The sequence below is a fragment of the Merops nubicus genome, unplaced genomic scaffold (assembly GCF_000691845.1).
Source record: "Merops nubicus isolate BGI_N331 unplaced genomic scaffold, ASM69184v1 scaffold11726, whole genome shotgun sequence".
NCBI lineage: Eukaryota > Metazoa > Chordata > Aves > Coraciiformes > Meropidae > Merops > Merops nubicus.
The window spans coordinates 1-72,089 of NW_008615664.1; the positions used below are offsets into that span (position 1 = coordinate 1).

Below are 72,089 nucleotides of genomic sequence, written 5' to 3' on the forward strand. Positions count from 1 at the left end.
GGCGCAGGTAGGGCTGCGTGGGGACGGGGCAACCTGAGGAGGGGCGAGGGGCGCTGGAGGAAGGACCGCGCTGAGCCCCTGGCAGGTGTCTCCGCCGTAAGTGCCCTTACGCAGTAACTCGAAGGCTCGCGGGCTTGGGGTTGCCGCTGCGATCTCCAAAGATGATGCTGGCAGAGCAAGCCCAGAAGTGGTTCCCGACTCACGTGCAGGTGACGGTCCTTCAAGCCAAAGGTCTGAGGCCAAAAGGTAAAAATGGCAGCAACGACGCCTACACCATCATACAGCTGGGCAAGGAGAAGTACTCCACCTCGGTGGCCGAGAAGACCCTGGATCCCATCTGGAAAGAAGAGGCCTCCTTCGAGCTCCCTGGATTACTCATGCAGGAGAATCCAGAAAAATACATCCTGTACCTGATTGTCATGCACAGGTCGCTGGTGGGGCTGGACAAATTTTTGGGACAGGTGGCGATAAGTCTGAATGATATCTTTGAAGACAAGCAAAGAAGGAAAACGGAGTAAGTGATGGTTGGTTTTTTTCATTCTAATTTGTATTCCGTGTAGCCTAGCACTTGGGGAGGTTGGGAAATAGTAGCCTTTCTATCAACGTACTTTGAAATGAAATTGGGACCTTTCTCTTCTCTGTGGTGTGTTCAGAGCCCCTAATGTATACAGTTATGTCATTGTGGCCTGACCTCTTCTGAGAGAAGTTTACTGTAATCACAGTGGTCACCCTGCACAGGGGAGGAGTGTCAATAACGTTAACAATTTTTGACAAATTCTTGTGTGCAATGTTAACTCTTGTAGTCTGGTTTTTTAAAGATTTTTCTTCATGCTGTACTGGGCCATATCCTTGTTCAATTCCTACCTCAGTTTGAACCATATATGAAACTCAGATTCCCTTGAAGCTTGGTGGTGTTCTCTTTAAAAATGTTTCTCTTCCATTGCTGCAGCCAAGTGTCTTTATATTTGTGTTTTGGTGGTCAGTGAACTGTGACTTACCAAAGGCCTACCACAGCAGCACAGTGCTTTTCTGATCCTGGTTAGTCTGAGGCCACGATCCTGCAGGCTGCCCTGTACAGCAGGCCTCAGCTGAGATGACTGAAGACAAATTTCTGCTGTTGCAGGTTCCATCATTTCCTATATAAGCCTTTGCCAAATAAAATTGCTGTTCACCAGTCAATTTTGTCACTAGAATAAAAAAAAAAAAAAAAAAACCAAAAACAAAAAACCCATCACAGCAGTTTGGGTGGCTGAAGTGTAAAGGTACCTAACTCTCTGCGTTTCAACTAAATAAGTAAAATTGTTATAATTTCTGGTTAGGACATGGTTGCATGAAGATTTCTGGTACTAGTGTAATTTTTCCTCCAAAGTGCATGGTAATAAACCACAGGCGTAAGGGTACTGCAGGTGTGCCCATGACTGTGTGGTTTGGGTTTGGTTTAGCTATGCTTGTCCCACAGAAGTAGTCCAAGAACAGCATGGAGATCTCCAAGCTACCTCTGTGAAGACAGTGACATATGAGCACTGACAGATCTTTCTGTGGTGGTTAAAAGGTTCCTGCCCTGGGTGCCTTTCCTCCTCTAGAATCTCTTTGGTGGAGTAGAGACTCCTGTGCCTGAATCTCCACTGTTAAAGTCTGGTGTTTCTTCTGTTAGCAGTGGTGGGTCTGTGGTAAGATGCTGGAGTTTGTGACTGAGAGGTTGGCATTGTTTGGCCGTTGCTGAGTGCTGGGGAGGCGTGATCCTCCAGCGGAGCTGGATTGGGCAGCTGGAGGCAGAAATCAGTACAGCAACACCAGCCAGGTCTTATTGGTCAGGTGACCGTATCTGCAGAAACCATCTCAAAACCTGGTCCTTGCTTGTGTGCAGTGGCTGAGGTTGAAGGACCGCCAAAGACAACTCAAAGCTGTCCCTGCCCTGGTGTGGTTTATTTTTTTGCAAATTAAATTTTTAGTAGAACAGCATGTTCATTAAGCATATATTAGGAAAGAACGTGTCTGTGCAGAATCTCTTGTGGGTTTGTGGTCTGAAGTATGATACTTTTTAATTGCTTGTCTTTTTAAGGACAAACCAGTTATCTTGATGCAATGCATAGTAATACCTGTAGCCTTAGGGGTCTTAATTTCTATTTACGCTTGACTCAAAAAGTTTCTTCAGACATGCATCTTAAATAGTCTTTAGTCATCAGTTGTAATTATCTTGCAAGTCAGTAAGCAGTTGGCTCAGCTTATACCACTAGCTTCTCTACAGAAAAAAGGGTGAATTTACAAAGCAGAAATGCTACTAACTGTAAAAACTTTGTAAATCTAATTAGGAATATGTGGAGGAATAGAGGAAAATACGTAAATTATTCGTGTATTACTTCGAGCAATAAACCTTTTCCACTGGAGGAGCCGTATGCTTTTGCACCGATTTTATCAAAAGCAGTATTGGAGTCTGACAAAATTATTGCAAAAATTTGTAAGTGGGGTAATTAACGCACTCCTTGTGATGGCTAAATAAACACTCAGATCTCTTCAGTATTTTTATATGAAGTAGTGCAGTTTAGCAGGGCTTCGTAGTTGTTTCAGTCATTTCTTTCTCTGAAGGGTGAGAGAGGAACTCATGGGATCTAAACGTGCAGTGCTGCTTCCCTGGACCACTGCTGGAATTAGCAGGGCTCCCTGAGAGCGCTGAGCTTTGCCTGGGAGCTGTGCACAGCTCAGTGAAAATGGGGTCCTGTGGGGAGATTTTTTGCAAACAGCCTAAGTCCTATTTTCAGAAGTTACTTGAGCGTTTAAGATAGCAAATCTCAGTAAGAATCGATGGGTGTTAGGCTTCTAGAGCCGCAGAGGTCCTGTGTAAGTGTAAAAGCAGGAAGGAGGGCAGTGGGGTTTTTGGCAGCACGTACTCGCTCAACGCCGACTTAAATCCTTAGGTGATAAGGGCCACTCAAAGTGTAGTGTTCCTGTCGGTGTCTAGGTGCTTAGAAATCGTCCTTCTGGAAACCCACTTTTGAGTCAATAGTTCCGAGTCCCGAAGTGTTGGGGGGCGTTTGGAGAGCCCTGGGGGTTCCCTGGAGAGCCCTGGGGCTTCCCTGGCCCCTGCGGAAGGCGGGCGCGTGTTGTCTCCTTGACGCAGCTCCAGTGGGAGATGTGGATGCAATAGCTGTACGTGTACGTGGGAGGAGGGCAAACTTTCAAGAATGTATTTGCAAATGCAATCTCAAAAAAACACTCGTTCTTTTTTTTCCCTTTATTAAATCCTTTTTGATACAAGATATTCCTAGGCCTGTGTTGGCAGTAAACTAGGGGTAATATGTTTGGACCCGAAGACCTTCTAGCCGTGGCTGCGGTGTGGGAACTGAGACACCCAGTGCCTTTCAAGACCAAGTCCAATGTCTTTATTACCGAAGCGTTCTGATGGTTGAAAGCTATATTCGTTGTTTCAGAAACACTAATCTGTTTTATTAAGCAATGTTTTTACTTTCAAATATGTTCAACAGGCTTGTGGTGTTATTAAATCCAGAGTTATTTTCTTATGTTGATGTAACCTTAACATTTCTTGCTTTGTCTGGGGATGAATGAGATCCAGTTATTTGATGAAGTGTCTATTGGTAATATTTCTACTTTTTAATATATTTAATAGCTTCCTCTTTCCAACACAGCTGTACATATGGTGCTGTAAGAGACAGACTCAAGAGTCACCAGGGTATTGCAAAAAAGATATTTAATATTCTGCACAATGCTGAACCCTGTCAGCAATTCCCTAGTGCTTTTTTAGTAAGGAGGTATGAGAAGTGAGGGCTACCAGCTGATTTTGAATTCCTAGGAAGACCATGGACTGTATGACATTTGGCTTTTTTTATACACATATATTTTATGTTTTGGAAGAAATGAATTTAAAAATTCACTGCACCTTCAGAAACATTATGTTAGGGAAGAAGAATCCTTTTTTTCTGTATGGCTTTTTTGTTAGTTGTCACATCTTACAAAAAGTAGTCTCTGCAGTTAAGTTTTCAGGCAGAGGCCTCATGATAGGATTTGCACAGCTTATGTTCTAATAAACTTACTCTGGCCCAAGACTTTATGAAACAAAGCAGTATAATTACTGCAATTCGATAGTGAGAATTGTGTACTCACCATCACGCCGTGTCCTTTTTCTCTCTTTCCAAAACTGGTGATTTTTCAAATTCTTAGAAGTGAAAATTCCTGGAGCGGTTAGATCCAGATGTGGCTCAGATGGTCCCTTCCAGAGACTTCAGCCAAAGCGTGGGCAGGATCCTGCTTCATTTTCTTTCTGTGTTGGTGCAGAGATGCCCATACGTCGTAAAGTCACATCTCTGGCATCTCTGCTGTGCTTGGAAACAATGGACAGGCTCTAGGTGCTGAGAGACTTTACTGAGGTTTTTTAACCATTCAGAAAGCTTGGGAGCTAATGCTTTATTGGAAGTATATTTAGCATAAGTTTTCAGATGTTAGATTTCTGACATGGTTTTTATTTTTTACAGTGAAATCTTATGGGTTATTTTCATTCATCCTGAGTGAAATGACAGGACAATCTTTTTGGTCTGCTTTTGCAGTATAAATACACCTCTTTTGCTTTTGCAGTTTAAATGTAAGTGAGGATCAAGTGATGTGTTTTTTTAAAGCATATATATGTTTTTGTAATAATTTCAATTCATTTATAATTTATAGGTGCCTTAATATTGCTAATTATTTGATAATGTGTAACGTCAAAACAGAATTTTCAGTTACCGTGGAATAAAAAAAATACTCATTTACTAATGTCTTAGTTTAGTGAAGTGTATTTCAATAGTTTTTCTTAATGACTGTGCTTTGGTTTTTTTCTGCTGTGTGCTAAATGAGCACAGCAACAGAAGAACATATTTCCATTAACTTTCCCTGCGATGTCACTTATTTTATCAGCATTTGTTTTGTCCTGGTTGGTCTTTCATTCTACTCTGTTTATTATCCACTCCTTATTAGCTTTCCTGGAGAGCTAATTTTATTGGCTGTTCAGCTGATTTAAGGTGTAAGAGTTGTCTCTAATGCTATCAATTTGAGAAGGGTAGGTGATGGTAGAGTTACTATTTCTTACAGAAATTTTGTTGGATGAAATGTTTTATTTGCCGTTTAATTCCCCTTCTCCCTGGTTTTGGTAATACCTCAACAACCCTCAAAAATAAAAAAATTGCAGCATTGATGTAAATAATGCCTGTTTGAGCATAATATAGGGAAGGAATCTTGGCCTTGTCTAACATACTTCTCCTTTACTTTGGAGAACTTTTTACTTCTGCTTCTACTTTACATTGGCCATATCAGCAAACAAGCAAGAAGAATTACTGACTAACCACGGTCAGTACCCCTGTGCTGTAAAAACTTTCCCTTTAGTGCTGCTGAGTTTCCTGAAAGACAGGAAAATTATCTGACTTCTTCCAAATTAACGTGGATTCCTTCTTGGCAGCCTCTCTCTTGGAAGTGGACAGGTTCTCCCTTTGAATGCCTCTGCCCTGTCCCCTCTCTCATCTCTAGGGGCATAAGCAAGAGGCAAGTGCTCGAGTAGATGGCTTCACATACACCTTGAACTGTGAACAAGCAAGTAATTACTAAATAGTATGTCTTGGCCTCAGTGCTTGTTAATGATTAGAATTATTTTTAAAAAGGCACTACAAAAGAGAACATTTTATAAACATTATTTACTAATTTTGAGTCTTAAATTTAGTTTAATCCAGAAAAATGTATTTTGGGTGATAAAACTCAATAGTGGTGGAAATGGCAGGCTGTAACAGAAATAATCAAAATGTTTTGGTTTAAGTAGGAGAAAAAACTCCTTCCACACCCCAGTCAAGAGTGGGAAGAGTAGGAACTGACAGATTGCTAAAGGGGCAGAAATAATGAGCATCCGGGAGGATCCATGTGGATTTGTGCTGTTGCTTTTGTGATACCACTCAGTAAATGTAAAAAAAAAAAAGTGAAGGCAAGTTATTAGTGAGGAACAGAGAGAAAGATGGTTACGGGGGAAAGCAGAAATTGGTGCCACTTGTAGCTTCATGGGATTATAGCAGTATTTTCAAATTACCTGGTAATACTCCCAGCATTTACATTTCGACGGCGAATGCGAGCACATCCTGTGACTAAGTCAGAATTCTGAGTCAGTCTGAGTGCCATCTGGGTTGAAATACTTCTCCATTTTCTGTGCACACACACACACGCACACACATGCTTGCACACACTCAGCTGAAATAACTGGCCTTAATTCTCATACCTTCAGTTGTTTTGTTTCTAAAGGAAAAGTATTCACACATAGTCTCCAGTCCAAAAAATAAGTTGACCACTTTAATGGCTCTGATTCCAGCTGCTGTTAGCTAACCCCTTAGTCAGGGTGTTGTGATATGTCAGTTCCCATCTGTTTTGTGGTGTTACCATGTCACTCTGTACTACTTATTTTTAAACTCTGCTTCGCATTTCTCATTTACGTTGGCTTCCAGAAAGTAATAGTGTTCATCTTTGTGAATGTCATCACTTATTTTAATAAATAATCTGTTTTCTTCTTCATTTCCCCTCATACACGATGTAGTCTGTGCCCCTTGCCTTAATTTTCCTTCTTACTGACTTTTGGGGCAGTCTTTTGGTGTGGTATCTGAATGATTTATAACAAAACATGCTTCTGCAGTTTTTGAAATGTATTTGCTGCTAATGAAAATGTTAGATTTGGGCTTTGGATGTTGTTTTTTATCCATTAACCGTGGACGTTTATGTTACTGGGATTTTGTGAAGCCAGTTTCTTCAGTGTATCTAGTTTGAAAATTAAGATCTAAGATGAAGAAATGCTTCTTTCTTGTGACAGCTGATGGACATCTTCTGTCATTGGGAATTTGATGGTCTTTATAAAGAGTAGTTCTAGAAGTAGATGCTGGTGTAGAAAATACTCCTCATCACTGTGTTGCAGATTAAAGTTGCTTAGCAGATGAGGATGCTGGTTTTACATGTACAGCCAGGGTTAGAAGCCTTGTGGATGCTGTGATGATTATGTGTCTTTTTGCAGAAGTCCTTCAGTAATCTGAGAATTAAAATCAGGACTTTGCAAAACTTTTTGGGTGCAGTGTAATGATTCCAGCAAATTAAAAATAGATCAAGTAGATAGATGGTAGAGTGAAGGCAGAGTAGCGTGTTTGAGAGGCAGCAAAATGAGGGGGAAAATTCCTTTAGTACTTTCCATCTTCAGCACTGGCAAGAAGATGGAGTCAGAAGATCATCTGTCATGCACAGATTGAACGTGCTGGCTAGGAGACTTCTAATTCCTGTTGAAATTGGTAGACAAGTATCCCAGTGGTTTTGGAGGCTGTTTAAGTTTTAAGTATATAATTAAAATGTAATTAAAATCTCGTAGTGGTTTTTCTTACCCATACTGTTACTATTTTTCTTACCCATACTGTAAACCTATCCTGCTCACTGTTAAATGGTGAGCAGAATAGGCTGAGTGATGCTTCTTTAAAGAACAGAGAGAGAACTTGACTTGGTACAGTCAAAGTCTGTGGCAGATTTGGAGGATAAGACACAACAGCATCAGCTTCCTGCTGTTAGGAGAAGAGAAACAAGATACTAATTGTGAAATGTTTGTTGAATGTGAGATGAAGGGTGCAATGAGAATAGTATAGATAGCAAATGTGAATTGGAAAGTTAAGGCAATGGGAAAAAAAGAAATCGAAAGAGGGGGAGGGAGAGAACTGTTGAAGAAATTGGTTTGAAAATGTATCTGTAGATCATTAGCTATTTAGGTGGAATAGGCAGGCCAAAGTTTTGTAACTTACTCATTTATACTAAGTTATTTAATTTTCTCCCTCACTTTTTGTGTCTATTTTAACTAAGGTAAAGGGTTCAGTATTGCTAATACTACACTATTTACTTTAATAGTATGCAGAACATGGTAATTGTATTTCTAAAAAATAAGGGAATTTCCTTTTTCCACATCTAACTGTAGATGTGGCCAAAATTGAGTAATTTTGTCATGGTTAGAAAATAGAGTTGTTTCTTCAGATGGGAGTTTAGTTTTTGAGGGCTGACTGGTCAGCAGGGTTTTTCCTATTCAGCCTTGAATGTTGATCTCTTTATGTGTTCAAAAAAATTGTCAGTATACAGTATGGCAATTTAGATAATACTTACAAAATAAAAATGATCAGAAACCTGCCCAAGACAGGCGAATCCCATTAGCACACTCAAAAACAGATGAGAAAATGAAGCAAGGGGTGTTCTGATGGAAACCATAGGGGAAAAGTTAAAATCAGAGGGTGTATGGAGGACGTTGTCCTACAGAACATTTGAAGGTGAGAGCAAGAAGTATGAATGTGATTCAGAAGGCAATAGAGCTTCCTTTGAAGTTGGGAAAATTTGCCAGACTTTGTACAAGGTCTGTTTAAATAAAGACTGTCTGCAAGACTGGATGTAATATTTGGTTATTAAATAAAAGGGCATCTGCTCTCATAAAAGCCACCCTGTTTTGTTCGTGTATGTTATTGGCTATTTTCCTACTTTGTACAGGCTTTCTATAGAATAAGCTCATGGCAGCCTGACAAATGGAGCATTTATTGTGGCTAAAAGTACTGTAAACAAAACCAAAATAGCAAGTTTTATTGGCTTTTATAATACATTACCATTTTTTAAATTGGCAGCGGTATAGTGGAATTTAGTATTTTAGGACCCAAATGTTGTTATCTGAAAACAGTGGACTTCATTTTCCAATTCTTTTTTCTATTATATACAGTGCTGTTTTTTCTATTTGTTGCTCACGCCCATGTGTTGTAGAAACAGATTCTAATAAGAAACATTTACGGACTGAGCTGCTCGTTCACGTGTAGCTCCACACAAATGCGTTGCCTGCATTTGTTCTCATCTGTTGTGTTTTTCTTTTTTTTAAAGTAATTATTTGCCTTTGAATTTGAAGAAAATCATGATTTGAGTCTGCTTCTCATATTGTCTTGTTATGAGCTGAAGCATATGGAACCTTCATTATAACTAAAACAAGATAAACTCTCCAAGGTAACAAAGAAACCTCCTTGAAATGCCTATGAAAATTAAATATCTGTCTTTTATACAAAGATTTGATCCAACAGTCATTATTCAAATAGAAATTCCAGTGAAGTTCAGAGGAATTTTGCTGGAGTAAAGAGTTCATGACTAAATTCTCTTGGAATCAGCAGTCGTGTTGAACCTGGTCCCAGCAGGTGTGAGGCCCAGTCCCTTGTGCCATTCTGTTATCTCCCCAGGGTAAGGAGACTTTCTTTGTGTTCCCAGCCAAACTTATTTTTAATGTCAAGTTCTTCAAGATCTACCTTGCAAACAAATGTGCAGGCTGCAGAAGCAATGTAGGGATTGCATGCTGGAGTTCTCTCCTTCAGAGCTGGTGAGTGTCAGAATAGTGTGTGGAGGTTTGCTGTTAGCAGGTGAGTGCTGGCAGCGAGTGACACAGGGTGGTTGTCAATCCACTGCAAGAATGTCAGTGATTCACTTAAGTTTTAAAAGAAAAGGCTTTCTCTCACACAGCAAAAGCTTAAAAATTTATGTCTTGATACTGTTCTGAAACAAGTTAGCAAGTGTCATACATCAGTTTAAAGTTTTGGTAATTCCTAAGTAGAAACATGTGACAGTTCAGCAATCTTATCAGAGGTGCAGTATTAGTGTTTGAGATCTGTGAGGGGAGGAAAAGAGGGAGAAGGGGAATATGTTTTCTTGCAGTGTATGCTGAGCCATTAGATCTGTCAAAAAGTGAGGTCCTCTCTGCCTATTAAGCCTCTTAAAGCACTCATAAGCCTTATTTATATTTATGTTTGTTTCATGTCAGCCTAAGGAATCATGGGGAGGACTTTCTCACTTTCAGGGTGTTTTTTTAATTCTGTTTTGCTTTTTCTTCAGCACAGTCAAGATCTGTCTGAGCCAGAGCTTGCTCGTTGTGGCTGTGTATTGCTTTTATTTTTTAAAAAATAATATACAAACATATTTTCTTTTAAAGAAGAGTTTTAATGAAAGTAGGCTACCTTGTCATCCAGTGTCTGTGATATTATAGATCACAAAGAAGATTTACTCTTGGTTCTGTTGTGTTTTCTGTAACGACTCTATAGATGACTTAAAGTGTTTCTGGAATCAGTTACCAAGAAGTGAAACATTATTAACTAAAAGGAAAAACGATCCATCTTCTTCAGACACAACACATATTTCAGGTTTTGCATTTAATTTAAAATACATAAAAGAAGTTACCTCACAGCGGAAGAAAAACTTTCTTCCTAAATGTTTAATTGTCTTCCTACCAGGAAGCTTGAACTTCTGGATCTACTGCTCTGGATTCATGTTGTCCAGTGCCAAGACAGAGGAGGTCTGATATTTCTTAATTACTCTGCTTTGGTACGGGATAAAAAACCTTTTGGACATCACCAAGCTGAAAAAAAAAGTCAGGATACTCTTTATGCTTTTGTTATTTCTTTGGTGGGTCACTTTTGGAAGTACTTTCTCAACTCAAAAAATAGTATCTCTGCCTGAAAATTTTATTTCAGCTGTCATCTTTAAAAATATTTCTAAATCTGAAAGGAAGTGGGAGGGTTATTTTTCTCTTTTCCTGACCTTGTTTTCTATATTTGACACTGTTGAATAACGTATGTATAACTGCAGAATTAATTTTCTATCTGTGCTAATAGGCAATTTCATTAGTCTCCAGTTCAAAAGTTACTCCCTCATGATGAAGTCCTGTTGTGTTAGTATGTGTGCACACTCTTCTTCTGACAGAGAGTTTAAGAACACTTCTTTGAAGCTTGCAGGTCTGAGATACACCCTGGTGTCCTTTTCTAAATAGGAAAAGGCTGTTAATGATGGGTATGGAGAAGGGATTGCTGGTAATTCCTTTAGGTGAAGCTGTGGAAGGAAGATTGAGTCTTAATTCTACAGATGCTTCCATGGGGCATTGGAGCACAGTAGGGAAGGAACAAGACACTTGGATAATCATAAAGCCTTTGTTGGACCTGGCAAAGAGAAGCACACTTGGCTTTTTGAAACAGCTGATCACATCTTTGATGTCTTTTCAAGGAGAGGGGGTTTATGTCATGCTTCCACAGCCTATGGAAGTGTTTCTGAAGTTAATCCTACTGGTGAGCTGCAAAAGAAGGGGTGATGTTAGGTACCCCTGCGTGCTCCCTGCTCTGCCGCCGGCACTCCTGGTGTTACCCTCAGCGTTGGGAGGGGTTGCAGCTGCAGGGCTGAAGTGGTAGTTAACTATTCAGGGGTCTCAGATATTTATTTCTTTGGTTCATTTTTGAAAAATGTTTGCTAGCATATAAACCTGAGCAAAATCAATGGAGAAAAGGTTGCTAGATTAAATGTTTGCCTTGTAGTTTATGTTCAGGTACTACACATAGCTGCTAAAGGTCATTTCAAAAATATCAAGTGTCCTTTTAAATAGCAAAATAAAATGTTTTTGTATTTGCAATTAACATTAGATACAAATTCTCTGCTGTAAGCAAATGTGAGCCCATTAGCTTTGATGGAGTTTGGTAAGCTTCCACAGAGTTGGTTTTTGGTTCCCAAAACAGATGAACACTGCAAGAGCTTTCTGGTTGCATAGTTATTAAGGGTTCTTTTCAAAACCAGACATAGACAAAAGAGTTTTCCAGTACAGAAATGGTTTAGCTTTTGGTATGGAATTTGTTTTTCATTTTTTAAATTATAGCAGCCAAATACGTTAACCAACTAACCAGAGTTTAATGCCTAGACTCCAGAAAACACAACTTAACTTGCTGTTTTTCTCCTTTAAGGTGGTTTCACCTAGAGTCCAGACAAGGGAAGAGAACTAAAGACAGAGGAGAAATAAAGGTCAATATTCAGTTTATGAGGAATAACATGACAGCAAGTATGTTTGATTTGTCAATGAAGGACAAAACCAAATCTCCTTTTGCTAAGCTAAAAGACAAAATGAAGGGTCGAAAACCTGACGGGACGTTTTTGGATACTTCCTCTGCAATCATCCCAAGTACTCACATACCCGATGCAAATGTAGAGATATGTAGTGGTGAAGTGCAAGTGAAATCAAAACCAAAAAAACCCTTCCTTTTGGGACCTCAGCGGCTATCCTCAGCTCATTCGATGTCAGACTTAACGGGATCACATGTCTCCTCAGAAAAAATGAAATCCAGCACAGTTGGCCACCCTCATCTTTTCAGGCGTCAGCTGGAATCCTTTGGTTCCGTTGATGAAGGTGGTAAGTAAAACTCATAACCATTATAATTAGAGATCACTGCTTTTAGAGCATTCAAAAATCTGTTTCTTTAGTCTATGAAGCAATTACAAGGCCAAAACTTTAAGAATTATTGCTGCCTATTTTTTTTCCACTTCCATTAGTTGTTTGTAACTTAAAGTTGCTGTTTCTGAGCATAAGAAATAACTTGCAGTGGTCATACTGTATGTTACTTTAGAATTTTCCTTCTTATGTCATCATTTGAGAGTATGCTGTAATGAAGCATTGCATTCTAGAGGGGAATCTTGGCAAAATAGTGTCATGTGAAAAACAGAAGTCTGTTTAAAAAGCTGAAAATGATCACCAAAGTTTTAAACCTGATTTATCCAAAGAACCGACAGCACTTGGCATTGTTCAAAGTTATTACCCAGCAACAGATTACTGTCACTTTCTGGAATAGCCCACTAGTCATAGCTGTCTTCTTTGTAGAACTTAGTTTTCACACAGGAAACAAAAATTTTCCATAGTGTCTATTCATAAACATTTCTGAACCACAAAGTCAAGGCCACAGCTCTTCTTTTTTTTTTTTTTTTTTAAATAGCAGTGTTTTGAACTGAAGGTTTGACTGCAAAACTTCTAGACCTAAGCTAAAATGGGTTCTCTGCATGTTGTAAACTATGATAGAGTGTCTTGTTGATACTGTGCTAATGACAGATTGTTTGCAGGAAGTCTGAAATCTCCACACAGGAGGACATTGAGTGTTGATACTTCTAAAACGAACCAGCTTGACAACACAGTTGATGAAACTGGACTTGAAGCACAAAATGACCCATTTACCAATGTGAGTGCTTCGTTACCCCAAAAATTTGCTACACTGCCAAGACAGAAGAATCCATTTGAAGAAAGCCCAGCACCATGGGATCAAAACATAAGTCTGTTTTCCAAACCTGTTGAAATCAGGAAAGAAATTAAAAAAGAGAAAAAGGAGAAAGTTAGTCTTCTTGAAAGAGTGACTGGAAAGAAAGACAGCAAGAGGTCAGATAAACTTAGCAATGGGGGGTCAGACAGTTCTGCTGACTTGAGATCACCTGGTGTGTTTGGTGAAACTCATCAGGAGAGTTTTGATTACGATTCAACTAATCCATTTCTGACAAACTTCAAGCCTACAAGCATGTTGCCATCTTCAAGGTAGGTTTTTGCTGTATTTTGATCTGATATCTTGAACATGTTATGTAAATGAAAATGTGATGTCTTGAGGAGAACACAATCTTTGTGCTTTATAGACGTTTATATCATGCTTATCTGTTTCTAAGTAAAGGTTATGAGTTTTTTATATAGTTGGATCTTTTCTTCATTTTGAAGATACATTTATATTACTGACATGTACTGTTAATGTTCTTGGGTACTTGTGTTTGTGGAAGACTTAGTTCATGCTTCAGAATGGGTTCTTCCTGAAAGCCTTCTGCTTCCACCAACCACTCATTGCTTATTAACACACTGTTCCAAGTCAAGGTTTTAGAAGGAAGGGTTTCAGGCCCAGTGGAAAGATGAAATGGAATAAATAAAAGGATGAAGAAAATGTGAGTAGTGGAAACAAATCCTGTGGATGTCACCATTTGGGGACATTTTGGCTTTTGTTTGCTGGTGAGGAAAATATATTCTTTCCATAGAGAGAGAAATGCACACACAGAGTACATATACTGTTCCCAGTAGATAAATATTTAAACAGTTAATTATTTAACTTCTGTTAATTTACATTCTTTTTTTTTTTCCTGTGTATTATTTCCAGAAATTATCAGTCCTTTTTTTTTTTTTTTTTCCCCCAAGGTAATGATTAATTTTTGTTTAATGACTTAAATTTGGTAGAATTTAAATGTGAAATTAAAATGCTCCAAACTGGAATTTTAAGGTGGTGAAATAAGTCACTGTTTTAAATGGAAAACATGGTTCTAAGAAATTTACCTTTGCCCTATCTATTAATTCCTTAACTAATGACATAGTAGTATTTAAAAAAAAAAAAAAAAAAGGTAGTTTTTTTCTTGTTATTTTTAGAACACATTAATCTTATTGTATGCCAGCTGTTTTATTCATGTGAGAATGCATGCAGTCCTGATTTAAACTTATAATCATTTTCTCAACAAAACTAATCTTGGATGTGAATTAGATAAATGAACTGCAATAGAACTGCTGCAGAAAAATTTCAGTTGCTAGAAGCTCCTACAGTCTTCAGTGAATTATCTTCTTGGTGTCTTCTACGAGTCAAGTCAGTTCCTAGTGTCTTAAATAACATGTTTACAGAGTCTTACAATATTATTTTAATAAAGGTTTTCTCTAGATTAGAGTAAGGTTAGGCTGTAGCTTAGTTTGTCAGAAGTTAAAACTTCCATTTCAGTAAGCTCCTTTAAAGAGAAGTAATTTAAATAACAATGAAAATTACATAGCATTTAATTTTTTTTTAAATGAACAAAATACATTCAGACAGATGCTAGATGTAAGTAGTGAAATCTTTTGAAGTTCTTGAATGCAGCAGATCTTGATAAATAAGAATCTTTAACAGTAATCATGATAGACTTTTTTTTTTCTTTATTTTGTAATTAAAAAAGCTCATCACAGTGCCCATTCAGAGGGACTCTAGTAATTTGTTTCTCAGTCTTTGTGTGAGTCTCTTTTACTAGTTCTTGACTTTTATGTAAACAAACTTTTGATAAGACAAATAGATACTTTGTTATTTTCAAAAAGCCAAAATAGTAAACATTTTGACTTTTACTCCATAATAGCTGTCTTATAGAAATACCTAGCATGCAATAATTTGAGTTAGAAGCTCTTGACTTTTATATGCTTCAGTATTATGTTCTGTGAGAATCTTTTAGAATAAGTTCACTTTCTTTCAAATGTATGTTGTGCAATCATTTTCTTTTGAAGTAGAAACTAATACAAACTGTGCATATTTAATAAGTTTACAGTTTCAGTTTACCTTTTATCTGTGGAGGATTTGTTGAATAGGATCCATTTTTAATTTTTCAAACTGGTAATGCTGCAAAGAAAGAATTGTATAAATCTGTGGGCACAAAATAAATGAGCTTGAGTAACAGATTCAGTATGCAGAAAGCACACACAGGGAATTTAGACTTTGAGTTGCTTTTTGTTTACTCAACATGCTATTAAGCTCCTTTGGGTGGACAGCATTCCTGAGGCTGTATCTTTTTATTAAGGTGTGTGCAAAGTCAGTGTTCTGGTGTGGATGAGGAGTTCACTCTGCAGGTGGATCTCCCAGCTAAGCCCACTTGGCTTAGTCTTTGTTTGAGTGGATGGAACAATCCTGGGGCGTGTGAACTGGGTTCCTGTCTGATGAAACTAAGCTGGAAGATGCATTCCAAGAGCACCAACAAAGGAGTGTTGAGTCTGTGGGTCCAGGATGAAGAAAAACCCACAGCAACCCCCTTCCTTCACTCCCAAAAAACCATGACCAAATCCAAGTCCTTCATGTGCAGCCTGTGGAGGTCAGGTTCCTGGCACCAATGAACCTGTGAAGTTAGTGGGAGTTTTTCAGTGACTTTCAGCTTTGAGTCAGGTTCAAGTCCATCCTAATCATTTGTCTTTGGTAATGATGGCTGATGGCTGGTGAGCTGCAGAACAGAGTTGCTGAATAGCCCTTCACTCAGGCAGTCGTGAGGTGCTCACTGGCTGTATGCACACTCTGCCACTTCCTACTCTTACTTACTAAAGAAAAGAATGAAGATAAACACATCTTCCACCTGTTTCTCAGCTGCTGATACAGAAAATGTAGAAGTGGTGCAGCAGCAGCTAGAAGACTTTTTTTTTCTTAAAAGCAAGAAGTATCCTGGGATTATTTGAAAATTATTGTTTATTTTTATTGCTGTTATTTATTATTCTTATTTGAAGAAAGTTTAAGTATTTTGGACAAACAAAACCAAACCTGCCTGGTTGGTGTATAATACTAGGTGTCAGGAAATCACAAAATATGTGCCCCTAATTTCTGCTCTGGCAAAGGCTTGTTATGTGGCTTTGGCTAAATCACTTGGTCTCTCTGCTCCTGATCTGTAAAGTGGGGATGATATTTTGTTATGTCTTACAAATGCTGACTGGATAAATTAGTATTTTTTAAGGGTTTATAGATCTGGTATTACAGTATTACATAAGTGTTAAGATCGGGGGGGTTATTGTCTGGTGTAGATGTAATGTAGATATTTATGAGCTGATTTCTTGACATTTTAAAAATGCTGCAGTCTCACAGTGAAACAAGAAGCACTGTTTTAGCAAATACTACAAAACCTGTTAGTTCCAGAGGATTTATATCATACAGCCAGTGAAGAACTTGTGAGCACACAATATGTGTAGTATTTTCAGCCAGCCTTTACCAATAATAGCTTTGTCTTCGTACTTCCTAATCCACTGCTTTGAAACTTTTGCCTAATATTATGTCAAATTGCATTCATTCTTACAATTACTGCTAATGTCATGGCTCTCAAGAGGTTAATTTGCAGTCAGGAGCCACGTGGATTTTGTATTGAACACAGTTAAAGAAATTGAGGGTACTCCTGGAAAACAAAGATTGTTTTGTGCCATGACCAAACCTTGTGCATCAGTTCTCTGAAATTGTGTTTAGGAAAATACACTACAGTAGGCTAATAAACTGATGTGAAAATTTCTCAATTTACACCACTTGACAAGTGCTAAAAGAAAAGCATCTTTAATTTTAATGTGTTATTAGGACCTTTTTAGAGAGACTGTACAAGTTATTAACAAGGTCCTCTGAGACAGGAGACGGGTAATTAACAAGACCTAGAGAAAGAGAGTGTAGGTAATTAACAGGATCTTAGGCACTGGACACAGGGAAACAAATAGTCCAATATTTAAAGCTGACAGGTTGTTACTAGTCTGATCAATTCCAGATCTGGGAAACTGAATTGATAGGTGCTTGAGAGGTTTCTAAGAAATGTTATATTAATATACACACACACACACACGTACACAAACAATATAAGTGTTTGTGTGTAGGTACATGTATACATAGAGAGAGAGATGCATTAAAAAAACCTTTGGAAGTAACAACTTTCTGTGATCTAAGTGGTGTTAGAGGAAAAAAAATAAAGCTTGTGCCTACATATGGGTTACACTATCTCAGGTTCTGGCAATAAATGAATTACACTCTAAACAATGTGGAGAGATGGAAGGAATAGTAGAGGAGAAAGAAACATGTCTTACATGTTCACTGTAACAATTATGAATAGTGCTGATATGTATAATATAATATACTGGTCAGCTGGAGCGTAAAATACAAAAAAAAATATTCTTTCCTGTGTTCTTTTTCTGCTTCAGCCTTTTTTAAAAAATTCCAACGCAAAAAAATCCCCAGCCAAAAAAACCCAACCCACACCCTAAACAACCCAACTCTTACACTCATCTCTTTTGCATCTTTCTGCTTTGTCTGTCATTTCCAAATGTGGTTGTTCTGTTCAGCCTCTCTCCCTGCATGTTGTCACACGCAGCTGTCAGAGCTGCCAGCCTCCCCAGTGCTGCCTGCTCCAAACAGGTCGGCGGCTGCATTTCCACCTTTCCCACTGGATGCAGTGTTTGCAATAAGCAATGTCTCTGCATTTTGATATGTTCCTTGCTAGATTTGGAAAAAAAACCCCACGTGGGGTGCCATGAAAACATGAGGCTTTTGGTAACCGCAATGATGTGTTCAGATCACATTCGATTGTCTCATACAGTTCAAGAAATATTAAAATCATGTATGTGTGGCTGGTCAGCTACTTGGGGAAGCTTTTGCAAAATCATGGTGTTACTCTGACTTCCTAGGTTACTGCTGGTCAGTTGAGCTGTGCTACTAGGACAGGTGCCTGGCTCTAATCTAGTTTTAAAGTAAAACCTGCTACCTTATACTACAGTAAAGATAAGTTATTAATGCAATAAATTTATCCTCTTCAAACAGTTAAATTATTTCAATCTCATCTGTTACATACGATGTGCTACAGGCATATAGTTACTGGCCACAGCTCCATTGGAATGAACTCCAGAAGCTGCCTGATCAGAGCAAAGGGTTGTAAGGTCTGTGAATTTCTTTACCAAGTCAGTCATCCTGTTCCAGTGGTACTGACAACTTAATATTTTAATTTTTGTATGCCTGATTCAGAAACGTTGATCTCCTAACAAGTATCTTACTGTGCTTGCTAGAGTGTTAAAGTCTGACATTTTTATGTATATTTATTTCTCTGTTAGTCAAAAATTGACACCAGGTGAACTGTGCTATTTTCAGAATTGTGTTTCCTCTGTCTTTTTTTAAGAACAGTGTACTTTTGCATTGCACTTCTTGAAATGAGTTTTTTTCAGTTCTCTGCTGAAATTTGACTAGACTTATCTCTAGTCAGGGATTATAGTCTAGGTAGAATACTGATATACCAGGACAGTGCACTAATTTTACTGTAGACTGTTAATATTTTTTAATTTGGTATGGTAAAGCTGTTCAGTAGGGCATTTTTTCAACAAAACTCATACATTACCAGTGTGTGAGAGGTAAAGGGAAACTACAAAACAAGCAGTCATCATGCAGGGATTCTTGGTCAGTACTGTTATCATCTGATTTAGAAAGATCATTGCATGTGATGAGAGAATAATGAAGCCTTTTGCAAAGCTACTACAAAGCAACAGTCACAGTGTTCAGGATATTACTAGGATGGTTTGGAGCAATCAATTCCTAAAGAGATAGTGTAGAATACCTCGTATTTACTGATAGTTGTGCAGACTCTTCACCAGCAGTCACTCCTAATTAGTTGTCCGTTTTAGGAATGTTGTTGTGACAGTTCATCCTGCTGGCTACACGACAAGATTTTTTCAAGCTTTCATTGTCTGTTGGTGGACGTTAGGGCATGTGAAATCCACTGTCTGTTCCATTTTCTTTTTAAAAAAATAATTAAGCAGTTATATCCAGTTTCTTTCTTCATTTCTTTAATAAATGCAGAAGCATTCAGCACTCCTGAACAGACTGTTTCTGAAGGAGTCTATGTAAAGAATGTGTAGCTTGAGAAGAAATGATTTGTAAGAAGTGTCTTACGTTCAAAGTTCAGGGGTTTTGGTCCAGTTTCTTAACTCTTGGCGTGAGACTTTATAGTAATGTTAAGAAAATGGACTGATGGCAACAAAACCTGATACTCTTTGTGTCCTCGTGGGGTTACACAAATTCCAGAAGACCTTGGAGCATGGCTTTGACGGCAGGACAATTTATATAGTGAAGTGTCTTAAGTGATGTTCCCCAGAATGTGATTGGGAAATAAATGGTAATATGCTTACTCCATGCTTGCTTAGCTGCCAGACATGACAGTCATTCCTTCTCAGCATATAAAGGGATGTCTGCATTGCCAGGCACAGCAGGCTAATAATATTCTGTGGAAAGCTGAGTTTCTGAGTTTCATTAACTGGATCTGATTGTATGAGTTTCTTTTGTTTTTTGAGTACATTGGTAATAACTTAAATTGCATCCTAATATCATAGGGGTTTGGTACATGTGAGAATCCAAAGAAAAATGCGTAAGCACTGTAATAAGAGTCAGTCCAAAGACTGAGAAGTAGGAATAGGGATAATATTTCAACTCTACTGGAAAATTAACATAGTAGAGCTTTGCTAATTATCAGGACCCAGATGTGCCATATTAAAAGAGAAAACCTGGAAGCTCACACTGAGCTTATTGGTATAATGGATATTTTACAGAATGTCAAGTTAACATAGAAGACTGCAATATTTTGAGTAGTAATGATTCATGTAAATATCCTAGTTTTAATTTCTAATAGTATATAGTACAACAATCATATAAGTAATATGAATAATGAAAGATGAGTAAAAAATTTGACTTCTTAAGAAAATATGCTTTCCATACAGCATAATTTAGGAGTGTGGTTCTCATTCATTATGTTGTCAGAGTAAATGGTTCAGGCACTAAAATGTTTAAATCAGTTACAAGAAAGATTTTTTAAACACTGTTTTAATCTCCAGGCATTTAGAAGCTAAATATTTAAGCAGCCACTAGAACTAGCGTTTGAATTTTTAACTACCATTACATTTAAAAGACAACATTACAAGCTCCAGTCATAAACTTGAGCTTGTGATACATCCTAAACTCAGCTCCACTGTGATGAAATTTCTATACAAACCACGAATAATCAGCACACAGTTTAAGTATTGAACTACCTCATAAAAGAGAGGTGTTAGAAAAAAAAAAAAGTTAATTTCATGTAGGTCTAGTGAAATGTATTTAAATAGGGAAAATAACAAGAAAATATAAAATAGTATGCTTGCTATGATTATGAAATAGTTATTGAAAACAGATATCAGCATTACAGTCTGTCTGTCTCCATTATTAGGTTATAGTCTTTTTATTTCTCATCACTTTTCTCCCACCAGTGATAGGAAAGAGTTCTCATCTTAGATGAGCTAAAATCAAAATCCAAACGAGTAAAACCTCTAAAATTCAAACAAACTTTACTATTCTGTAAAAGTGTACATGTAAAGAAAAAGTGATATCCCAAGCAGTAAAATAATGATTTAATCTCGTAAAAATATCTGATATAGAGTTAACTGCTAAGGAAAGCAGTTGAATTTCCAGATGAGTGAAATGAGGGACACGACTAATTGCTGTGCTAGATTGAAGTCTCTTCTACCTGTAGTGAGGTTGGGCCAATGTAGAGGTTGAGTGGCTTGCTTGGTCAGTGTCACCTGCATGATCCTCGTGCAGCTGATTTTGAGTCTCTGCTTGAGTGTTTCACCTCACTTTCACTGGTTCCTAACTTTCTTGAAGGTGATTGGAGTGAATGAAAGTTTGTTAATTCTAAGAGACAACTATTAAAAATCATTGTGGGACCTCAGACATGACCTTGAGGCACATTGAGGCTCCACAGTGGTGGGGAGTGGAGTTTCTTGCCCTGTCTGGATAAGTGGAAGAGATAGAAAATGACTTGATTCTTTGAGATGATAAAGGGCACAGGAGCAAGAAGGTAGCTGAGGTCTTTCCAGTGAGTGGAAAGAGGAGCAGCCAGGCCAGTCTTTGTGGGTTGTCCCATGAGGAGGGGTTAGACTCATGTGAAACATCACCTGGGAGTCACACACAACGTTAATGACGATGAGCCAGAGAAACCCAGTGTGTAGCTCTCAGCGTGGGTTGGCAGAAAGTCCATTTGTTAGAGAAGAAATATCTTTTTACTTGTAAACGGAACAGATTTAGTTTGGGCATAATTGAGGAACAATAATTACAGAATCCCACAATGTCAGTTTTTTTACAGTCACTGTTCATAGTAAGCTACTTTTGAACCCCAAAACCAAAAAGAAACTTTTTCCCCAAGATGTAAGGGTAGTTTTTTTGTGCTTCCATAGCAAAAGATCCCTGGCAATTTATCAAACCCTGGGGAAAGAGCAGAGATGGGACTATGAATAGCACTATCACTATGAACTGTGATTGTAACACAGTAAAAAACCATTATTTTTTATGATTGCTTAGATCAGTGATTTCAAAATGCTCTTAGGAAGTCAAGAAAATGGCTGCTCAAAGAAGGGATTATGATGGTTGTACAGCATTTGGGCTGTAGTCCTAGAGGTATATTTTCTGTAAACTATTACTAGTAATCGAGTGAGATGGTAACTTCAGGAGTGTACTATTGTGATGTAATTTAAGTCAAAAAATAAACACGCTCATGAATTTCAATACACCAAATGTGTGACTCCCCCATAATTTTTGCAGTATTTTCTTTTGGGTCGTTGCACAGTGCTCGGACAGTGAATTATGGGCTCAGCAGTGAGAGCCTGTGTCTGCTCACGCTCACCTCGGGCTGGAGGCGCTGGCAGGAAACCCTGCGGGGCTCAGCGAGGCCACGGAGCTCCCACCTTACTCAGGAGACAAAAAATGTTCTATGCAACCTCAGCACCTGTTTCTTTCTTGAGCAGCAGTATATTTTCCACATATCTCTTTAAAATATGAGAACAAGTATTCATGAGGTTTGGGGTTTTATTGGGGAATATTTTATTTAATAGTTTTACATTTTTTTGCAAGTGTATTCAAATTGCTTCATGTAAAATACGCAGATGTTCTCTTTTCTAGTTGCAGTTACTGTGTCCACAGTGTTATGGGAATGATGTCAGGTTTTGTAGCTAAAGAAAAAAAAAAAATTAGTCTGAAATGCCAGTGATTTATATTTCTAATTTTCTAATGTAACTGCTCATAGTCAGAACTCCTGCTTTTCTTTTAAACTGCTGCTATGAAAAAGAACCCTAGAACTTATTTCACAGAAACTATAAAGTCATTCAAGGCAGTGAAAGATCTTGCTTTTTTAACCTTTCAGAAAGTCACTCAGTTGAGCAGTCAGGCCACATTATTCTATATCTTGTCTAACATGAGGAAACAGTCCCAAAAGAAAGATATCCCAAATTAACGCCACACTTCGTTAAATAGAGACATTCTTGGTTTTCACCAAGCTAATTCGATCCAGTTCAGTTAACTCATTTTTTTTGCACTCAGATCACAAAAGGCAGCCATGAATGAAGCAAGTTCATCATGTGTTTGACACATCAGTGTGAAACTAAAAGGCGGGCTGGGAGGGAGGGTTCCTGCCTTTAGCTTTTCAGACAATAGCGATGAAAGAGGGCCCTCATTCAGAACTGGTCTCCAGCAAGCTGGGCAGACTGCTGCGGATCACTGTTACAGACAGGTATAATGGGAATTAGCCAGAACTTGGTTTGTCAGACACCTCCTGAGTTCTCGTTGTGACTGGTCGTGTAATCCAATCTTTATCTAATAACCTCAGTCCAGCAGATGGTTCATGGGGATTCTGTGTGAGCAAAAGACTGCTGACTTTGGAAATGAAAAATAATATACCAAATAAAGAAAATTTAGTGTGAGGAAAAAAAAAAAAGGAGTTATAATGCAAACAACAAAAATATTAACATTAAAAAAACAAGGTTTATATTTAATGTATTTACTTTTGTAAATTATGTCGCTTCCACTTTTACACCGTGAAATTTATGGCTTATAAATTCAGATAGCGGTGATGAAGTCACAAAATACGTGCTTCTTACTTTAAGCTAACCTTAGGAAAAGAAAAGTAGACATAGTTTTGTGACTTTTTGCATTATTGTCAGTCAGAAGACGTTGCCCTTGACAGCCAGTGCATGTAGGCTAAGAAGCAGTAGATTCTGTGATGTGGAAGAGGGATCTGCTGCGGTGCTACCAAGTAAACAGTATTTGTGAGCCATACCCAAATTCTGAACACAGTTTCAGAGAGTTAGTTTTGTTTCCCTACTTGCTGTAGCAAGTACTTGAGAACATAGCAGCACTGATTTTTGGTGATACTTGCTAATAATGACATCAACATGAGAGGTCAGTGGGGTGTTTCTCTAGGTGTGGCACAGGCCTGACACAATGGTTACTTTTATCAATATCAGCTTCATTTTTGCAATTGAGGAAGAAAAAAATCTCAGCACAGCAACATCATGAAATAGCTTTGCCTTTCGAATCCATGGGATAATCACTAAGTTTGTAAAATAATAGGTTATTTACTCGATTTTAAGTATGAAGCAAATGTTGCTGACAGAAGATGGTTTTTCAGCTCTGACTTAAGCTGATCATCTTGATGGGATTTCTAGAAGACCTTTCTCCTCTAGCAGTGCCATAAAAGCTGGGAATACACGTTAGTCTGCTGGGTTTTGTTTTTTAAGAGTCTCATCCCAGGGATCTGTTTTCAGAATATTTCTTTTGAAGTATCTCTCTTTGTTTAGAAGTTCAAGGTAAGTCTAGAGAAGAGAACTAGGGAAGCCCCATCCGGAATATCCTTTCTTGCATTTCTTAACTGCTTATTCAAATGTTATACAAAAATAATATGAAAAATACAAAAAAAATAGTGAAGAAAGAATATATTCAAATTTCCATTAACTTTGAAAATTTTCCTACTTTTTCTAAGTTCAACAAGTCAAGAAAAAAATTACATTAAATATTTTATAACTATATACCTAATTCAGTAGTGCCTTCAAGTAGGTGTTTTGGTCAGATAAGTATGCACTGCTAATATTTGGGGTTTTGTTTTTTTCCCCACAGTTTTAATATGAATCCTTCTGGCATTGAGGACCTCAGGAAAACAATGGTGAGTTATGGAAAGCCATCAGTAAATGCCAGCTAATTGGTACCTGGCACAATAAAAACTATTATTCTTGCTTAACTTCTTCAAAGGAAATCTTGGTCTTGTTCTTGTTTTACTTTTGACGTACACAGAAAATTTCATTAGAAAATTACAGGCTTAATATAACTTTGGAAGTAAAGGAGAATTTTACACTCAATATGGAGTATACTTCTGGTATGGTGATATAGAGAAGGGAGAAATCAGATGTTTTGACAGCAAGTAAGAAGAAAACTGTTGCTTTGGGGTATTTCAGATGACTCTAGAAAAGTAATAATCGGGTGAGGAACCCTGCATTAGGCAGTGATGTATTAATTGACCTAACAGGAGTCTCCTATCACTGCAGTCAGGGACTTGAGGACAGTCTTTAGATGGCAAATCAAAATGGCAGCAATGAACTGATGTATGATTAGTAATACAAGTAATAAATGAACACCTTCTCAGAAAACACTAAAAATAGAAATACTAATGGTTATTATTCAAAATACTCTTTTGTCTCTAAAAGTACCTAGAATAAATTATGTGCTAAGAAAAGACCTGAAAAATCTACAGATTTCCTGTGCAGTGTCTTTGTTTGAAGGAAAATGTGGTCTTACTAGGATTTGTTGTGTGAACAGATAAAATCTTGGTTTGTTTTCAGTCTTTATATAGAAACCAAGTTTCACAAGCAAATATGACTTCATACTGTTTGTTTTTTTCTGTTTTATGTAAATGATTTGTAATAACATTTGAAGTTATTCAAAATGCCCAAGTTTTTATAATGTAACTGACTGGTGGGAGATGTCAGAGTATATGAAGGCTGCCTTTGATCAGATAGTAAACTGAATTCTACCAGGCGGTTACTTAATCTCTGACAAAAAGCGACATCAAAAAAAAAATTGATTTAACTTAACAGCTATTGTCTGTAAAGTAACCATAATTACAGTTTCTGTGTGCTTGCAAATGTACTGCTGCAAATCTTGTAATTTATTGCTGGTATAGGCATCGGTTTAATTCTTTTAAGAAATAAGATGTGAATTGTTTTATTTAAAGGATTTAAAGGTGATAAAAGAAATCCTTGATGGTTTTTCTTTTGGAATACCAGCCATCCTAAATGTCAGTTGTAGGATTATGAGGTGGTGCTCATTTAATACAAAATACAAATTAGGAGAAGAAGAAGCTATCTCTCAGCCATGCTTTTGAATGAAACCATTTGAACTTTTTAAAAAATATTCAAGATTGCTTTCTAAGGTGTTTGAAGTAATTTATTATTAGGTTCTGCAATAATAGCCTTCACCAAGTTATTATATTCTTCCTTTTGCATCACATTTACTAATTATGTTTGTATGTCTTCTACTCTGGTGCCAACACCTGTCTCTGAAAGCAGTGTTTAAATGGGAGCAGTAGCCAGTTGAAAGGGCAGTGTGAGCTCTTTAAGGCCTAATTAAGAACTGAAAGGAAGATGAAGTTAAGTAGGACAAAAGATGTGAAAGTAGCTTAGATGATATTCCCAGAGCAGAATTCCTCGTTAGAACAATAAAGAGATGATCAGAGATTGCCAGGCCTTCATTTTATCTAATTCCATTTCCTCTGGCTGTTGGTGTGTACCCCAGTAGTATTTTGTATCCAAGACAGTTGTTCTTTGCATAGCTTGTTATTTAGCATCTTTTTTCTTAATAATTCATTATAAGAATTAATGTTTTGTATTAAAATCGTATTATCTGGTTTTGTAAAGATATAGTTGTTCTTTATACATTTAAGTATAATTTGTTTGCTCACACTGAATATTTAAAAATCTTCTTAGCTTTAATTATCTATATTTCTAAGTACTGACATCCTTTAACTAGAATTTTATTCTGTAGTTGATGTGATAGGTTATTCCCCTCAAAGATCTATCTGGAGCAAGCGTATGACAAAACATCTTTAAAGCATATGTATTGCACACCATTCTCCATTGAACTTTAGAAAATAATTAAAGACATCATTGTGTCTTAATGCTTGTTCCTTTGCCAAATCAGAAAATTAGGCAAACCATTCTTTTATTTTAGACATGGAAGTATTAATGATGTCTTTTCCAATATGTACAAAAATTTTGTACCATAAAGTGAAATTTTTATTTCTTGTAGAAGAAAATGTGCTAAAAATATAATGCCCACGGAGTGAAATTATTTTCTCTTTTACTTGTCAGAAGTAGATGGCTAACCAATTTATAAATTTCATCAAGTTAGCAATCTTAATAAAGTGGGAGTTATTGATCACTTACAATCTTGTAGCTTGATAAAATACTGAATACATGTACATAAACTTGACATTAAATATTTCAAATGCAGTGAGAAACCCTTAAAAGCACATATTTTCAAGAGCTACTATTAGAATATAATTGATGGAGAGAGGCTGATTGATCTGTCATACTTCAGCCTATTTGCAGTGCACCATCACTTTTAATTGGGTTTATTTGAAAACTTTGGCCACCTGCGTATTTTAATGATTCGACATATGCCAACGTGCAGATATGGAGCTGTATGGAAAGAAAGGGCATGGAGCATGGAAAAGGAGTGAAGATGGCTTTATTATGTGGTGGGCTTCCTGGCTGAGCAAGCTTTATCATTTTTAATGACATGTTTCTACTGTCCACAAAAGCTATCTTCTGTTCTTCTGCTCTGTTAAAGGTGCAGGATTTGAGAGGTTAGATTATTTTACTTAATTAGAGGTTCCATATCTGTTAAATGCTTCCATTTCTGAATCTGAATCATGTCTAACAGTGCTGATAGTTTTATAAACCAGCTCTCACAATATGTTTATCAGTTTCACATTTCCATTTTTGTTATAATCTGGTTACTTAAGATCATAGCTAATTCTTCTTGACACAGAACAAAACAGTCAAGTTTATAGTGTTTTGGATCGCACATTGCCCTTTGTTAAGGGGTTTAATTTGTCTATCTCTGCTAGTGCCTGCACTTACTGAATAGTCAGAAATCATTATGGAAACAATTCAGTTTTTCCTGCTGCTTAATTCTGGGTCCCACCTGCTTTAAAGCAAGCAAACAGGCATGCAGGATCTTTCAGTAGTACGCATTTCTGTCTTAAGTGCTCCAGTGCCAGTAAGATGCAGCCTTTTAGCTTCACCTGAAATTTAAAATGGAAAGTTTTATTATATGATTTAGAGGCCAAGGCCTGAAGAACCACTGATAACTAAAATGAGAATAGGAAAGGCAGTTGAGGACTGATGTCATTTGGAGCTAAGTAAATGTTTTGCTATGATGCACTCAAAAGGCAAGAACTCAGGGAAGCTGCATTCTGGAGGCTCTGTTGTTCTTCTGTAATTAAGGTTACCACATAGCTGGTTTCAGAGAATGGACCTGGTAACTTCTCCTGAGGGTTACTGCTCATATGGCTGTGAACTCTATATACATCTTGCTGAAAACAGTATTTTTTTTCTGAGATGACAGTGTGGGAAACTTCTTCCAACTGGTCAACCTATCTCCAGTTGTCTGCTCCAGTGGGGATATTGGAGGGAAAACTCTAGAACAAGTGTAGATACATTGTCTAAGAGAAGCTGCTTCTGTCAAGAGGTGCACAAGAGACATGTAACCCATCAATTTGTTCAAAACACTGCAATATTTAATAAAATCTGGTGGTTTTTTTTAAACTTATCCGTAGGATGGAAATCCTTTTGATGCCACTGCTGGATACCGTAACCTTACTTATGAAGAGGTTTTGCAGGAGCTGGTGAAACATAAAGAACAGCTGAAGAAGAAGGACACCCATATCCGTGAACTGGAGGATTACATTGATAATCTTCTTGTACGAGTCATGGAGGAAACACCTAGTATTCTCAGAGTGCCATATGAGCCTTCTCGGAAAGCTGGCAAATTTTCCAAAAGCTAAGCTACTGGATGGTACTAAATCACTTGAACATTCTGACTTCTCTTCATTCCTTTTCATGTAAGAAATTCCAGGAATCAGGGGAGGACGAGACTATGATGTGGGGGTTTTTTTATTTCATTTGTTTTTTACTCCAAACACTAGCAGGGACTGCCAAAATAATATTCTGTTAGATTAGCAAAATAACTTTTTTCTTTTTCTTTTTGAGAACACCTTTAGGTACAGAATACTTACAGTAGAGTTAATAATTCACGTTAAATATGTCCATGCAGTTTATATAATAGCTTCGTGTTCACCATGTGGCAGTTTCAACTGGGAAGCCTGTGCTGTTATGAATGTTTTCTTGAGTGATTATTGGTATTATGCAAATATATCAATTCTGATACTCCAGCATGCCATCAAGCCCACTGTTCTCAAGCCAGTGGAGTGCGCTTTACTAAACCTAACTGTGATTTGTTGCAATGGAATGGAGTTTGTTCTACACATGTTAGAGGAAAACAGTGATGCACAATCTTTGCAGAATAAATGCTGTATTCTATACGACATGCTTTTTGTATAACAGTGTAAAAAAATACCATGTCATTTCAGTAACAGCACATGCTGGAACCGGTAATTTTACACTTAAATGCTGAATTTTGTGTATAATGACTGAACTTTGGTAGTGAGCTCATGACATAAGGTTGTTTTGAGGATCTTTTTATATAAAGTTATTGCATGCTTTTTTACATGTTAAAGTATTTTGAACAGTGTTAATACAGTTGGAGGTAGGAATGGAGAAAAGTATGGAATAAAGATATGAATACTCTGTTCAGTCAAAGTCTACTACAGTGAAAATATAGGAGAAATGAACAGACTGTCTAAAATAGACCTGATAATTAAAAAAATATAGAACTGACTCAATTTAAGGTTGAGTTTTACATGCTATATATATGCCTTGGGTTTTTAAAATCTTATGACAATGAAGTACAAGCCTTAAAAAATAGGCTGTGTTGCTTAAACACGTGTAGTACTTGGGCTTTTCATTTAAAAAAGGTCTGTGTTCCTTGTAAGTACTTCTAAAAGTCAGTTTTCATTGAAGCAAATGAAAGAAGAATGTAGTAAATGTCTTCCTGATAATTTAGTAATTGTTTGTAAAATGACATATGGAAACGCTATCTGTAATTGGCAAAATATAGCTATGTATGTACAATGGGAAAATACTGTAGAAGAATCCTCACAATATTAACATAAATAGATCTTTATTTTAATTTCCGTCATAAGAGTCTCAGCTGGATTGTCTGTTGCTGTGAAACACTAAGATGGTATTAAAAAAAGTATAGAGAATATTTTAGATTTGGATTTAAGAAAACTGACTGTCTTTTCTTCCTCTTCTTTTTCAACACCTGATGTGTTGGGCTTTTTTCTTACAGCACCATGTAATGGCTGCTGCTGAGGAGGGAAAAATAAGCTTAAAATTAAATTCCAATTTTATTGTTGTAAAAGATCTAAATATGTTTTAATTTTTAAAGCTGCAAGATTAGTAACGCCTTGGATAATTATGATCTGGAAATGTTGAAACAGTTCTACAATCTGAATGCTTTTGACGAAGTTAGTATTATATGACAACAGAATTATTCTTGTTAGAAGAAACCTTTTGTACTATTCTAAGTTTTTGGCTTTTTCTTTCTTCATTTTCTTCATTTTCTTGTCTTCTTTTTTTTTTTTTTTTTAGCAGATACTTCCCATCCCCCTAGCACTATGTCCCTAAGATATATGCAGTTGGAGTGTTCCCAACCCACCATTGGGATCCCCTAGACTAGATGGTTGTGCCTGGCTGGAGCTGAGTGATTGAAGCCCAGCCTAATTGTAGTGCTCTGCATTTAGACGTTGGTAGCACAGAAGTGGGTCCATCCCATCAGGTAGTCTCTCTCTTAGCAGCCTAAGGATTTGTCAAGTTTGGTACCTCATAAATCACATGAATGTTCTTTTGACCCACTTAAGATCTTAAATGACTGTAAATTTGTTGTAATATAATCCAAGTGCCAAAGGTTATGTACTAAGTTATGGTACGTTTACTGTTGGAAGTTAGGTTTTGCACTCAATTAGATTTTCACTTCCTAATTACACCAAGATGCATTCTAGTTACTCAGTAGTTCCATAGAAGTTCTTAAACATTTTCAAATGCTTGACTGAAGCAAATGGTTTTCTCATATTGTTAATGAGGAAGTGTTATGCAATTGTTTTGAATTCCACAGTCATTTTCAAACTAACTGGTGTGAGACCATCCTGTAGAACCTACAGTGATTAAATCATCCACACCAAACAGGTTTAACATGTAAACTAACCAGAGAATGTGCTCCAGTGACTTTTCACTTGCAAGCCAACTTATAATTATTAAAATGAAACTCTACTATATTTAGCACCTCTGAAATAATTTCTTTTAGAATGTAAATGTAGAATATCAAACTGCATAATTGACTAAAAGCAGATCATTTGACATATTTGCATACCAGGAACGATAAGCAGATTAAAGGTAGCGAAAAGATCAATTTTTGTGCATTAGTGAAGAAATTTAGTGAAGCTTTGAATGTGCTATGTGGCCTTTATCTGATCTGTAAGTGAATAAAAGCACCTTTTGTTTCTAACAGTTTGTCAAGAAAGACGGGAGAGGGACAAATGCAATTTAGGAAAAGGTAAAGTTACTAAAAGAGGCAGAATGGGACACTTACAACTATGAAAATATTTTAGTAAGAGTTTTTCTTGCTAAAGATGTAGGCTGCTTTTGGAAAAGATGACATGAGCTTCATTTTCTGCTTAGAAAGACAATTTTAACCTTTTTCTATATTTTGAGATTATTCTTGAAAAGCATCTTCATCCTACATGTATTTTTTGGAACTATGCAGCTTTTGATCTAAAACATTTCATAGTGGATAATTTAAAACAAAAAAAAAAAATTCTATTTCTCCCAAAGGATAAAATTGTAAACTTTCTTGCAGATTGTTTTAAAAACATAATAACTTGCCACTTCTGATCAGTCTTACTTGCCCCTTGAACTGTAGGGATGAAAATTCTGGACATCTCTACATTATTTTGATTTTTTTTTTCACCCTCAAAAATTAGTGTAAGAGTTTATCCGTGCACACACTAACTTTGAAATTATCCTTTGAAACAGCTCTGCTCATAGCCATGTACTTCAATTACTTTAAAGAACAAATATCAAGGCCATAATTTAATGCTGTAAGTAACAAATGGTAAACTTTCTGCCATTCAAGAAGGATATTTAATATTTGTATGTTATCTCTTGCTGCTGTATTTTACATTTAGCTTGTTTTTCCACCTACTAATGAATGTAGCATTCTCCCTAGATTATACGTAACTACATTTATTACTGCTGGCTCTGTATGAAGAACTATTTGTAATTTTCGAGCTGTGAAAATGTTGCCTTGCATTTAGAAAGGTTTCATGTGTTGAGGACCTAATGAAAATCATGCTCATTATGTCCTAGTCTGCATTTCTTTCTGTACAGGATGCCCTTTCTTAGATGCATCTTACAACAAACCGAATTGCTGTCTTAATATGTTTACTGCTGCACTGGAGGTTTATTTACACTTCCAGCTTTAAAGAAAAGTTATTGTCCTGTGTTAAGTATGTAAAGTAAGCTCATGCTTTTTTCTCTTTATGTATCCATGACTGTTGTAGCTATGATAGAGGCGTTAGCTGTGGGCTTTTAAAATGGTGATGTTTAAAGCATGTTGACTAACTTCCTCTCCTTGAAGTACATGGTGAAGGATTATAGTGCTGGTGTGTTGATGATACTAGATTTAAGGGTCTGTCAGCACTTCTGGTATGGAACCCTATTTTCAGGGATTTATAACTTCTAAGTGTAGATGCAGTTGCTGGAAGTGTTTAATATGCAATAGGTAGCACTTTAGTCTCTATATGAAGGATTTTGAGATTTGTTTCTGTTGAAAAAGTCATAGTCTCCTAAAGCATGGTGGGCATTTGCTTTCTTTTTCATAATTTGTACATTGAAGAAGCCACTGTATGTTACAAGTGGTAGAGCCATTCCTATTCATCTTAGAAGCTTCCAGATGTCTTGTATTGTAATGTACTATTAAAAGCTGAAGATTCAGGTTATATAGGAAGTCTGTAAAAGATCTGAACATTACTTGTAACTTAAGGGTTGATTTTGTCTCGTGCAATCAGTGGTAGTTTGTCTACATTTAATAATGGTACAGATTCACAACTATATGCACATGTGAGAACTATAAACTTAGAATGCATGAAAAACCTTATTTTTGCTTCATTATTGCAACTTCAACTCCTTTAATTTGTTTAAACTGTTACCTTAATATTTTAATTTCTGTTCATCAAATAAATATTGCATGTCTAACACTAATAAAGCACCACAATGCACTACTGCAGTATTTCTTGAATTGTGATATTAATCTGTGTGATGCAAGGCATGTAACTCCTAAGCTCCAGTGAAGAATGTGTTGGTAAGAACCATGCTGTTAAGACTCTCAGACCACAGAGAGACATATTTCCTCAAGAAAACTCTAAATGAATATCCTGGCTGTTTGCAGGGTAGTCATTAAGGGAAATCTCTTCAGTAGTATCCAAAACTTATAATTAGTGGGGAAAAAAAGGGCATGTTCTTAAATGTGCTAACATGTACATCTCTTTTGACATGACAGCTGCAGTCCCTTTAAGTGCACCATTCCTCTGATGCTGTGGTTCTGTAAAGATTACTAGATCTTTGGCACCGCAGGCCAGATCTGCATTTAACATGAGGACAAACGCTGTGCAAATTTTGATATGGAAAACACGATGCATATTCCCCTTCATGCCTGAGAGCCAGTCAGAATGACAAAAAAATGGAATATTCTCCTGCACCTCCCTGCCCCATAGGTATTTTTTCCAATACTGCCACAAGTTATTCATCATATTTTTATCAGAAAAAAAAACGGTTTTGCCTGTCTTCTTTTCCTCTTCCTTGAAGCAACAGGGCAGCAAATGCTGTCCCCTGGCAATGGTCAGTTTTCTGGATGCTAAGGAGATACAAAGGGTGGTCCTGGCTCAGGAGAAGAACATGGTGAGTAGTTCACCTAGTCAGTAGTTTACCTGGAGGCTTCAATGTCACTGGGATGCAATTCCTTTCCTTGCAGTTAACTTACTCTGTGACTAGGTCCTTTGTTGTACAGCTGTGGATTTATGATGTTTATAAAGGGTTTTTCTTTTTAAGGTGTCCATGAAATGTGGTGGTTGTAGGAAATCAGTGGATTTTTGAGATGTACATATACATGCTTTGTTAGATGTGTTTCCATCAGCTGTTTCACCCCAAGTCTCACTGACTCTACAACTATCCTGGTGGGTGAGTAGATGAGGAATGAGGACAGAAGAGGAAGGCAGGTTTCTGAAGGCACCATGCTGCATATTAAACACCAGTTTCCATCTGTAATTCACGTCAGGTAATGAATCTCAGTTCCCATGCCCACTTGAAAATGGAGCCAGCACAATTTCCTTACCTCAGAGGCATAAAGTTTTGTTAGTTGATACCAACCATAGTTCTACTGACAGGGTCTGAGCCTGGCATGACTGAATAGCTTCCAGTTTCCCCAACATGCAGCTGGCTTTTGAGTTTTCCCTCTTTAACATCTTGACCCCCTAAAAAAGGTTTTCAAGGATGTTTTAAATATAGTTTAGCAGTTAAAGAACTATTGAAATATTTAGATGTAAACTAGAAGGATCATGAAGACAATTCTCACTCCAGTTACATTTATTAAAGTTAATTCTTCGTGGAAGCATACAGAGTAAAAATCAGGATTTCATTTCTATATTTTAAGCTGTTTATTTTTATGGGAATGTTTTGCAAGCTCTGGCTGCAGCTCACTTAGGATATGTTGCTCTTTTGTGTAACACTGGGCACATTAGTAAAGTTATAAATAATGATAATGGAAAACAAATCCTGTCTCTTATTCTGCATTAATAAATTAAATGCTGGATTATTTTGTTGGACTATTTTGTAGCAGTGCCATTTTATGAGGGGTGGAAATAGGGCTGTCTGCTGAAGGAAGCTGTTTCCTCTTGTCTGTACTGCTTATTGAGTGATGAAGATAAAAGCCTGCCACACTAAATACAGCCCAATTTCTGGCAGTGTGTAACATTATATAAATATCAGTACAGTCAATGCTGTAAACCAGTGGCTGTTACGTGCAGATTATTGCAATGTATTTATAGTGTGTTTTTACAGTATTTAGCAACATAGGTCAGTCCTTGATAAATGGATGATGATTTAGGACAGGAAAGTACCCTCCATGGCTAAATACTGCCATGTTTATACTTTAAGTAGCTTATAAAGGTTTTAGGACATGCAACATTTAAACGAAACTAAACATTAAAAAGGGGGAAAACTTCATGGGATGGTCTCTTGTTTTCAGCCTTCACAGTATCTGCTGTGTGACACAGAGGGAACAAGTAGAAGCAACATTGGGGGGATTCCACTGTTGGGATCCCAAATAGCCAACAACAAAAAGTTAGCAGGACTAGGATTTGGATTTTAAGGCATCTATTTGCCCAGCATGTGCCAGGTTCTTTTTGTCACAGGAAGAGTTAATAGCATCCTTTACTAGCAAGGTCAGTGTCAGGGTGAAACCCTCCCAAAAATGTGGGAGCAGAAGAATTAGAAGAACTATTAGCTGCCACCTCTGTTTTTTTAGTCCCTCTGACACTTGTATTAACTTTAGGGATTAATCAAACCACTTTCCTGGAGAAGTCAGGAAGTGTGTGAGGAAATTCAGTGTATGTGGCAGGTGGCTGGCTGAATTGCCTCTGCTCTTACTTGAAGTAGGTGCCTGGCTCAGGGTCTCGTGCAGTCCTAACAAATAAACCACCGAAATGTGTCATATCACCTCCTTCTCTAAATGATTCATTTGGGGCCTTCTTAGGTGATGAATGTCTCCTTCTCCGATAACTCGCTGCTTACATTATGAATTCCTTGAAAATTGACTCCCTGGGACATCTTTACAGAAGACATCAAGAGTCTCTGTTTAAATGTAATGAATTTTATGTAATTTGGTAAGGTCTTCTTATGATACATTAAGAAAATCTGCCTCTTTTGAGGACAGAGCTTTGTCAAAATAACAGCAGCTTAATGGCATCCTTTAAAAGCAGCTGCTGACTCTCCAGCTATGAGTATTTTCTATTTCCTAATACGTTTTTCCCCATTAAAGCAGCTTATTTCATTAACCTATAATTCATAGCTTAAATATGCTTATATTTTGCAAATTGTAGATTACTTAGTGCTTATTTTTAAGGAACATTGAAGCACAAAATGCAAAATTTTTTTAAAAAAACCCTTTTGTGCATAGCAGTTGCAGTTGGATAAGCGTTTTTCAATAGACTCTTTTTAAAGAGTTTTTATGTGCTATTTTAAACTAAATCATTAAATGTGTATAACGAGAAATAATTTAAAGTCTTCATGCAATTTATAGTTTTAATTCTTTTATAAATGTGTGCTCCAATATTTTATAGTTATGATTCAAAAGCTACCAGAGTTACATATTTTAAATTATAAGATTGTCAGATTCCAAATTATTCTTTTCCTAAGTATACAGAGCCAAATTATCTGATATATTCTTTTGTGTATTGTAGAAGTTAAAAATGAGCTCTGGGAGAATTAAGTTTTTCCTAAAAAAATTATAGAAACCTTAATGATGAACTGCAGTGCAGCCAGACTTGGGTATGTACCCTGCAGCACTCCTTTATCCAACAGGCTAGCATCAAATTTGCTTTATTTCTTTATAAACTGGAGGACAAGAGAGTAGGAATCAATTTACTGCAGGTGCTAGGTACTGCTCTTATAGACCAAGGGAAAAAATGTGGATGCCTTGAGATCTGGTCTTTTTGTTGTGTGTGAGGAATATTGACTGGGAATAACAGGCATATGTGTTTCCAGGATCAGACACAGAAAACTTGCCATTTTCTTATATTGTGTAAATAACTATTTCTTTATTGTTAAGGGCCAGATTATTGTTGGCTGCAATACACGTAACAGCTCATTTGATTAATGTTGCTACCATTTGAGACCCTCTTGTAATTGGCCTTTTCATAAGCCACACACAGAATACTGGGAAACAGTGTGAATTTTAAATTGAGAGAAAAATGAAAGGAACATCCAAAAGCTGTGGGGAGAAATAAAATAATCCTAATTAAAAGCAAAAGAATAATGAGATCTGAATTAAGATTTGGTTGATGGTACTGAAAAGTTTTCTGGTATTTTTATTATAACTGTCCAGTATAATTGCTTTGGAAAAAAAAAATCCTTGGTGTTTGATGATTCTTAAACCAAATACTAAGTTAAGGATTTGTGCTTAACCTTTCTTTCATCAGACATGGTTTCAGAGAGTTGAAGGAGCTTTTTATTGCTGGAGCTGATCACGACAGTATTCTATTTACTAATGGGGTCTTAGCTATTCTTTTATCTGTTTCAGGATTTTCTATGTAGTTTTAAGTTCTGAACATTTCATCACAGTCTATTTAGAGCATTATTTAGAACTTGTTCCAGTTCTCTTCATTCTTACACATGCCAATGTGGTAAATTACTCCAGAAACCAGCTTAGCTCTCACCATATTTGGAGGCTGTTCCTCATCTTTGCTCTTGGACTGTTTTGGAAGGGTACTTGCGTCTAAAGTAACAAATTAAATATGTGACAAAAGTTGACTGCCAAAACTGGGATCAAAGCAGTTTTTGAAGGGCTCATTGGAAAACTATATTGAACTTTGAAAGGATGACTCAAAGCCACAGTAAATAGAGCAAAATATAGTGAAGTAAACGTCAAGGTGAGAACAAATTTCTTTAGTCTTAAGGGAAAGGAAGCAAATAAGCTGACAAATTTCCAGATGCATATCAGTCAGGATGGGCTGGTCAGGGTGTTCTTCATCTGCAAACCCACAAAGCTTTGCAGTTCCAGTTTGGGCTCGCTACACAAAAGTGTGTTAGCTGAAGAGCATTCAGAATAAAAGGTGACATTTGTTGATGATGTCATGCAGGACCATCATTAACTTGTTTGAAAACTTACCAGGTTTAGAGATGTGTTCTGTTGAATGTGTTCAGTGGATATATTCAGTGTCTTCCTCATGTAACATTTAAAAATATGAGAACATTCAGCTTCAATTCATTAGTTTCAGCTTGTTCATCTGAATAAGGAGGAGACCACATTTTTCCTTGTATCCTTCTAAGAAACATGTAGACTTGTAGAAGACAACTGCTATAACTGAGTGGATAGCTGTACTTTGTGGTTGAGTGTGTGTTTAAAAAAGCTAACATTGGACAAAAGAGTTCCATGAAAAACGTAAGCCTCTCTCACAATCACAGTATCTCTCCAAGTCTCAGCATTGTAAGGTGTTCAGAAACTGTAGGAGAAAAGCATTCAGCAAGGATGGTCTTCAGCAATTGGGAGTTGTGCCTTTAGTTACAAAAGGAGAAATGTTAATTTTAGGACAGGAAGTAAAACCAAGTTTTGATAGGTGCTGTAGTAAGGATTGATCAAATACTAATTTAAAACGTAGCTGTAGAAGGGAACAGCATCTCTTTCAGAATGTAAAAGGTGAAGAATGAGCTTGTTGAGTTTTCCTGTGATAGGCATGAGAAGCAATAACTGCTTCCTTACAGGAGGCCATAACTAACTAGCTACAGCAAGCATCACACCTCAGGAGTGTGTTAGATGCTGCAAACACAAATAGTAACAGACTTCTCAGATCTTCCTAGTGCCTGGAAAAAAGTACACAAATATTCTTCCAAAGTAAATTGCTTGAGCTACAACCCCATTATTTTTATTTCTTTATTTATTACCCAAAGGACAATTAGTAGATAGATACACAAAATATAAATCTTTTACTGCTTTATTTTATTCCTCCTTTGACTCATCTTTGAAAGGAAAAATGTGTTTTAGTCTGACTGAAGAGCAGTGGAGTCAAGGCTTTGTTCAGAGACTGACGTAAACAAAAAGCGGTGCCGTTAGAGAGGAGAGGCATCAGGCTACTAGAGTTCTTTTCACAATTACAATCTTTCAGTGAAACGCTGCTCTTTGGCAGGAACCCTTTTTAAAATGTCCTGGGAAACATCTTTCCCTCCATAAATCCCTTCATAAGTCAGCCATCGCTCTAGCTTGGGAAGAGTTACTGGCCTTCTAAGTGCCAGGTGAAATCACCACTCGTTGCAATCCCAAATACAAAGTGATGCTTTTTTGGGAGTATTTTAAAAGCTATCTTTTCCCATTAGAGCACTTTTTTTTTTAAGTGATACTTTAAATCTACTTTTAAAATACTAAGAAATGAGGTGATTACATCACAAAATTTCCAGGATTCCATCTTTTTCTCATTGATAACCTGCGACTGGTCCTTGGACAGCTGAGCCGGTGTCTAAAAACCTTTGAGCAAGCTGGTTGCAGCCCTTGCAGTTTGCACAGGAGCAGATCTCAGTGTGACATTTGGATTATTGTTATCCTTTTGCTACAGGACCCGATGGCACCACTGTATATTACATCAGCTTGTATCTCTCAACTGCTGGATATTAATTATTTAGACCATTGGAAAACTGAACCTCCCTGCCTCCCGCAGGTATAAGATGTGTTTATTTTAGATGTGGCCCTAGAGTTTACATTGCCTGTTGCTGCCTGTGAGAAAAGCTGGCAGCATATCTGCTGGAGAACGTGAGGCTCTCATTCTCAGATCACTTCTCATGAGCAGCAAAACTCAGGAGGCTCACTCCTGTTTAAAACTTCTTTTTTTTTTTTTTTCTTTTTTTTTTTTTTTTCTCTAGACCTTTACTAGAGTAGAAAATTGTGGAATTCTCAATAGGTGTAATGAGTTTTTTAAAGCTTTGACATTCATGCCAAATTTTGGCATTATACCAGGTCAAAAATGAGCTTTAAATGCTACTAAATTCCAATATTAACAGTTATTTCCATTTTGCACTGGTTTAATGACTATTTCAGATCAGGGCAGCAGTGCCCTAGCACAGCGTTTTTTTCAAAGTGGCAATTAGCTTACTGACCTAGGGGAAAATTTAGGGCTGAGTATAATTCCTGGTCCCTAGAAATGAGATGTTTTGGATTGTCTGATGGTAAAGTTGCACACAAAGTAATGTGTGTGTAACTCAGGACTTTTGTGAGTTGGTAGTGGCATCAGTCTATTTTGAAGGCTTTTTATTCCTCTGGCACACAGCTAAGCAGTTAAAGATGTGGATTTCCACAGCTTCAGTTCTGAATATAAGCTTTTTCTTCATCTGTTGAAATACTCCCTCACATGTTGGTGCACCTGTATTTCCACGTTGGCATCAAATCAGTATAGAGCATGCACTTTGGCAAGTTGTAAAAATTAGTTGAAGAAGAATAATAAATAAAATGGCATGCTGCCTGAGCACCTTGTATATTCTTTACTAATATAATTGCTCATGGAACATATTTTCCAGATACAGTCCTGTGTATTTAAGTATGTATCTGAATAAATGCACTTTTAAATTCAAGAGTCAAGTAGCTACTTTGTATGCCGTGCTTATCTTAAATAGAGTTTGATTTAAAACATTTATCTTCCCTGGTATCATCTCCCATGTCAAAGCACATCTAAATCATGCTCTGTTCCTAATACTGCTCATCTTGAAAACGGTATCTGAGTACAGGAAGTTTGATGGGTGTTCTGTTATTTGCCCACTTTGTAGTTATTAGCTACTCTGTCATTGTTTGGAATATCACTGAAGTTGAGAAGAAGCTTCAGCAAAGTAAACTTTTAAAAATTAAAACCAAGGTCAGGCTCCAGGGGTAGGAACACTAGAACACTGCAATTTAAGATGCATCCAATTATGCAAACCCGTGTGTTGAGTTACAGCCTCAGGTCCCCATTGGGATCTGTGAGGTTGCGTAGGTAAAAATGGCAGAGGAATTTCAGGAGGGGTTTCTTTTGCTTCTCCCTTAATCTTGATGGAGAATGAGGCAATTCTGGCACTACTCACTGGTTTTAGGTCAGTAACTCAATAGCAAAAGTGTTATCCCAGGAATATGTAGTAAGTATCACTGCAGTGAAGTCAACAGACCCAGCATGAGACTTCAGAGGTATTTTGGAACCTCGTCACAAATTCTTTCTTTGCACAGATAGGACATTCAAACGTCTCTGAATCTAGAAATAAATCAGTCAATGGGCTGCAAATGACTCACTAAGAGCAGATTTTACTGTTTATGTTCTTAATATTTAAACGAAACACCATCACAGCTGAGTGGTTTTTTTCCACAATCTTAATCTTTCTTTATTCGTATTTTCAATTTGTGTCTTTCTTCAAATAATTGGAAAGCACAAGCACATGGTGGTGCCAAGTGGTGGCTTCCAGAAAAGCTGGAATGGAGAGATCAGAGTCAGTTTACTTGGCTGATTTGTGTGGAAGTTAGGATTATTAATTTGCTAAAGTATCTATATTACTTCTCTTTTCTGGGTGAAAGAACAACATCACATGCAATGCTTTTAAAGTACTTATCCCCAAGCCAAAACACTGTGGAAACGTTTTATAGTCTTCCTACTTCAGAAAACATCAAAACTTAACCACCATTACATTTTCTCAACTTCTGTGTGACTCCAAGGTATAAGGTTTCATAATTTTGATCATTTGTATGAAAGCATTCTTAATAAGAGAAACAGACAGATTATGTTCAATAAAACCAGAAACATAGTGCTGAATATGTTTAAACAAGTTTTTGCATTGATAAACAAAACTAGTGGGTATTTTTTTCAATCATGCAGACACACAAAAAAGTCATCAGTACTTACTAAAGAATTTGTACAGTGCTCAGGGCAAGTTACAGCTGGATCCTCTTAAAAACCTCAATCTTTTCTAATAAATGACTCATAAAACTGTTGTAGCTATGAAGCTTTGCAGAAAATTTATATAATTGAAAGGGATTTTCGCCATTTGAACAAATGTTATTGTAAATATCTTCTTTAAATACGAGGAAAAAAAAAAACACTCCTTGCCTTTTCCAAAGCATTTCTCTCCTAAGCAGGCCAGAAATCGAGTTTCAAAACTGACAGATTTACTACAGTGGTTGTTCAAATGTTTTTGACACAGTGATGCTTTCTGCTAGGCAGGGCTAAGGCACCTGGAAGGAGACTCTTGTGCATCTCACTGGGTAATTAACCGAGTACGTGGGAATTTGCTGTCCAATTAACTCTGTGACAGTTCTGCTGAGCTGCAGAGCCTTTCCTTTGCTTCCACGAGGAAAGTGTGTGTATTTATGAGTATTACTCAAATTCCATTGAGTCAGTGGGCAAAAGGACATTGTGACAAATGTGAAGTGAGAAAGGAAGCGTAAAAACAGCAACAAAACCCCCTTGCAATCCAATATTCTTCTCTGTTGTTCTGTTTGTTAACAGGACTACATTTGTGAGTAATGGGTAAGGGTTTAGGTCATCTTCTAGTCAGCTGAATGGTCTGACAGTGAATTCAAACTGACATTGCAGAACTCCCCAGAGAGGTGTGAAGGTAAGTGTTGTCTCCATGCTGATGTTCCAAGTGAGTACTCTTCTAGGAAACCAAGATCAACTTTCTATAAAAACTAATATGGACTGTAAAAACAGTTAATATTAAAATTAATGGGTTCATTCTGATAAAACAAAAACTATTCAAGCTATATTAGTAGCAAAATTATTATTGAACCAGTAAGAACAAACACAAACTTTATAAACATTATTATAGTGCTGTATGATTATGTATTCTCCAAGGGTTATGTTAGGAAGAGCCAGCTTGTAAAAAGGATAAAACTGTATCTAAATACTCTGCCAAATAAAATCCCCATTCGTAATAATGGAGAAAAAAAATAAAATCTCTTAGAGCCTATAAACAGATTTAGATGTAAACTAAAACATGGAATATTGAGTATATTCATTTATCGATACTAGACAGGTAAAAATTATAATAGTCCACAACATGGCAAAGAATTCAAGATACTGTGAGGTGACCAAAGCTAAAAGCCACACAAAGAAAAAATATTTCTGTGAGCCAAGTTAAGCTAACTAAAACCAAAATAGTAAAAGTAGTTTAAGTAATATTAATAAACAATCTGAGCACCTTTAAGTCTGCTTTGTCTTAAGTTTGTTTATATGTAGGGTACACTATATCTTGTATCTATTATTTAGGCACTTGGATAGATTTTTTTATATTTACATTTATTATGGGTTGGATAATGATTGTATCCTCTTTTGTGTAGAAATTAAAATTTCACTGGATAAAAGGTCGAGGAATTAATCTTGATGCTACTGAAATAAATGATATAAAATAAAACAATACAAATCCATCTAGATTAAATTATTAAATAAAGGCAATATTGCATTTAATTAGAAAATTGATCCATGTACTTACATTCAACCTTATCCATCATAATTGTAGAGTCAATGGGTCTCTTGTGTTGTTATACACAGACAAAAAGAGGAGAATAATCTCCCCTCCATTTTTCAAGTCCCGTTTGATTTTTTTTTTTTTCAGCTGTGGATGAACTAATTACTAACCAGATCTAGTGGAATAAACTGAGGCAAAAAAAGAAGAAAGTATTCTTATACAACAGAAAAGGATAGTGTTGGCAAAACGTGGTTTAAGACTTCAACAGACTGGTACAGATGTTTAACCAGGACTTCAGCTAACTCAGTAGCTTGACTTTTCTTCAAAATGAAGAGAAAACCTATGAATATTTCTTAATTTAAAATAGTTGAATAGATTATAATAAGATTAGAACTAAAAAAAAATTATTGTGAATTTACTGAAATGCAATTTTTTTTGAAAGACTACATATATATATCTAATTATTTCTGTTAGTTGCCTCAATTTATAGTTAATAAGTGGAAAATAAAGCATATGATACTTAGGATACCTACTCCAGCTGTTGGAGACTTCCTTAACTCTTAGAGTCCAATGAAAAATCTGCTCAAGCTGAAACCAGGAGACTGAGCACAACAGAAGCTAAAATGAGGCAAGATAAAAACCAGGCATGAGGAGACACAAACTGTCCTGATTTCCATGCAAGCAAAGTCACAGTTATCTTAATACTGAATGGAAATAAGTACAAAGCATTTTAGGTTGGTTTAGAAGAGTGGAATTCAGCCACAGAATTTATGCTTATAAAACAGAAATTATTTTTAATCCTCATGTTTTATCATGCATTTCTCATTATTTAACCCCTCCAAACTCCCCTAAAGTAAACTGATACAGGCTTAGGCTTTAACTTGTGACTTGTGTGTGAAATCCCAAGTCATGGACTGAAGCAAAAAGTCATGGTTCACAAAGGCACAATATTTTTACACAAAGAAAACAAAACAACAGAAAAAGGACAAATCTCCTTTTGAAATAGACTTTATTGTTTGATTTTGTGGGACTTTTTTTTTTTTCCTAAGAGTGACAGGGTACGTAATGTACAATAATTTAAAAAAATGAGTATTTCTTATGATATTCAAGAGATCATAAAGGCTTATGCAAACCAGAGTTCGAATTGCAAGTGGTCTCCTTCCTTGGAGTTGTTTTAGCTAGAAAGAACTTGTAAAGTTTTTCAGTCTAGTTTTTTATGAAGTGTATTATCCCAAAAGGGTCAACCTGAGAACCACTGTAGTAAAAGCTTGTTATATTTGGCTGGGATCTGCAATTGTTAGGTCCAGAATTCAGTGAAGTCATGGATTGTCATCAAGTCAGTACAGATGAATACAGACTAGATCTGTCACACTGCAGCTAACAATGACCCTTCTTTACATGTGTGTGCAATCCCTTTCTGAATTCGATTACCAAGGTATCTATTTCTTAAGCCTTGCAAAGTATTTTTCTTGGGAAAAATACCTTCCCTGTCAGTTTTCCAACCAGTGATTATAAGTGGCCATGGTAAATCCTGCAAACTACAGTGAGGCTAATCCTGGGAGAGAAAGACCCATGCAGGCATCAGGAGCACAGGTATCCAGTGTTTCAAAAAACCTGGAATTATTTGTAAGTATTTAAATCATGCATGGATGTTGAAAAAGATGCACCAGTAAGTTTAGGGAGTTTCTTTGCCTTACTTTTCCTGAGAAACTGTTGGGCCAATTTCCACCCGAATTTATCATCACATACAAAATTGCTGCAGTTAAAGAAAATTGCTGTTTGATGTATAAAGGGGTGAATTGTTCTTCTGAAAGCAAGGTATTATAGAGTTTGGCAGTTGTTATGTTAGGTTTATGAACTGTGAATGTTCTACAATGTTCTCTTGTACCTAGTGGGCTTGAACTGTTGATACATCTCTGAATGAATCTTGTAAATGGTGATCCCATGGGCACAGTCCAATTTTAGAACCTTTGTTACAGCAGATGGAATAAAGGTTTTGATAATCAAGTAACATGTAGCATGTAAATTACACCACTTCTGTTTCTCTAAATTCACTTTAAAAATACTTGATTGGCACCACACACTTTGTATATGGTAATTGAGTTTTCTTACATTCACTGGCATATGTGGAAGAGTTTTTTGCAGTACATTGCAGATTACTCATTGGTGCAAGTGAATCTAAGGATAGCACTGAGGTATTTATTCTGACATTTTGACTAACAGGGCCAAAACTAAGGTGAAGATTCCACCGAGCTACTCTCCTTGTAATTATGATGCTTTTGTGGTTCCTTTTAAAAATGGAACTGATATGGAGCTTCTTTAATTTTTAGTGTAATGAAGAGAAAGAGATATGTGAGCAGGATAAAGAGCACATCAGCGATCAGAGGCTTGGCCAAGCTGTAAGAAATTCAGGCTCTCTGTCCTCTTCTGCATGAATGGATTAGGGCCCAAACCGTCTGCTTTCCAGGATGATGCTTTTGCCCCTGGCTGCCATAGTCCTGGGCACAAAGACACTTCTGTAGCTAAGGCTTTGCCAGCATTGCAGAAAGCACACGAAGTATGGGGCTGGGAAGGGAAAGGGGCAGAATCTCATTCCTCTCCTTCACTAATGGTAGTATTTGGTGCCTTAAAGCTAGAGAATGTATGCTCAATGTTAAAGGTGATGTCACTCATGTTTAGGCATAATATTAGAGCTAGGCATTGAACCCTCAGATGGTGGTGGTGCTGGGCTATTAGCATTGAGGAGGTTTTACTGTTGAGAATGTCAGATCATAGGTGACCTGAGGAGCCATAGTTCTGTACCAGAGTGCCTGCTTTTTACTCTTGTCTTGTTTTTTGTCCTTGCACCCTTTGGCAGGTGATGGCTTTGGCAACTTGCCACAAATCATGCCCAAAGCAGTAATGGAGAAGGGAACTGAACCAAAGTCTCTCAGGCTAGTGATGTAATCAGTAAATCATCCTGTGGCCCTGCTGTTCTGTTCTGGGTGATCCCTATGAAGAGGGTGAGCTTTGTTTGTAAGTTATCTTTTCCATGGCAGATCTTAGGAGCTTCACAGTGGAGAAATCTAAGAAGCTTAATTAGGATCCTCTAGTGTAACCAAGCAGCTATCTACCAATAGGTGTGGTTAAAAAACCCAAACCTGCAGGTCCACCAGGGCAGAGAAGCCTGTAGGGACACTGCCAGCTGTCTTGGAGTGGTTACATCCACACAAACTGGCAGAAGTGGGAAAAAAAAAATCACAATGGAGACATCTCCTTTTTCTGCAAAATCTCTGCTCCGTTTGTCCATCGGAACTGACTGTGGGCTCTGCTTTCACATCAGCTGCTGAGGCGTTAGGGCCAGTTCATTTCACTTGGATGTTGTAAAATAATTAATTAACAAGTTTAAACGTGTCAGATGCAAGATAGTTGAGGGCCTATAACAGTCCCTGAGAAATGGGTCTTCAAAGCTTGTCTCCCCTCGCTGATTGGAAGGGGGAGGGAGAGAGCAAGAGGTTTCATTTCAGCTCTTCACGTGAGCACAGGACATCCTGGGGGGAAAAAAAGATGTGTATTATAAGGCAAGCCTAAGTTATTTCTCAGCTTTGGAGGATTTGATTTGATAAATTTATATACCTAACATTTCTTAATCTATCATTTGATATTATTTTAACACAAAGCTATTTTCTGCTGGCAGTGGGAGAAGTTCTGAACTCACTCTGATGAAGGTGAGTTTAAGTTTACACCTTTGGAAAGTCTGCTGAGAGTAAGTGACATTATTAACGAATTTAAGAGTAATGATACTGTTCATTGGTGTTCCAACAGGCATGGAGGTGTCAGCAAGGTTGGGAATCTCATGATGTATGCTCTGGAGCAGCCTGTTCTTACAGTTTTAAGAGGCATGAGCTGGCATGCATGTATTTGCCTGTGGGGTTGGTGCTGGAGCGATGCTCTTTGTCAGGCTCTCCTCAAACCCCCGGGTGCTGCTCCTGGGAGACTCTTCCCTGCATAGGGTGAAGGTGCAGCACCCAGTCATGCTCTGCTGCATTCCAGGAGGGCTGCCTGAGCCCAAAATAGAAGCTCCTGAAAACCAAAGGTGAGAACTTTGTTTTGTAAATCAAAGAAAAGTGTTAGTTATGACGCTGGGGAAGGCCACAGAAAAACAGGTATTTAGCAGTAGGTCTATCCTGGAGCATAAAGGAAAAGAAAATACACACAGATCATAAAGTGTGAGTTAGAAATTTGCATGGTTTAGATCAAATTCTGTTCTTAACATCAAGAAATCCTGTGCAAGCCCAAGCAACACTGACAGAAGCAGCGTTGCTCTGTAGTTCCTCTGGTTGAAGGAGTTATAGTTTGCCCTCAATTACCTTTACCTAAGTGTGGATCTAAACTAAATCCTTGGAGCTGACCCTCCTCTGGTTTGCAAGAAGTTCAGATGAGCTCTGGGTTTTAGTGTGGCACACAGGTCCCAGCTCACACTTTTAACTGCAGTAAACGTGCTTTCTGAGCTTACCTGTGCCTTTGCAGTTGGAGAACTTCAGAAGATAAAAAGTTAATATGATATAAATTATATAGGGCCGACATGCTTGCACTGTGAAGGCAGGTTAATCAGCCTCTTAACATCCTGTATTTCCCCTGGCAAGTAATGACATTACGCTTCAATCACATCAACCTTTTTTTAACACTGCCCTCAAGAAAGATTTGGAAAAGATAAACATTTCCCGTAACATTTTTTTCCCTCCTGACTTGCATCAGCTATATATGATTTATCTTTTAATGTGTTAAGGCCAGCTCAGTACTCCCTGCCCGAGATAATCTCTCATTGACTCCACTGGGAGATTTTCTCATGGCAAGAACATTAAACAGAACACTGATTTGATTTTATTTTTAATGTGCTTCTGACAAATTTTTTAATTTTGTATCTCTTTTTTAATTTTCGTTTCTGTCTCAGTGATGCAGTAGAGATGATTTATTGGGATACAGTTCCTATTGTTTCAGCCCTGCTTTATCACCTGCCATGGATGATAAATAGATAGCCTGGCTACTGGTGTAATTTATGGAAGTGCAACTATTGCAGTAGTCTTTCTAGAACATTGTCAGCCACAAATTACTTAATGGTATCCAAAGTTAATAGGACATTAACAGTATTATTTTGGCCAGTGGGGAATATCCAATTGAGTAGGGCAGGTGCTTGCATTATGGGTGTGTAGTATGCCACGCACCAGTATATCATGAGATGAAATATCATTAAATATCATGAAATTCATCCTATGCCTTGCTTCTCGCTGTATTTATTACATCAGTCTTTGTGCATAGGCATTGAGTCCAGCAATTTTTGGATGGTAGGATTGCTCTTATCAATGATTTTCTCTTTAGTCACATTGGCACGTGATATTTTCTGCTAACTTCAAATATTTCACCTTTTTTGTGACAAAGGCACTTTGATAGTGACTTGGCTTAAGAAATTGAAAGCCTTCCTAAACTTTGTTGTAATACTGTGGACTGTAGAATGTGAAAAAAATATTACTCTTTTCTTTTGGTACTGTGGAGACAGTTCTAAATTTTATCATGTATTTGCTAACCCTTTTTTGCTACAAAGGCACTTTGATAGTGTCTTGGCTTAAGAACTGAAACTACACTTTGTTGTAATATTGTGGACTGTAGAATGTACAAAAATATTACTCTTTTCTTTTGGTACTGTGGAGACAGTTCTAAATTTTATCATGTATTTGCTAACTCTAAATTCCAGTCTTGAGAACACTTGTATTCATGATTACCTTTAGTAACTAAAAAGAGCATATGAAATCAGTGCTGCTATATTTGCTATTAGAGTTAAACATGTCTGCAAAATTACAGCCTGAATTAGGATGCTATCGAGAAATTAGATTTTCATTGGTAATGTTCTTTTATTGTACTCACCATGGTAGCTGTCATAATTAAATGCTTTAATTGGAAAATATTTTTTGTTTGCTTCTTGGGAATAAATTTTGCTGGTTTTTGTATGACTTTTGCCTCCTTACAATATGATGTGATCAATTTAAAACAGTTCCCCTAATGATTTTATGAGGCTTTTTAACCTTTTTCCTCATTATCTCTGGTCAATGTGCAAGATGAAAAGATAGTTTGCTTGTGGTATATGTTATGAAACACGGTGACCTTGTCCTTTTTGATTTTTCACTGAGATAGTTAAAACTTGCATCTCCCAACTTACCCCAGTTCCGGTGTGAACTTTGCCACCAGTGATCTGTAATGCAAGGAATGAGAGGGAGTTGGGGGATTGGGCTTGTTTTGCTGTGGGCTAAACGGACAGCTAGAGAAGTGTGTCATTGAAGGTGGTGAAGGATTAGTGAAGGGACCCAAAGGAACTATGTCATTGCTGCTTCCTCAGCTTCCTCTGATGTTCTTGAATGGAAAAAGTTGGAGGCAGTGAGATAACACATGGGGAGGTCATGACATTTCTGTTTGCCTCCTGAGGCCAGTCATGCTGATCAGACTCGTTTTTCAGCTTTCAGTTTCAAGCAGCTATAACCCTAGGAACATGCAATGTCTCATTTGTCCTTGTCTGGTTTCGTAAGAGCCATTATGGGGAACCACATCAGGCTGGAGGATGTGTCACGACCATTTGGTGGTCACTGTGCCTTATTGCTGCCTGGCACGTGATAGAATGGAAAGGAGGGCACTGGACAGTCATGTGCCTTAGTTAGTGTCAAAGCTGCAGACAATGTTTCAGTGTGGACTTTCATTCCTGCGTTCATAAACAAAATTAAGATGTCGAACAAGATTAAGAAAAACCCAACCAAACTGAATTCCAGCACCACAGCTGAGTCTGAATCTCTGTCCAGGCTGAGCAGGCTGCAGAGCCCTGCTGTGGAACTGACCCTGCAACACTGCACAGCTCCAAAGCACGTGCCAGGTAACTGCACAAAATCCAGGCTCTCAGCTGGATCCATCTGCTCCATTTGTGTGTTATCTGTATTTTGCCTGTTCCCCACATCCCACTTTCCTAGTAACAGAAATGTTTGACCTACCTGGGAAACCATAAGGCCAGATGTAACTTCTGAATAATAGCCAGGAAAAGCAAAATAGAGCAATCGTTGGGATCCCTGCCCATCTTGCAGGAAGTGTGGTCTGCCACAGTATCAGACTATAGTCATAGAAATATGGTAATGCAGGAAGAAGAGATCACAATTTACTGACCTACCCTGAGATGATGGCTCTTCAGGCATCTTCAGGCAAGAGTGTGGTTTTCCACAGTTTGGTACCCTCACGTGTGAGGCTCATCTACAAAGCAGTTGTATTTCTGGCCTGCTTAGTAACAGTTGCTCTTCATTCTTCATGTCAACTCCAAGTGAATACAACCAATGCAAAGTGGCAAAAGGTATTAAAATCATGCTTAAAATTGCTGCTACCATGTTTAGTTCATTCACAGTCATTCACATGAAGGAGATGATCCCTAGAACATTTCCTTTCTGGGCATACATTCATTGCGATGCAGTCTGAATGCCTCTGCATAAACAATTAATCTGACTTCTCTGCATCAGGCTCCCTTTTGATAAATACTGCTGTTGCAACTTGTTTGCACAGGGTGAAGACCTAGCACTTAAAAACATTTACTTGATATATTTACATACAATTCTGCATTCTCTCAAGACCCGTTGGCAGCATTAAGTTATTCTACGATGTCAGCTGTTACAAGGTTGTGAGTTTCTTGGCTTTTCAGTGCTGCACAGAAACAAAGCACTTGCAGATGCTTTGCCTTTTGGCTGTAATGTTGCTTTCCATTTAACAAAAAAAAGCATTTCTTGGCTGTCATATGAGCATCACTATCAGATTTCTGAGCGATTAGACTGGCAGTACAGTTAGATCTAAAACTGTTGCTACTGCTGGTGTGTGCTAAACCTTTAGTAGGGTCTTTGATGTTCTACCTGAGTGCTTGCAAACTGTTGCCACCTTAGTCTGTCAGCATTTTTGATGTTCCAAAATGTGAAAACAATAACCACATATCATTAGCAACCTGTTGCTGTTCAAAGATAAGAGGCAGTGATGGCAGAAGCAATGTTAATACCCACACTGTTATTTTAGAGGCATGTTAGCTGAGCTGTGCCATGTGCTAGGATTTGTCTTGCCATCCATTAAAATAATTAATCAGGAAAACAACATGTTGAAGAGGACCATAGAGATGCCTAGGTGGGTTCATAAGAATGATCCTTTATGTCTGCATTCAGATTCTCTTCTCACTTACAGAAAGAAAAATCCAAAGAAATTCTGTTTGTTTCAGCTGCATTGTTCTTCCTACAGCAGCATGTGAGGAAAATAAGAAGCAGTGGCAAATTATAGTATGAACAAAGAATTTTTAGAATGATTTTTAGATTCATCTGAGGGAGAAAAAAAATTATGAAAACTGTGAAATCTTGCAGAAATTTGTTTTGTTAGTAAGAAGTAACTTAGATGGGGCTGCGGTTGCAAGTAAATCACCTGTCATTGAACTGTATGCAGACCTGGACGATAGGTGGGGAAAGAAAAACCCCCTAAACGTTGATAGGAAAGTGCTTGGAAGCAAAGTGCTTAGTAACAATCAGAAGAGATGACAGATTGTATTATTGCACAACAATAAGTCTTCAAGGTATTAGAGGTATCAATTTACAGTGCTTTCTATACCATCATTACCTGCCACAGCCTGACTGTAATCGCAGCAATAGAAACCACGGTAGCTCCATGGGTGTTTGTGACTTTCTCTGAATATTTATGAAGCTTATAAATGAAATCAGGATCTTGCTCTCTGTTCTTAGCCCATCTGTATAACCATGAAGGCCAAATGAAGCTTTTAGTCATTATACTTAATTGGATGAATGGCCTTCAAAGCTGTCAATAAGTGGTGTGTTCACAGTAAGGTAATTAATAACGCTATTTCCTTTTGGAAGACATATCATTAGCCATTATTTCTCAGATACAACACTGATGTCTTTATTCAAAGAGGTAATTGCAGGTTACCCACCAATTCCCCACCAGTGACATCATCTTTGCAAACTGAATCTCACAATCTGTCACTTTTGAATTCATAATTAGGATATTTTTCTAATGACAAGTGAATGTTATTGAAAGAAATACCTACTTTGTTGTTACAGGAATAAGCACAGCCGTACTGAGGAGTGGGGGGCTTGTAACACAAATGAGGCTTGTGAGCTGTTAGACTGAACATCTGGGACCTTCAGAATGACTGTATTGAAGGATCCAGCAAAAGTCACAAAGGCAAACTGGCACCTGTATCACAACCAGTTTATCACCCACTATTTTGATGGCATACTTGAACAGACGTGCCAAAAGGATTCTCTGCTGCAGAATTTATTTGCTAATCCAGAGTATTTTGTAGTAACAGATAAGGAGATTCTATGAGACTTCCTCCGTTCAGAAAATATATACTGTACAATACAAATGTCCCTTTTCCAACCCTCTTAATTAGCTAACGTGCTACGCAGCATAGTTGGTTTCTGACCCTATCCTGGGAGGTGAGAAACATGGACAGCAATGGAACACTCGGGTGCTTTTTATTTATTCATCCTATTTTAAAATGTGTGTGTGTACGAATAACAAGAATCCTTCACTGAGAGGTGAACAGCTCTTGCTAGTGTTGTGATAAATTATATCTATTTATGTCAGTGTGAAATCCTTAAATACAACCATAGTTTTCATCTATCTCAAAGAGTTACTCCTCTTTTTTTTTTTTGCATTTTCCATACTGGTTTTTCAGTATCTGGGGAGTTTTGTAATGGTATGAGCCACAGCATGGTTTATGCACCGACTTTGATCTGCAGACTTCAAACAAATACGCTCTGCAAGTATTTGTCACAGACCCAAGAGTCTAGCAAGAGCTGGAACCCATTCTACATCCAAACCTAGATATTTTGATTCTGTTTTTATATCCACACCTTACCAATAGCAGGAACCTATTTAACATGGTTTCTGCTTCCCTGATCCTCTTTGTTAGTGTGATCTTACGTCTCCTTTTGTGTGCATCCTCTCCTTGCATCTTGGTTCTTCCCCCCTCAGAGCCCCCTTTTATGTAACAGTGGTGAGGTGCCCGTGGCTGAGTCCACAGACCTGCCCCAGCTGAACAAATTGGCTGCTTCTGTCCCACAGGGGGTTGAACAAGACACTGAGGAGAACCACTCTGCAGGTGTATCTGTCATACTCTTGTTATAGCAAGCCTCTTGGCTTGCTGCTCCTCTGCTCTGGTTAGCAGGCAGGCAAGCACCTGCCGTAGCTGCAAGGCAACAACCAAGATCTCCAGGACTGTTTCAGCTGCAGGGTAGTGTCAGGAGCCATTTCCTTTTGCCTTTTAGATCTTAATTCTTCTCTTAAACTGAGTTTTTGTCTGCACTCAACTACGTATGTGTTTTCGAAGTGAGCTGGCCTTCAGCTGACTAGGAATGGCTAATCACCAAGCAAACATGGTGCTGATGACCTTGGTATTCTGGAGCTAGGAAAGGAAGAATATTTCTTATTTTATCAATATAGCTTTCCAACACTAGCAAAAGCTGTCAGAAAGCTCTAATGTAGTGGAAACTCTGGAGTTTCTTCCTTGGTGGTTTAAAGATAAGGTGCTAAGCAGTTTCTTCTGGTAAAACATTTCAAATAGTGACATAATTTCCTTTAAATAACTATCATTTTCAAGCCCAATAAAAGTGAGAACTTTATGGTCTGTATTAACTCAAACAACCCTTTGGAGAATATGACATTTTATGAATAGTTATTGTCTGGTTTTTCTACCTACTCTTAAATAATGAAATACCTAACACCTGGAAATGTGTAATGATGTCAAGAAAGAAGATCTAACACCTAGTGCTGCCTGGAATATTGGGCATCAGAATTTCTCATTTGTAAACAATATTTTTCTTGCAGGTATCAGGAAATGTTTATCTCAAAGCTGCTGCAGGAAATGTTCAGACCTTCAGTGGGTGGGTGCACTATAAGTGATGGCATACTAAAAAAATGTACCTCCTTACATTAGAAATTTAGGCCTTGAAAAACCATAGGCAGCATGGTTGCAAATGGCTCTTGCAGAAGTACAGTGTGAAGGATGATATAAAATTCTCTCATGGGAATGAAGAGATGAGGTATTTCAAATTTAATACAATAAAAATTGAGTTCTGTGTCTGATCTCCTTTTTCTTCGCTGGCTATATTTGCTATCTAACTCGCTAGGTGGAAAAGATGACACTTTTCTTCCCCTCAGTGATCTCATCTCTCTTTCTTTTCCCTTTTTTATTTTTTCTTGCAAACATCCCTGTGTAGTATTTACCTATTTAAAAATCTAGGCAGAACTCCAGTGCGTGGCTGCATTTAAAAAGCAGCATTGAAAATCCAACTTCTTGATTTATTAGGAAGAAGAAAGGTGGATTTTTGACTGTGCTGACTCCTTGAATGCATGACAAATTGTAACACACACTTGTAGAACAATTAAGACATAATTATTGAGAAGTGAAAGTCTGGCAATAAAACTTCTTTGAATTTTGCATTTTAAATACACAGAGTTGAGTCCTGGAAAACCTTCTTTAGCTGAAATACTTGCGTGATAAAAGACTGATCTGCAAATGTCCCTTTATCCAAATGCATTTCTTAGATGATAGGGTAGATAAGATGATCAAGCCCCTGAGTGCTTTATTTGCAAGAATAAAGTGATTGCTGAATGAGAGTGGGTTTCCACGGCTGTACTAGCCAGCAGCTGCAGTCAGGGCTGACTAGGGGGGATGAAACATGAGGCCATGCACAGAGGAGCTGGTGCAGGTAAGAGGGGGATGTTCTCCATTCACTTGTGCCCTGATGCCCCTGAAAGCACAGTCATCATTTGGAGTGCTGGGGTTAAACCCCAGCCCTGAGTGAAAGTTGGCAGATGCCCACAACCAGGCAAGAAAGACCCTCCTGACTGGTTTTCACCCAGGGTCTGGCCAGCCTTGGGTGGGAACTGATGAGGAGATCACCACCAGGTGCCCCCATCTTCCACATTAACTTGGAGGTGGGGCAAGAAGCCACCTCTGTAAGAGCTGACTCTGCTTGAAGTGGAGTTGTGAGGTTTGTCTACACAGTTCTTGTGCTGTGTGGGGATTCTGGCTATTGGAAGGGCTCCCTGACTCTTCCTGGCAAGTGGAGTTCCCAGGATGGCAGGGCCAGAGCATGAAGCTGTCCTTGAGTCCCTGCTCTATAACTGGGCTCATGGCCTGGCTGCTACCATCACCCATGGCTTGGCTTCTTGCCTGGCTTGCTCTGTTCTTCACATCCACTGTGGTGGGTGAGTGCATTGACTTGTTCCTCCCTCTGGTTGTCTGGCACTTTGGGTCTCTGGGGTGTGATGTGGTAGCAGAGGGAGGAGTTTGGCTGCTGGTCTGCCTGTTAATGATAATGTCATTCTGTATTGGGCAAGTGGCCAGCAGAAGGCCATTGTAGGACTTGGTGTCTCATTTCTACACTAGGACTTGTGTATGTCACAGACAAAACCTGGGACCAAGATTCTCATGAAGCCTCTCTATTTCTTGCCCAGCTGAATTAGCAGGATAAGAATAAGGTTTGGGAGCCTGCCCTAAAGAAAGATGGGCATTGGGCTCAGCTATGGAAGCTCTTCTGGATTCCTGGAGCAGAGCTTGTCACAAAGCAGTGGAGCGCTGCTATGATGCACTGTTTTGTTATTCTGGTATGATAAAACTAATTCTTGGTAAAGGACCTCAAGAGTTGCCTTAAAATCAAGGTACAGTAGCATATAACAAAGCCTTTTACTTGTCAAAGACTGCTTACAAGAGTAAACTTTAGGATCATGCCCTCCCCTCTGAATCACAAACACCCTTTTTGTCATGCTGCTCCTTTGGCTGTAGACATGTGTTTCAGCCCTGCTTCTATGTCATTTACATCAGCAAGGAAATCTTACTCAACCTTGCAGGTGAGGATCTGGGTGTTATTGCTTAACTCACACAACTGAAAACATTGGCCCTAAGCACCAAAGTGAAGCAACTGGATGGTTGTTTTGCACAATCTCAGTGTGTAATAGTGTGTGGGTTTGTGCAACAGTAGCTGTCCTGGGATGATGGGCATGATTTGTGACTTGTACAGCTATAAACATCTGTAGAAGGAGCTATTAATGATCCTAACCCATAATTATCAGCAAGCTGCTAGATGCTCAGTCCATTGATTATACTCAAGGACCTCTTAGCAAGGTGTAAAGCATGAGCATTATCACTGTTGCATAATGAAATCATTATGTAATGAATATGTAATTATCTAATGTATAAATAATATTAATGACGCTGCCAAATATTAACTGTATTAATCACTAGAGGGCAGATTCTAATCCCTGCTGGGTACTTCCCTGCTCGTTGCCTGTGTCACAAGGAGGCAACACAACAGAGAGAAGCCACAGAGAAGCAGCCCAAGTTCAGCAAGTCTGATGGGCGTTGCATCCTTCTGTTGAAACAAAGGGGAGCCATGGACCATGTTGACTTCTGGTTTTTTTGCTATTCCTGGAATTATATGAATGTGATTTTTTTTTTTTACCTTGTTTCAAATTTACAGCAGAGACAAAGCTCCAATCCAATAATGAGAGAGTTTGTTATAGTATAGCTAATTGTATTGAAAACTTTTTGCATGATCAGGGCACTTATGATTGTTTTGTAAGTTCACTAGTATTTAATATATATCATATCCCCCTCTTTTTTTTTGGTCTTTTCAGAGTTTATGCAAACATGTACATTACTGTAAATTTTTCTTAGTAGCAACTGATAAGAATCTACACTTTAAACTTACTTAGAGTCTATACTCCACTTCCAAAACATTCAGATGCAGTTTTGGTGTTAATGTAAAGCCATTCTACCTGTGTATATCTAGGACAACCATGGGGGATCTGCAATTTAACTTAAACAAATCCAAAAGTTGAATGAATTTTGAGATCAAGAGAGTTCTTGGCTTTTCCTCCAAACTGTGGCATGCTGATAAAATCAATAATGTTTCAATCCTTTGGATTTTTAAAGTAGAGAGACTAAATATAGACATGGAGGCCTCTCGCTCAACCTGCTGACCCTGAACCAAGTGACTGTAGGTTGCACTGACAGAAGCCTCATTGTCCTTTTCATTAATCAAACCCACTGAGCCAGGTAAATCTTTAAGCAAGATGAATGGGCAGCATTTTTAAAAAGTAAAATAATTCGCTAGGCTTTGGATGTTTTTCTCTTTAATTAGTTTGATGAGCACAAAGTCTGAAGCCTTGTCAAACACCCAGTATTAACTTCTGATGCTGACCTAGAAAAGGAGCATTGCAGAGGTAAGAGAATGAGCAGGTGAAACCCACTGAATAAGAGATCTTTTCTGTTAAAGCCTTTTGCCAAATGAAAAGAATCATTACCACAATGATACTTCTAATTATACTGTCATTAGGGTACTACTGCAGGTTCCTATGGTGCATGAAGCTCTCCCTCTTTCAACAACTTGATCCAAAAAGGGTAAAATGCAGGGATTAACCCTTTCACTGGAAAGAAAACTGAATATTTAGGCAAGCTGAAAGAGCATCGTTTATTTTAATGTCGAGTCATAATACTTTTGAGGTTTCTAGAAAACTCACAAGGGCTTTCTAAAAATTTTAAGTAGTAAACAATACTGAAGAGTGAATTACCTGGCCACTGTGCATCCTCCCAAAATGATGCAAAAATGATGAGGCCCAAGATGCAGAAATGATGATGTGTGTTTCTCGAGATAGTCAAAAGGGAAAGAAAATGTGCTTTAATTTTGATCTGACTGTTGCCTGAGTGGAACATGTGACGTGAAGTTTCTGGCACTAAGTTGTCCAAACCTTTGAGAATGAGCCAAGAAAAGGTAACACACTGGGCTGCTCACAACAGCATTGTTCAATGTCACTTTTGACTCATGAAACAGCTGTTTAATCTATAAAGTGGAAAATACTTCTATTTATTTGTAACTTTCAAGCCACAGATGATGCTATAGAGGAACCAGAAGGCTTTCTCTTTAGTTTGGAGACCTGGATATTGGATCCAAAATCACAATCATGTACACAGCTACAGCCCAAGATGTAAAAATAATGTGCTGTTAGATGGTGTCAAAAGACACCTTTCTTGGGCAAAAGTACTTCTAGATATTGGATCACAAGTCTGCTTTCCCAGCAGCTGTATCTAGGCTGACCTGGAGGGGAGCACTACTTCCTTGCTCTGCCTGGTGCAAACAGTGTATTTTCTTACTGTTCTAGATGGAGTCTACCTTATGTTTTGCTCTTCAGGAGCAGACTCTGTAAGTATGGAACAAAGCTTGTCCTCTCCAATGTTTTGAGAGCAGGGTACTTGAACCCTGTGGGTTCCAATTGTGCAGTATTCCTAGAGCACTGAACAGGCTGCAGTTCTCCCATCAGGAGCACCTAACTCAGTGGGAGGTGTCCCCAGGCAGGGGCTGCTTCAGACCTATATCTTAGGTGGTTATTAGAGATTCAAAATTAGAAGCCTATCATCAGAGAAAAGGGAGAGATGCCTAGAGGAAGGAGACTTGGAACACAGGGAGGGAGGGGGGATAAAGGTATTTATGTATCCTTGTCTTCTGAGGGAATGGCTGTTTTGTGATGCTCAGCCAGTGACCCTGCAGTACCACTGCACAGCTCGTGGCAGGTGAAAGTGAGGACGTGGCTATGGAGGTTTTGGGAGTCCCCAAAGCTTCCCTTTGATGACTAAGTAGTTATCAGCTCCTTTGAGACCAAGTACCATTTGGATAATTGGTGGTGGACTGTGACCTGAAGTACTGATGAACTGAAGGGGAATAATTCAAAATTCTTTCCAGTTTTACTCCATACTGCTTTTGTTTCATGTTTGTGCAACTCAATCTAAAACATGAGTCATTTTTTTTTCATAAAAGAAATAATAATTGGCATAATTTGAAGAAAAAAAGTAGCACCACTTGTTTAATATGGGCAGAATTCAATTAATAAAACACCAAACCACATACTGTGGCTGATTTGTTTCTAAAATATCCTCTCTTCTACTTTAATAGGCAAACGTTTTGCCTGTTGTGGTCAGTCTTTTAAAAAGGCAGCAGGGTTTATCCTCTCTGACCCATTTTTTTCCATCTTTGCTGTTATCCACAACTGGAAAACAAGAGGCCTGGTTCTTTATGCTTGAAACTGCTGGGATTTCTGTCTAAATTCACGAGTGACTTCATGTATGCTCACTGAATGGTACTGACTTCAGTGGCATTGGACCCTGCCTGGCATGCACAGGAAAGTGACCTTTTCACAAGAAATTAATGGGGAAAGCTTGGGAAACTTACTCCAGACTTTAGCATAAGGATGAAGAACACTTCCAGTTAGCAAAGGAAACAGCCAGATTTTGTCACTCTTGGTGCCAAGCTTTTCTGAGCCTGCAGGATCCATGGTGGATTTCCCACACATCCTTTGCAACCCCATGAGCTGGGCTGTTCATTTGAATGATCCTTACTGTCTTTTTTTGAGAAAAAAAACTGCATTGGCAAAGATGTAGTTTGAGCAGCAGTCCAGCTAGCTCATCTCCTTTAGACTCACAGGAGCAGCTGAGCCTGCAAACACAAAGGAGTGGTGATGACCAGCAGGTCCCTGAGCAGCAGAAGTCAGTGCAGCTGGAAAAGAATGTATTGCAATCAAGAATATCTAGATGCAATAAAAAATAGCTGTGTTTTTACCATGAGATCCAGTGTCCAATATAGCCCTGCATTGTGCAGTCCCTGGGGAGGAGTGCAGAGAGGAACGACTGGTTAGCATGCAAAGTATTTTCTGAATTATCTAGTTAGCCTGGGTCTAATCCAGCCTCTGTTTGGTTCTAATTTAGTCTGTCCTCCACTGCACTGAAACCTTGGGCAGGTGATACCTGTTTTCAGCTGAGCTCTGCAGTTCAGCATACACCTTTGTGAAGGACCATAAGGTGAAGTGCTCAGGCCACATGGCTGTTTAAACTGAAGTGATGTGAAGAAGACCTTTTAGAATCAGTTTTTCTTTTTAAACTTGAAGTGGTGTCAAATTATTTTAAAGTTCTTTAAAATTCACTTGCCACCTACTGTTCCTTTTGAAAGCAAAGCAAATGGTTACAAGCAGCCCTGAAATGCAGCATTGATTGATCCCTATCCAATCCCTGTGTAGAATCCTGCTCCATAACACACCAAAGTTTCCTTGGCCCCCACTGCTGCCCTCCCCTCTGCTGATAGACGTTGATTCTGCTCTGGAATAAAGCATCTGTCCTGGGAACCTAGCAAGGCATTGCTGCCCTTGGAAAAAGAAGGGAAACCTTAGGTGAGTATGTTAAAAAAGGAGTCTGGTGAGCAGGCTGGGACAGCCTTTTGTTAGCTTCATTTTTATATTTATTTGTAAAGCAAAATCACGTGAAGACATAAATAGGCAGTTTAAATATATTCTTGCTGGAAGAGTGCCTCACTCTTAGCTGCAGGCATAATAAAATGCCTTAGTTCATATCTCTTGAAAAAATCTCTTTTTATCCATTTTTTTTAATCACTTTGGGTTGCAAGGAATTTTTTTTTTCTAATATTTTTCTTATGCACTCACCAGTGCTAGCCTTTAGTAAGCTAATTTCCAAGTATAAACATTGTAATACTGCATTCTTTGTCAGCTGAAAAATTACCTCAGTTGTTACCTGTCCAGTCATTTGTTCCTGCTTAGCAAGTGAAAAATAGTTTACAACTTTATTCGGATAATGTTCCTCTTTTTTAGTGTTTAGGGGTCTCTATTGTATATAATCTCTCCACAAGATAAGAGTTTAATAAAGAACACTCAGACTTTTTAAAAATTTCTCTATGTCTATAGCATGTATTTTGCTGATGCTTATAGATTTTTAGGTGATCTTATTCTAATTTTTAAATAAAAAGGAGATATGAAACTTATTTCTGATATAATTAGCAACCTAAAATGTAAGTTTGCTCACTGAAAACTATATCTTGGAGTTCTTTTGCAATACAAGTTAATTAACTGGATTTAGATATTTGCAAGATGATATATTTAATGGGATTACCGCTCATATAATGTTCTCAGTGACTGATTTGGAATCTAAGCTTAGGGAACAGAATACTGAATTTCCAGCTCTTTGAGAGTTAATGTTGTGTTAAAGAAAAGTACAATTTGAACCTTATTGTTCATGAATAGTGAAGTTATTCTAGTGAAATGGAGCCGGTCCCTACAAGGGCTCCACGAGGCAGATGCTTGAGCAGGAGTGCGCAGAAACCGACATTCCTGCGAGCGCTCGGGGTGCAGATCTACCCACACCTGAACTCCTGGCAAGTTCAAGGCAATTGCCTATCTCATCAAAACATAATGGCCCTTTATTCAGACCCCGTCTCCCAAGTGGGATCAATTAGATGCTTTGGTCTGCGGGCTTAAAAATAAACACTCATGTTTTCATTTATATTTAGAATGAAAATGAAGACATATGACCCGCTCCTGTCACGTTGGGAAACTAATGTTAATTTGTTCTTGGAAAATATGGATTGCCTTTTTAGTAGAAAAAATGGGAAAAGTTAAATGATAACTTGCTCTGGGGGACAAATACAGTAGCCCTGGCAAAGAATATTTCCATGTGCTGATATATCCCACATTAGAGTCTATCTTCTTTTTAAGGCAAATATATTTCTGTGTGTCAATTTGGCTCACTACAATGTTAGAGTTTCACTCGGCACAGGATTTCTCTAATGAATATGCTAATTTAAATGTTATGATCAGAGTACTACTTTTAAAAGAAATTTGAACATTTTTTTGTTTAAATGCTATTAAGTGTTTCAATATTAGCTCAGTCAAATAACTATTAGATTGGGGAATTTATATTCTCACTTTAGTGGATGGCTCAGTATTTCTACAGTTCTTCTGTGTTGTAATATTTTAAAGTACTTCATAAGTAAAATGATAATTCATTTTTACCAAGTGTAGATTTTAAAATTTAACCAGGGTTCAAAAGCTCCAGCGAGTTCAAATGTCTTAACATTTTTATTTGTGAGAGTAATTTTAATTTTACGCTTTGCTAAAATGAAGTCTAAAAGAATTAACTGGATAAGATCATTCAGTTTTCAGTGGTTCACCAGCACACATGCTGGGATGCAGATGAAAATCCCATGACGAGAAGGAGATACTTACATACCTGCATGCATCTTCCTAAAACCAGAGCTAAAATACCATTGGAAATGATAATGTTGCTTGGGCTTTGGTTTGTTTGTTTGTTTGTTTGTTTTTCTACTGGTTTTAGCTTATTTTGTAAAACGTATTTTGCCATAAGAGCCTTGGTTTGGATGTGATTTTGTTCTTTGATGAGAAGGTTTTAGTGACACGGATGAGAGACAGAAGTGAGCTTACCTTACCAAAAGTGACCTGTCAGACAGAGTCATGCCAAGGCAACCTTGAAATCTCATGTTTTACATAATTGTTGCATTATAAGTAATTCATTTTAAGTATTTTAGAGCTTGAATAAACTGCTCTTACAAAGCTAAATTTGGATCCATTCTGTTTATGAATGCATAAAAATATGCCTGTCTATTTGTCATGATTTGTCTGTAGTCAAGACAACTGTGAAATGCACCCTATAATACAGGACAGACACTAAAAAGACCATAATAGATTAACAGCTTGGAGAAACTTCTTAAAATATTCTCAGCTCCTAGATTTGTGACGAGCCTGTGATCCTGAAGTATGATGCTCTGTGATTGCCCAGTAAAGGAATTTGAATTGTGCCTTTATGTCACTGTCCTGTAGCTTGGTGTTCTTATTTCTGGACAGGGCTTTCACTGATGCAAACTCAGATCCTGGTTTTCCTGGACTGAACAGCAATGCCACTGTCTGAGGGTGAATTCCAGAGCTAAGAAAGAGGTTTTTCTCAGTTCTTCAACTTATGCCTTGCTTATTATCACTGTATGCATCATAAGAAAAAACTGATCATTTAACACCTTTCGTCCAAGTGTCAAAGTGACTTTGTGAGTTTACAAATTCGGATTTTTTAACGTTGGGCTTTCATCTTTAGGTCTTTTCAAAATCCAACCAGTTTTGGAAATAGCAAGCAGACATGTAGGAAGTCACAGAAATATTACATGTCCAGGAATGGTGTTTGCAGCATCAGTATGAAAGTATAAGGAAGGTTTCAGGTAGGATGGATTCAGTGGATCAACTGCCGTTTGTCAGGGACTGTAGAACAAGCACTGGTGGGGCTTTTCTTCTGCTCTCACCGTGTGTAACAGCGTTTTGCAGGATGAAATTACAGTCATAGGCATAGATAGCAGGGAAATAACAAATAATAATGCTTGGAAAAAGAAGGAGATTTGATCAAGATATGTGGATAAACTAGGCCAAGGATGGGGCCTCTGATTTAAGTGTTAATACCGGTTGTGCTTGGGGAGTTTATATCAGCCAGGACTACGGGCAGTTATTCTTGCAGATTTATAATAACAGTGAAAAACATATTACAAATAAGTCCCATCAAGTTGAATAGTCTATTGTTTAAGACAAATATAAAATGACATCAGACTGGAGAAACTTTGAAGAGACTGTGTACAAGACACGCTCTGTCAGACCACGTTATTTCTCATAGCCTAAATACTTTGCAAAAAGTCAAGTGTTGCCAGAATGTCTGAAAGTATTTTGACAGTATCAAAATATATCTCTTGGAATGAGCTGATGATGCTGTTTTGGCTTTTCAATCTAATTTTTAATTATTTTTTTTTTCAGTATTCTGTTTCATTGAAAACTGAACTGAAACTACATATAATGAAACATCTATGTCAAAATTAGCGTAATTTTTCTGCAGTTACAGAAAGAACAGTAATTATAAGCTTATCTTGATAGATGTATTTTACAGCTATCTTCTATCTTACATCTTCTATCCACAGATAAGTGAGAAAAATACACAGAATTGTACTATTGAAAAGGCATTATCTGAAAACTCACAAAAAAAAAATGTGTTGCTGTATTAATCAAAGAATAATAATTTACTTTTGTACTAACAACAATTTAGAAAACACAAAATGAAGCTAGAACAGTTGTGGAATTATCATCCATTACACATATTAATTGACAGTGCACTCCAGGAATTAATTGATATGAGCATGGGATCTGGCAGTCATGGCAAATAGCAGTGCTCTTCTCTGAGAAGAGGGAACATGCGGTGCTGCTGTGAGATGACAACATTCTTGGGCTCCTTAGTGGGTGGTATGAATTGGTTTTCAAATGCATCCTTCACTCTTGCAAAGAGCTGTTGGAGATCCTTGGATCAGGCCTGACAGCTGTTAGGTATTCACTGTCTCAGTTTCAGCCCAAATATAACGTGCAAATAGAGGAGTTCTTTGCGAATGCCTTTGGCAGCTCTGGGCAACCAGCTTTTCCCAAAATGAGACCCTGTGGAAAGCTGTTTTCATCTTCCCAAGCCACTGGCCTTGTGGACTTCAGCACAAATAAGTTTCCAAATAATGAATCTGCAGTTCAGTTTCTGGCCAAGACGAACAAGCACACGTTAACTCATTCAGAAAGGAGATGAAAAGCTCACATTCAGGATGCATTAATCTGAAAACAAGTGTACTTTTGTGTCTGGGGAGTATTATTTTCATTGCCATCAATTTAGAACATAGATAGACTGTGATTCTAGCTTCACTATCAGGTTGCCCCACAGGCAGAGACCCCTCCCCAGGCCACTCTATTTAATTTAGACTAATCTAAAGCTAAGTGAAACTTTGTACCCTCTCTGATTTCTCCCTGTGATGGGGAACACTCTGATTTCCCCTTCCCCAGTGACCTGCTTGGAGTGGCTGGGGAAACAGGGAAGGAGAAGTACACAGGAAAGTGACCCCAGGTAAGGGGAATGGTTATTTGTGCCAGCTGACAACCTATTAACAGATGGCAAAGTGTTCAACCACTTCTGCCCAGCAGTTGTTTTGTTAGTTTGATTTTTCCTTCACTTTTTCACCATTCTTTGGAAGGTGGGCTTTAATTTTTCAGTGCATTGCTTGTATCAACAGAGATAAATCTCCTGTGGAGCAGAATGAAATCCGGTACTCAATGCTACACTTGCACAATTCTTGTGCTCCTACATTTGCAGTGAAATTTGATGTGGCAGGAATTGGGTCTGTATTTTCCATGTTGGTTATCTTATTTTTCTGAAAGAAAATTCTCCGTAGGTTGAAGGAAGGAGTTGACAAAACAGGTCTCCAATTCCCATGGACAGCTGCACTGAGGACAATATGTGTCCCTCATTCTCAGCCTTCTCTTAGGAGAATGGAACCCTGGAAGGGGAAAAGGGCTCTACATACGTTTGTGTGATTTTGCATAGGCATGCCTGGTACAGAGGTAAGCCTTCATGGTTGCTGATGCCTCTCGTGATACATCCAGTGAGCAGGGTATGGGTCTGTCTCATAGCTGTTGCACAGAGTTTAATGATGATAACGAATTTTACACCATTTGAAATATTTTTTTCTGGGCAAATTTTCATTTACTATGTCTGTCCAGCTCCTTGTGACATTTAATGACAACAACGTCTACACGCAAACCTGGTTTGGGCAGAATCTGAAGTCAAGAAGACTTCAGCAGTGTTGCTATATCTTTGCTGCTCGCTCCTTGGAATTTACAGATTCATCCATACATGAGACCTCACAGAAGTGTCTCTCGTAGACTCTTGCTGTCATTTCTGATAGTTTGGGTTGGTTTGTTTGCTTGCTTTTTTAATTATTATTATTATTTTTAACCTGCTGTGATTACTTTCTATGGATAAGGCAAGTGAAGAAAAAAATTCTGCCTAGTAATGGTCCTCAACTGGCAAGCACTCAGCAAGAAAATAAGCAGGTTCCCACACATGAAGAACAACAGGTTTTCATTCAGTTCAGAATCTTAACTTATTCAAAGAAATAACAAAATGCAACTGCCTGTGACTCTTAATTGTTTGCAAAGCAAAAAGGTCTCTGCTCATAGGCAAGAAATAATTATCTGCAACAGTACTAAGTTTAAATGTGTTAATCAGTAAATTTGATTTACTCTATCAATAATCAATGAATACACAAAAGTGAACAAGAAATGAAAGCTACTCTGAGCAGTGCTTGGAAAATATCTTAACACTCCATTTAATATGGAGCAATCTGGAAATATTCAGCAGGTATTAAAAGGTACTGCTAAAGTATCAAAATTTTCCTGAATTCTTTGACTTCAGTCTTCCCATGTAAAAGGTGTTAGACGTGATGAAATTACTAAAATTATTAGTTCTAGTTGACCTTGGATTTTCATGATCTTAACTTTCTCATAATTGCAGCTGGAGGAGTTCAAAGGTATGATCCCAAATTTAATAGGTTTCATCAGATTAATGATAGAACTGATGCGCTTCAGATCAAATCTGGAGGATGGAGGGTTCAGGTTTTCAACAGTGCAAGGCAGAGATAAGTTAAAGGAAGAGAGGTCTTAAATTTACCTCCTGGGTGCTGCTGGGCTACAGGTCTCCTGATGAGGTTTCTTGCCACGGCTTCATAGCAAGAGAAATACCTGGGGAGCAAATCTCTTGAGGCAGCCTGGATGCAGGGAGCACTTGCAGTCCACTCATCTTTTTCTGATGGTTGTTCATGCACCTTACCCAAACATGCCCAAACACAATTATAACCTGCACGTCATGCTGCTAATTAAAATGAAAAGGGGTTGATTATGTTTCTCATAATCCATTGTGTTTTGCTGCATAAAAAAAAAGTCAGAAGAAAAAAAAAGTTTTGTTTTTGTCTGGTGGCTCACAAAACTTGCGTGATCGAGACTTTTATGTGTGTGAAACTGCCAAGCTGGAGCCAGGGCCAGAACTCTCCAGAGACTGAATATTAAGCAAAAGAGAGAAATGAAACAGCTGAGTTACTACACTGAGAAACATATGTGCTGTACTTACACATTTACCAGCGTTCAAAAGACTTTCTGATCTGTAGCTGCTCTCTTGAATATTACCTATGTGATTGCCCGGAGTTGTAACATATCTGCAGGAGCCATTTGGGCCTGTCAGGTAAATTATATCGTGTTGCAAAGAAGTTTATAAATGGGTATTTATCCCTTAGATGGTTACCACTTTGTAGGAGCGCTACCAGAATAATGGGTGGATAACAAGCTGTTTGAAAACTGTTTTTATGTAACAGTCCTGTAACAAAAAGGACAGCAAAGCAGCCTTTCTGAAGTAGAGTATTTTTATTATCCTTTATCTTTTTTCTATTTCAAAAAAACCCAAGAAACTATGTTGAAACAACTATAATATCACACATAGGAAAGCCAGGAAATTCAAAGTTATGGCAGACACTGATCCTAGTTCATGCAGTTGAGACCTCTTAGTCTAATCAACCATTTCACCACTACCATCTCAATTATCTGAAATGTTTTATTTCAGTGAGGAACGTGTGCTTAAATTACTACACTGGCAAATCCTCCTGTATGTTCTCTCCACCCCTGTAGAAGTCAACAGATAGATATCAAACAGTCTTTCCTGGGGAAGATTGGCCTCTTCATGGCAGAATCCATAAATAGTTCCTCCAACTTCTGGAGAATTACCTGGAGTTTGTAGTGGTGTATTGTAAAAGGCCAAAAGATTTTAGCCTTTTATCTTTAAATGGAGAGTCCTACATTGTGGTAGGAAATAACTAGGGCTGCTTGACTCTTCTCCTGTTTCATTTTCCCAGGTGTATCTATTTGATCAGCTTTTCATATTTAAGTATGCAGCATGTTGTATGTATGTTGTATGTATACATTATTAAAGGATGATAGAAATGTACTTGAATTCTATTGTAAAGAGTATGAAGGTAATGTCTACAGATACACCCAGAAATGAGTTTGTCTAAAACGTGCATTAAGGGTTGATGAAAACATCCCTGATATTCATGCTGACTTTGAGCACTTAATGCTTGTTTTGCAGACTCCAGAAGATGCCACGATAGGGCTCCTGCACTTTGGAGACCCCTCCAGACCCTGTGGATTCAGTGGCAGGTACAAGCAGTGAGGACACCAGCTCCTCTGCTGAAAACTTGGTGAAATCCATTTTGTAACAAACAGAGGAGGTTCTGGAGAACCTCTGCAGAGTCCCACTGCTCCAACTCCTGCTAACATCTATGGGCCTTTCCTGGTCTGTAGCAGGGGCAGCTGGCCAGAACAAGTAAGTGCTTCAAAGAGGAGTAAATGAGGACTCCACCTTTCTGTGACTCCACGCTCTTTCTCTGTTCCCTCTTTTTCCACTTACTTTTATCTGGGGGTCAAGACAACACCCAACCCATCTTTAATCATGGCCTATCATTCCAAATAGACAGTTACATGTTGTTTCTGAATTCTTCCTATCTATCCTTTCTACTTTTCTTCCAGATAGCTCTATTTGTTGCTATCATATGGGTTTTTTTTTTTTTCCCATAAATATTCTCTTTCAGCTCTTGATACCTCTTTTTGTTACCAGAGTCATACGTTCTGCCCCTTCTCACAGTAATCTCATGACCTTCAGGTAAGGGATTGAGAGCCAAGGGTACAATACTTAAGAATAGCTCTTCATGTAACAAATCCAGTTTGACTGTCTGGAGCACAGAGTACCCTTCTAACATTTTACTAGAGATTCAAAAGTTAACTGAAAGGGTGAAAACGATGCTTCTACAGTAAGAGTCTTAAAATACAAGTGGTTGAATTGTTTGTTTTTTTTTTTTTTAATTTGCTATCCATTTGGCATAAAAGGGTGCAAATAAATGAAAGTTGAGCTTAATGGCTGAATGGTACGACACTACTTCTTGCTTTTAACACTATTGAAATCAAAACCCCTAAACAAAGTAAAAGAGAAAGATCTGAAGCTCATCATCACCTTATGTCTACAAACATCAGAGCTTCCCTGAGGATGGAATTTTCATCATGTGAGAAATCCTGACATTTCAAAACTCAGTCCCATCACTGGAATTCTAGTGTCTGGTGAAAGCAACCTCTGTTCAGGTCCCTCTGTTAAAACTCCCTGTTCTGTCACTGCTGACTCTATTTCCAGCACACAGGACCTGCTTATCAGGTCCTTTCATCTGGATAAACAGACATGTAAGGAAACTGAGTAAGAGCAGTATTTGTGATTTAGAAATCAATATCATCTAATTTACCTATTATGAAAAAAAATAATGTCTCATAAGGGACAGTCAAAGTGAAACACATGCCTCTCTTCATCATGACGTGCAACAGCTACTTGGTTTCTCACTATTCTATAACCCAAGCGTGTGGCTGTATCTGCTTTCAGCCAATCTTTGTGTCCAGACATTTTCTCTCACCATGAAAACAAAATGACTTTACCTGTTATACCACTGGAGGATCAGGTCCCTTATGCATTTACATCTGCTTTACCATTTTAAATAATCCGGAAGTTTAGCTCTATTTAGGAAAATTTAATTTTAAAGTCCAAGAACTGCCTTAAATAATTTTCTACCTGAACAAAGAGACATATGGATTTTTTTAAAGTCAATTTTTTTTTTACCATTTTAGATAAAATGCCAGCTTTTGTAATGAAATAGGACAGTGACAGTTACATTAGGAAGACCTCTTTCTTAGCTGCCTTACACATCAAGCTGTTGCTACAGTGTTAGCCAGTGCTGTCATGACAGCTCCAAGTGGAAGATGTACCAATGTGTCACAGCTGGTGTTGTGTTAGTAAATAACATATGCATGTTATTTTTTATTTCCTAAGAAGGTCTAAGGGGAAGGAAAGTATTTGATGGAAATGATGTTTAGTCCTGAACTTCGCTTCACATTGTGGAAGAATGAAAATTAAAGCTGACCTAAACATATAAGGAAGTGCAGCCAATCACAGCTGAAGGATTAGCAAAAAATGTTAAAAATATTATATGAAAGTTTTAATTACACAGAAAAATTATAAAATACTCAGTAATTACAGTATATTGATTCCACTTTTTTTTTCCCTGAAATGCTAAAACTATTTCAACACACAGAGAATCAATAAACATAATTAAAATATGAGCTCATCAAAACAGTAATTAAATGTACTTAACAGCTTTTGTGGCTTTTCTCCATATGGTTACTGTGGGAGTGTGAATCTGGCTTGCTAGATAAATGTAACAAAATAAAGTGAAAGCCTGGGAAAAGATTACTGTGGTATCATAAGCAAATACAATAAAGTCTAGCTCTATAATAAACTCCAATAAATCAGAAAGTTGACAAAGGAAGCAGTGTTTACAATTATTAGAGAGAAATTCTGGATGTTTTATATTTTTGTGGGATTAACACTATCATGGACTTAATACAGAAGCCAAATCAAATCTTTCTTCCATCATTAAAGCTATTCTACTAGAAGATTTTCTGTTCAATAAAAGATATTTGGGAACGTTATGGGCTTGCTGGTGTTGGTGACAAATCACTTGACAGCTGTCATTCAGGGGGCAATTCAGCTCAAGAGCCTAATACAGCTGCTTTGAGTTGCCCTTTGGAGCAGCAAATCTCTCTTCAGCGATTAGATAAAGCAGCATGACTGCCAAGCAGAAAGTAAATGAGGTGCTTAAAGCAGGGTGGGTGAATAACTCTTGTCCACCTTGTCCCTTCCTTCTCCCTGGGTATATGCACAGTGTTACAAATAATACAGAAATATGAAGGGACAACTTTAAAACAAACAAAAACAGCCAAGAAGATGCACATTTCTGGAACTGATTTCTTCAGAAAATACCATGGACACATGTAGGCTATGCAGCTCATCCTCCTCCTCTGCTGCCTTTTCTGGAGTCCTCTCCATCTCTCTCTGCCAGGTCTCTTGAGACCCTTGGGAAGCATAGCACTTAAATGTTGGTTTTGCATCACTGTCATAATAGGCACATGCAGATCACGTGCAGTGCATCTATCTTATGTGTTGCCTGCATATAAAAAGTTGGCATAGCTTTTAAGGAAACCCTTACCCCCCCTTCTTAAACTGACATCACTGATTTAATAAGATATGAAAACAATCAAGGTAGATACCATGTAGTAAAACCATGAGAAGTGTGAAGATTCAGCAACACACTACGTCTCTAGTTAGAAGAAATGAGATAGATGGATTTTTCCAAGGCACAGCTAGTATTGAGGATGTTGGCTGTACAAAACTCTTGTTTTCCCTAACCACCTTTTGACCTGAAAAAACAAGTGTATTTCCAGATGTGATACACAGCAGCGTACTGCAGAGATAGATACTCAGGATTTTCTCAGTAGCCTATGGCCACCAGCATACCTCACACCTTAGTGTTAGAAAAATTGGAACCTTCATTTTAAAAGCTTTGTTTAAAACCACCCCCAAATCCCTAAAGCCAACTAAATGCAGAAAAAGGAACGAGACAATATATTGCAATTTCTTACACATTTTTCCAAAAGCAGTCTCAAGAGCTTTTTCTCACCCACATCAGTCCTCTCCCTACAACGTATGTACCTCTCTGTCACCCCATAGGCTGAGAAAAAAAAATCTTTTAAGATTGTGAAGCAGAGAAAAACCTTAAATTCCTCCTTTTAAGTATATAACTCCTTTAAGACATGGCAAGATTTGGTCTCTAAATAGGAGTTGTTAAGGAGGGAATGCTATTAGAGCTGTAAGTACCCTGTTTCTCCCTTCCTCCTAGAATAAAACACAGAGAAGAGGAACCCTTGACACAGCAGATCTGAATCCCCAGCCCATTTTTAAATATTATTACACTTCAGGAGTGCAGGAAGATATTATTGCTTGTACATTTGCTGCCTTCAGTCTTTCTTACCAGCTTTATTTATTTTAAAACAAAAAAAAAAAAAAAAAACAAAAAAAAACAAGCCACTCTTTTTTATTTTTTTTTTTTTTCAATGATTCATCAGTTTTTTCTGTGTTCTTGAAAGCATGTAATCTCTCTATAAATAGGACCTGGACCAGAACTCCTGGACTTCCAGTTCCATTGACCTTTCTAAAGCTTGGCCTAAGACTCAGATTGTGGGAATAGAGTTTTTGGTATTCTTTAATGAGAGAATTACATTGTATTAAATTCATTCACTGTTATCACATAAGCTAATGAAAAGGCCACTTTTTTTTCCAAAGGTAGCTTACTGCTCTAAAGATACAGATAGAAGTATACAGCTTTCCCCAAAAAGTATTTACACCAAACCAAAATCCTTCAAAATCCTATTATTAGAATAAAGCAGTAAGTCTATTGGCTACTGTCTGAAAATTAGTCAGTATGTTTATCTATTCAGCCAACTTCAGAAAATTTGAGCCAGTATTTCTACACCTGAAAAATGGGATATAATCTGTTACTGGGCCTTGATATAAATTGTTTCCTGCTTTTAACTGAATGTAGCATCCTATTGCCTTTTCTGGATGGTGCTATGAACTTATTAGACTCTGCATCCAGTTTCATCATCTTGTATTATGTTGCCAAGTAGGAGACAAAATGTCTCGTAATTAAGACTGCTTTTAAAGTTGAAGATGGCCTTTTAAAAGGCCAAGATTGAAATGGAAGATTGAAGACAAAAATATCTTCAATGAAAATAACCAAAAGAAAAACAAAAAAAAAAAGGTTTATTTTAGACT

General features: G+C 37.8%; 1 protein-coding gene across 1 annotated transcript; it reads left to right on the forward strand.

The window, feature by feature from the left end:
- The first annotated feature begins 9 nt into the window (after positions 1–9).
- On the forward strand, positions 10–28,328 carry RAB11FIP2 (RAB11 family interacting protein 2 (class I)). Its single transcript, XM_008942597.1, has 5 exons — positions 10–514; positions 11,775–12,217; positions 12,919–13,381; positions 24,288–24,333; positions 28,006–28,328. The coding sequence occupies exons 1-5, from the start codon at positions 162–164 to the stop codon at positions 28,231–28,233; spliced, it is 1,533 nt and encodes a 510-aa protein (XP_008940845.1). The 5' UTR covers positions 10–161; the 3' UTR covers positions 28,234–28,328.
- The last annotated feature ends 43,761 nt before the right edge of the window (positions 28,329–72,089 follow it).

Bases quoted from the DNA above. Each gene is read 5' to 3' on its own strand.
- RAB11FIP2 (XM_008942597.1), top strand. From the start codon at position 162: ATGATGCTGGCAGAGCAAGCCCAGAAGTGGTTCCCGACTCACGTGCAG. The intron at 515-11,774 runs GTAAGTGATGGT...TTCTCCTTTAAG, and splicing joins AAGCAAAGAAGGAAAACGGA to GTGGTTTCACCTAGAGTCCA. The intron at 13,382-24,287 runs GTAGGTTTTTGC...TTTTCCCCACAG, and splicing joins AGCATGTTGCCATCTTCAAG to TTTTAATATGAATCCTTCTG.